The sequence below is a fragment of the Enhydra lutris genome, unplaced genomic scaffold, assembly GCF_002288905.1.
Source record: "Enhydra lutris kenyoni isolate GAN:26980312 unplaced genomic scaffold, ASM228890v2 scaffoldscaffold31, whole genome shotgun sequence".
NCBI lineage: Eukaryota > Metazoa > Chordata > Mammalia > Carnivora > Mustelidae > Enhydra > Enhydra lutris.
Genome location: NW_019154115.1, coordinates 13,065,464 through 13,137,552, shown reverse-complemented (window position 1 = coordinate 13,137,552; position 72,089 = coordinate 13,065,464).

Below are 72,089 nucleotides of genomic sequence, written 5' to 3'. Positions count from 1 at the left end.
TCCCTGCTGAGTAGAGAACCTGCTTCCCCTCTCTCTCTGCCTGACTCTCTGCCTACTTGTGATCTCTCTCTCTAATAAATAAATAAAATCTTTAAAAAAAAACAAAGAAATTGATTTATTTGTTTTATTATTATTGACTGAAGAGTTTTTTATATTCTGGATACAAATCCTTTATCAGATATTTATTGTGCAAATATTTTTGCTAGACTTGTAGCTTGCCATTTTATTTTCATAACTGAGTGTTTAGAAGAACAAACATTTTTAATATTGATAATCTAATTTGCTGATTTTTTTTTCTTTTATGGTTTTTGCTCTTTGTGTTCTAAGAAATCTTTACCTAACCTGAGGTCCTATATTTCTTCTAGAAGTCTTGTAGTTTTAGGTTTCAGTTATATGTCTATGATTCACCTCAAGTTAATTTTTTTTTAATCTTTTTTTTTTAAGATTTTATTTTGTTTATTTGACAGGGAGAGATCACAAGTAGGCAGAGAGGCAGGCGGGGCAGGGGTGGAGAAGGGGGGAAGCAGGCTCCCTGCTGAGCAGAGAGCCTGATGTGGGGCTAGATCCCAGGACCCTGGGATCATGACCTGAGCTGAAGGCAGAGGCTTTAACCCACTGAGCCATCCAGGTGCCCCTCAAGTTAATTTTTTAAGAAGACTTTATTTTTTTATTTAAGAGACAGAGAGTGCCAGAGAGAGAGATTGCACACAAGCAGGGGGAGCAGCAGAGGGAGAGGGAAAAGCAGGCTCCTGCTGAGCAGGGAGCCAGATATGGGGCTTGATCCCAGGACCCTGGGATCATGACCTGAGCCAGAGGCAGATGCTTTAACTGACTGAGCCACCCATTCACCCCATCTCAAGTTAATTTTTCTATGTACTGTGAAGAAAGATCAACATTCATTTTTTGACATTCAATTACGTGTAATCATTCCAGTACCATTGTTGAAGACTTTCTCCATTGAATTACCTTAACGCTTTTGTTGATTATCAATTGACCATATTTCTGTGGGTCTGTTTCTGGACTTTCCATTCATCTGCATGTCTATCCTTATGTCAATACCACACTATCTTGATTCTTGTAGCTTTAGAGTAATAAGTCTTGAGGTCAATTAGTGATTATCTTCCAATTTTATTATTCTTTTCAAAATTGTTTTGGCCTTTCTAGATCCTCTGCTTTTCCATATAAATTTTAGAATTAGCTTCTTAGTTTCTACCAAAATACTTGTTGATGTTCTGACTGGGATTTTGATAATCATAAGGATCAATTTGGAAAGAATTAAGATCTTGGGACGCCTGGGTGGCTCAGTTGGTTAAGCAGCTGCCTTCGGCTCAGGTCATGATCCCAACATCCTGGGATCGAGTCCCACATCGGGCTCCTTACTCAGCAGGGAGCCTGCTTCTCCCTCTGCCTCGGCCTGCCATTCTGTCTGCCTATGCTTGCTCTCTCTCCCTCTCTCTCTCTCTGACAAATAAATAAATAAAATCTTTAAAAAAAAAAAAAGATCTTAATCTGGAGTCTTGCATGTTATGAGCACAATACAGCTCTCTATTTATTTTGTTCTTTTGTCATCTCTCCCATTGATATTTGATAGTTCCTGGCTTGCAACCCTTGCACTTATTTTGTTAGATTTATCCCCACGTTGTAATGCTACTGGACCTAGTACTGTTTTAAATTTTCTTTCTAGTTGTTCATTATTAATATATAGAAATACAATTGATGTCTTAATATTGTCTCATCTCCTGTGACTTTATTAAGCTTCCTTACAAACTCTGGTAATGTTTTAGTAGCATCCCAATGCTTTTTGAATGAGTCATATCCTGCCAAAATACAACAGTGATCCTGTAGGTGGGGACTATTTATTTTTCACCTGATACCCATGGGTGCCTGATTAAAGAGCAGTAGAGATTGTTGTGAGCTTTACAATGAACATGAAATATTTACCACCCTTTGAGGCCTGTTGCTCTTAGTGCATCCCCTGTATATAAAATAAAGCATAATGTACATCTTCTGTATTGTATTAAAACTTGTTACTTCTTCCGAGTTGACTAACAGGTATTTCCAGGAACTTCTGGGTTAGAGGTTAAGATACTGGTGATAGAAGATTGTATGTGTGTGTGTTAAGGTGTATGAGTATGGATTTTGGCACTCACCGTAAAGTTCCTGAGGTGAAGATGGGAGTGGGGTTCTCTCAATAGGTAGCAGAGAGGGGTGACAAGGGCAGAATTTGGAGACCCTCCAGGAAAGATTTAAGATCCATTGGTATATATCCTAACTGTCAGTGTGAACCATAGGCCTTGGATTTTAGATTGGTGTTGCCTTTTTCCTTCTCAGTAAAAATTCCACAATCAAATAAATTTGGGAAACACTTCATACCATATCCTTCTCTTGGAGTTTTACAGGGTTCCTTAGTGTATTAAAGGCTGTGAAAAAACCTAAAGTAAAGATACATGTTTATACAGCTTTGTTTAATCCAGCATTCCCCACACTCATTTGACTGTGGAACCCTTCTTTAATATAAACTCTCCTAATATCCAGAAACTCTTCAGCTTATGCTCCACGAAATCAAGAAATGACTGCCATAGATAGTTCTAGGATCTCTTTCTTACCTTCAATATAAGAACAACAGTCAGGTTATTATGTAAGAACTAGTTGGTTTCTACAAAATGCTCCCAGCAATAGAATGTGGGTAGAATTCTAGAATGTTGAGAGGATTATGTTTTAGATGTCTTTTTTTGTTTCTATTTACAAAAGATGAGTAAATATTCTCCCAACATATGCTGCTGAATTACATCAAGGGAATGATTCTGCCACACACTTCAGTGTTTCTTGGTCTTCCCTGATGTTCTCCTTTGCTTGTACTTCAAATTCTTTCTTGCTTTGCTCTGATTTGTTGCAAAACTGAGCCATCAAACTGTAAAAAAGGTTTTCTACAAGAGGCATTATGCTACCAGCTTATATGCTTTGTGTAGTGATCAGAGCGATGGGAGAAAAGCAGATACTCTCTATTTTTCAGAGAAAATAATTTTCTAATGATTGACAGCATGCAATTAAAGCAGCACTAAAATAAACAACATTGCAGTTTTTAGTATGAAGCAGCTTGTGTTGCAATTGATCATATTTGACACAACAGCTGATGACAGGATTTGTGTTGATCCTTGATGCGAAGTTGTAGCTTTTAAGGAAAGTACAGCTGGAAACCTGCTCCAAATTGCCTTCCTTTGTAATTAAAAGTATAAATGTTTCAAGTCGAATACATCCTATTAGTAAGATTTTAGGAAACAAAAAGTTAATTTATTCACATTCGATATGGTCTGTAAATGCCACCATTATATGCCTTCCACTGGCCTTTGATTAGCTATGGATTAATAAAACTTTTATACCTCCTTTGTCAGCCTCATTTTGAACTCTGTTTTTGCATACTGTTACTATTAAATAAATGAATTAGTGTCCAGAAATGTGTCATGCATATTACCTAGCAGCAGGAAGCATAATACAGTGGTCAGCTCCCCAGGAGCGTTATAAATCCTAATGTGCTCGGTAACCTGCTCACGTGGACCTATTAAAAGCTTGATGATTTAGTGGAGCAGTATTTGTGCTTAACAATGGAATTTTAGTTAATTCAAAACAATGTAAATCATCTCCAATTACAGTATTTGAATATTCACAGTTGCTTCACAAGTACATGTACTGTTGCTAAGCCAAAAAAAATTTTTTTTTGTTTTTTGTTTTAAACATTATGAGTTACTTGCCTGGAGGACCTTTCAGACAGATTTTTGGTGGCTTCTGTTCAAAGTAACCAACCCTGGAGAACAATGTTTATGTGGAGCAGCTTACTAGTTCTCAGACAAAGCAATTTAGGGTGTCCAAAACACAGAAAGCAGGGGAAGCGGGAGCAGAGCCCCCAGCGCGGTTGCTCCTGGAGAGCTCAGGTGAGCGCCATAATTGTGCTAGTGAGCCGAGGTGGCCGCTTGCATTCCTAGAGCCCACTGAGGGCTTTTTCTTGTGACTGCTATTATCAAAGTCATCTCAGACCCGTGTCAGTAGCTTCTTGATATTGCAACCGCCGCAGCATCCCTGTGGGCATAGCACAGACCAGAGAGGATCCTCTGGTTGGAAACAGGCTCTTTCATGTTCAAGGTCTCAAGGGGCCTTTCCAGGAAATAATGATGAGTCGCTGTCCAGCTGGCTGCGACTGCTTCCAGCCTGCAGGTCCTTGGCAAAACTTGGACTTCGGCAGCAGAGACGGCCTACTGGTCTGCCAGTACCCAGTCTTTCCCATGAGGTGAAATCGAAGAGGAATTAATGAGGAACAGGGTGAGCTTTACTGAAGGAATTCTTCTGTGTGTTGTGGATCCAGCCACTTAAGGACAAAGCACAACGTTCCTGGCCTTCCAAATAAAGTTGGGATGAACCAAGTACTTTTAGTTGGTAAAAAACAAAACTTGGAGAGAATGCTGTTGGACACATTTGCCCAGTGTACCGATAGGCAAAGTTCATTTTGTGTGATGTGGTGATTTTGTGCAATGTCATCATCAGTTTTGGTCAGTGATAGAGTTAGTGATTTTGCACTCAGCAAGCCTAGATTCAAAACTTGATGCTGTCTGTTATAAGCTGGGTGTCCTTGAGTGAGTTACTTCCCCTCTCTGAACCTCAGTTTAGCCATCTGTGAGGGAGGTGTAGGCTTATGGACAACAACATGCTGCTCTGTGGTGAGGAGGTGTAGATTAATTGAAGTGGTGTACCTAAAACATAAGATGGTTATTGCTGTTTTTACTGCTGATTCTTAAGATTATGATTCCGTCAAGTAAAAGTGGTCTTAGCTAGAGGTCATATGTATTGGTTTTGACTGTAGGGTTGGAGATACTTGAATCAATTGGAAAGTTACCACGATCTCACTAAATGTTTATTCAGAACTCACATGTGGGCACGTTACACGGCTCTGGGCCTGGGGACAGGAAGGGACAAGTCAGGTGTAAGAAGAGAGGGTTCTAGTGAGACTGCCACTCATTAGTCATGTGATCACCGAATGACTCATTTAACCTTTTGGCATTTCAGTGTCTTCATCAATAAAACAGTGAGAAGTTGCTACCGTGGTAATGACTTATGTATATTCAAGGTACTATATATCAAGCATAGTGATCCTTTTTTTTTTAATTTTTTTTTAAATTTATTTGACAGACAGAGATCACAAGTAGGCAAAGAGGCAGGCAGAGAGAGAGGAAGGAAAGCAGGCTCCCTGCTGAGCAGAGAGCCCGATGCGGGGCTCGATCCCAGGACCCTGGGATCATGACCTGAGCCGAAAGCAGAGGCTTTAACCCACTGAGCCACCCAGGCGCCCCAAGCATAGTGATCCTTATCATTTATCAGTCACCTGCTGTAACTTTGGCATAGGCCATCTCTGCTCTTTGAGGCAGGTAATATTATTATCATTATCCCTAAAATTACCCCTTCTTTATTGATAAAGAACTGGGAACGTGGGAGGTGATATACTTTGTTTGTCCTCATACAGCCAGTCAGTGGCAGAGTTGGGGCTCAGATTCTGGGTCTCTTTTACTTCAAAGACTGTGTGCTTAACTATACTATCCTGCCTCTGGAGCCACTTTGTGGGGTAGATAGAACATCATTCCCATTTTGTAATTAGCTGAGCTCAGCAAGATGGTAGGTCAGCATGACAGGTTGGCTCACAAGCTTTGGTAAGGGTTGAATGAAAGAACATCTAGGAAAATGTTATGTAGACTCGACCCCTTTACATACGTAAGCTTATTAATTGGACTGTAGCAGAGACGGGTCATGCTGATGGATAGAAACCCACACACTGTAAGTGAGATCCATTGGATAAAAAGGAGGGACATCTGCTAGTCATTTGCTTTCCTTAAAAATGCCTATCAATAATTTTTATTGTGTTTTTATATAAACTTACTGGATTTTGTGACATGGTGTAAACATAGCCATAAATCATTACTATAAACATTGTAAAATACTGTTTTGCATTTCAGATTGCAAATGACTGTGCAGAAATTAATATATATATTCACATGTATAGATGCATATACATGTATCTGTATACATATATCAGTATTCATGTATGTCTAAGCACAGATACACAAAATCTCCATGGTGTTTTCTTTCTTAAACCTTCTGATAATTTCTTAGGTAGAAAGAATAAGAATGTGTGCTAGTACTTAAAAACAAAGTAGTAGGGAGTTATTAAGACAGTAATTTACCACTACTAAATCAATCAATCAATCAATCTCAAGCTGCCTTTTCTTTAAGAAAATAACCCATCCATTCAACGAATGTGCTGCTAAATATAATAGTTCCAGCTTCTAGTTAGTGTTCTAATAATTCTGTTTTATTTTCAAATAAGAACATAAACTAGATAAATACACAGCACCTCAAGACAATATCAATAACATTTTTCAAATGAAACACATGGAAATTTTAAAAATGGGCCCAAAAGTCATTCATTATCTGACCATCTGCTGATAATTGTTATTAATGTTGGTGCATTTTTTTCCAATTTTTTTTCTGTCAGTGTATTGTGAACATCTCAACTCTAGAAACTTGGTGGCCATCCAAGGAGAATAAATTGTGTATCAAATGGCATGTCAGGGAAAATAAAGGTGATGGCGTTCTGTGATTCATGTTTAAAGGACTCACATAAGTGAGAGTGCTGGAAATCGTTGACTGAGCCTTGCTGTGGTCATGAAATGACACGAAGTCAAACCATTTGTAAAATCTACATGCAGTCATTTCCATTCTTGGTTGTTAGAAACCAAGTATATTTCAGAATTCTCATAAGTAATGATAATAAACATGAAACTGCCAGAAGTATCCTGGTGGGTGAATTTGCTCACTTCACTTTCCTTGGTTTCTAACTGTAGTCTCAACCCATCTTCATGAGACATCCCAACTTTTCATCTCACACTTAGTATGTCCAAACTGAACCCTGGCTCTCCCACCTCTAACCTGCTAGTCACCTGGTCTCCCCCATCTCAGTTAATTTTTTTTTTAAGATTTTATTAATTTATTTGACAGAGACACAGCAAGAGAGAGAGAGAGAACACAAGCAGGAGGAGTGGGGGAGGGAGAAGCAGGCTCCCTGCAGAGCAAGGAGCCCTATGGGGGACTTGATTTTAGGACCCTGGGATCATGACCTGAGCCAAAGGCAGACACTTAATGACTGAGCCACCCAGGTGCCCCCCTCCCGGTTACTGATACCTCAAGCCTCTCGCTACTTGAACCCAGAAATCTAAGGAGTCATCCTTGCATTCTTCCTCTCCTTCATTTCCACATCCATTCAGTCTTGTCATTTCTGTACCCAAGGCCCATCTCAAACACGTTCACCTATCTCCTTGGCCCCAACTCCAGTCCAAGCCGTGGTTGTGTTTGAACCATGGGGATAGTTCTCTCACTGAACTCCCTGCTTCCTTTCCAGCTAGCCTTCAAGTCAAGCAGCCAGTCAAGAGCATTGCACTTCCCTGCTCACACTTCTTCAGTGGCTTCCCACTACTTTTGGGGCAAAATCCAAGGTCTTCAGTGTGGCCTCCAAGGCCACTTGCTATTTTCCTGGTTTTGTCTTTCTTTTTTTTTTAAGATTATTTATTTATTTATTTGTCAGAGAGAGAGAGAGAGAGCACAAGCAGGGGGAGTGGCAGGCAGAGGGAGAGGCACGCTCCCTGCTGAGCAAGGATTCCCCATGAGGGACTCAATCATGACCTGAGCAGAAGGCAGACACCAGATGCTTAACTGACTAAGCCACCAAGGTGCACCTGGTTTTATCTTTTGCACTCTCAATTACTTTTTTCCAGTCACACTGGCCCTCTTTTAATTCACTGAGCTTGGCAAGTCCTTCCCCCGTGAGGATCTCTGCATATGCTCTCCTTAAGACTCGGTCCCCTTCCCTGTGGCCTAGGTCACTCCTGCTCATGTTTTAGATCTCATTGTAAATGTCCCTTCCTCCAAGACCTTCCCTGAACTCCCATTCAAAAATGTCTCTTCTTATCCTTTCTTATAAAAAGTCCTCAGTCACCATGACAATGTATTATTACGTACTTATTTACATGAATATTTAATGTTTATCTCCACTCCAGACTGTAAGTTCCCTGAGGACAGGGATTGTGTCTGTTTTGCTCACTGTTGCACTCTCATAAGCGTAATGCCTGGTACATAGCAGGACTCAAATGTTCATTGATTATGTGAATGAACAAATGAAGGAATGGATATTTTCTTCTGTCACTGCATCTCTCTGGGATTAAAAAAGATTTGGACAAACATATGAAGCAGAGGGAAGAAGTTTCTGGCAATTTTTTCCAACATTTTCATTTTAATGGGTTCTAGTTGTCTTCAAGAGTAAGTTGCTGCCATATGTAATATGTGATTGAGAAATTTCCCTTGAAAACTCCCACTTTCCTGTCCACCTGTCTACATGGTCACTTACGTCTGATGTTACTTCTCTACTGCCCAGAAACTTAGTATTCTCTTAATGGTGCTTATGATCTGTCTGACTCAAATGGTATGCAATGTTCATAAAGCTCAGGCCTTAAGATGTATACCTGATACACTGATGTGGCATAAGGGACCAGCTAACCCCAAATCTCATAGAAATAATACATAGTGCCCACCATACTTTTAAAATTCTTATTATTGTTTAATCCACTCAACAGATATTTATTCAACTTGTGCTGTGTGCTAGGAACTGTTCTACAATGGGATATACCAATAAGCCAAACCAACAGTTCCTGCCCTTACAAAGCTTGTGGACCAGTACTGTTTGAACGACTGAAAAAGTGTGCAGTCACACACGCTCATGAGGATACTTCCCAAGATTTACTGTGGAATCTGAAGTAGACCAAGGAGACACTACACCTGGCCTTTATAAGGCCATTCAATTTCCTAATGTGTTTTTTCCAAGAATACCACAAATAATGCCATTAATTTTCTAGGTATCTCAACTCCAAATTTTATTAGGAATATTGACTGCTTGGAGCTGCTTCTTGATCGCCATGCCATTTCCCTCAGCTTATCCGGTTTCATCACAGCTGTGGTGGACTGTTCCATAAGATGCAGAAGGCCACTCAGCCATGCACAGATGCAACCCAGTTTGTATGTGTGTGTGCACATGTGTGTGTTGAAAGAATGGGAGGTTAGTACCCTGAAAAGTACCCCTCGACCAATGTGGGTCATGCGTTGATGGATAAATATTCCAGCCTCCCCTCTCAGGGTGGTGGCCTTCTGAAGTGTGCCCTCCATGGTTCCTCAGAGCCCTGCAATGGAATTGAGCCCAGTTGCCTCAGCATTCACTAGCACATGAACTTTATTGTTCTTCTCTGCTCTCTCTTCCCAGACAGACTACCTGCACCCAAGTCCTTACAGGGTTTACTTTCAGAGGAAACCAATCTAGGATACACTCCCAAATTCTGGACTGCCCTCACATGGCGAGAACTCAGTAAAAGTAACTAAATTTATTGTAGTTAATTGCTGTGTCATTTTTTTTTAATCTGTTAGAAGGAAAACCAACTCAGCCAAATTTCTGAGCATCTACAAGGTTTGAGAGAACTAAGAAATGCAAAATGAATGTGATTCTTGCTCACAGGGAACACAGAGTCCAGCAGAAGAACCATTTTTCCTAAGCCTGGGTTACAGAACAAGAAAATTTGGTTAAGGACCTCCATTATTCCCCTTCTCCAAGCTACATGTGACTTCTGTAGGAATATATGACCCAACGGGGTATATAATTATACAAATGGGGCATAATACAAAATCTGGTGTGGACCCCATTCTCCCTTTGCCTTAAGCCTAGACTCTCAGTATTATAAGTGACAGAAACTCAAACTAGCTTGAGCCAAAAGGCGATTATTGCCTGGATCAGCTGAGAAGTCAGGAGGTACACTGTCTTCAGCACAAGTATATCCTGAGTTTCAGTGATATTATCAGGATTTTGTCTGTCTTCATTTTCCCACTTAATTCTTTTGGGTTTTCTTTACTCTTAGTAGGCCTCTCCATATGAGAGGAAAAAATGGTTCCCAATGGGTCTTGGCTTACCCAGTGCTTTTGTCTCATGACCCTAGCAAAGAGGATCCTGTCTCTTTCCTAGTATTCATATTTAAAAGTCTCATGGAGACAGTTAGGGCCTGCTAAGATTGTGTATTTAACCCTGAAACAGTCATGCGGACAGGGGAATAGGAAACCTTTACAGGGCTGAATCACATACTCATCACTGGCTGGGAGGGGTAAACCCCATCCCCAGTGAAACAGGTGCACTGTCACTTGAAGCAAAATAGCCAAAATAACCTGGGACACTAAAACCAAGCACAGTCCTATTTAGATTCCAAGGCAACAAGAAGAAGTATTTTCCTCTTTTTTCCAGGAGTAGGGAAGTTGATGTCCCTGAGCAAAATGAGATTCTTAGATGGAGAGCAGATGTTTGGTTGTTTAGACTTACAAGGATAAGGAGACTTCCTCAAGGTCATAGTTTCTAGAGCTCTGGGTATTACTTTAGGGGCTTCTATAGATGCCCCATTGAACTGGGTCTTGTACCTTCTCTGACTGGTAGGCACAGCAAGGGTGAATGTGATGCCCAGATTTTTCCTAATAAGGCCACCCATGTATGGAGTTACAGGAGTTTTTCCCCAGTCAGGGAAGGAAGAAGAGGGAACAATACGACTTTCATTCTTGGGCACATTCCTGAGAGAAGGAATTGCCCTCTCTTGTCTGCCACTGAGTTAGGTGCAAGTTGTAACTTTCCCCAACCCTGTCAAATGTTGGGACACAGAAGGAGGAATCGGAAGTCCCCTGCCTTGGCTGCCAAAAGGCACCTAACTGATAGAAACTTGGGCTAAGGCTACCTCTGCATAGCCTGTGCATCTTCATCTGGAGGTGGCTGGTAGGGAAATTTCAGTGTGTAGGTAGGCTACCTCTGCATAGCCTGTGCATCTTCATCTGGAAGTGGCTGGTAGGGGAAATTTCAACCGCCTTCGAGTGGTGTGTTGGCTGCTGTAGGAGACTGGTTTCCCCCTTCACCTAGCCCACAGCAAGCAGTACGGAGGCCTCTTCAACTCCAGGATAGGCAAAGTGAAGCCTCTCTCTGCATTCCTTGCCATACGCAGTTAACCTGAGCCTCTTCGTGCTTTTAGGTCAGTGGCTGCCATAAAACCTGGGCCTGTCCATTTTCAGGCCACAGCCTCTTCCGTGACTGGTGAGCAGCAGACGTGTTCTGTCAGTCGCACACTGGCCTTTTTACCCCATTCCTTGTCTGTGTGTGGCTCTCCCAGCTGTATGTGAGCACACATCCTCTTGGCCATTCCAGGTTTGAAGGAAACACCGCTCGAATCCTATAGATTCAGCTTCTTTTCTTTCCCCACCTTCCTTTCCCTCTTAGCCTATAATTAGCCATTTTTCTTCTTAGTTTTGAAGTCTGCTTATTTGAAATTCATCAGTGAGTTAGTCCTCTGGGAGTTACTCTCAATTACAAATTGAAGACTAATTGTGCCACAATCACTGTTGCTCTAAGACGCCTCCACTGTAATCGCTTCCTAAATTAACTCTCTCCTCTTATTTAACACAAAGTTAAGTCTTTTAAGATGAGCTGTGATTCGTAGTAGGAGACACAGCAGCTGGTGAACTGTGAAGCCACAATTACATTGTTTTAAAAATTCCTTTTCCTTTACATTGAAATTCTGGATTATTTTTAAAATTACAAAGTGAAATCTGCTCAATGGAAACAGCATATGTTTAGCTTTTACTGTAAACGTTTTATCATATGAAATTAAAATTTTTCCTGATTGTTTCCAGTCTTGTCCTGAAAAAGAGTTTCTGAAAAACTTATGTACACACACACACACACACACACACACACACACACACACACACGATTTTTTAATATTGTCTTCATGTATTTTCTCTCTCGATATGCCTTTTTTAATTCGGGGGGCCAGGTTGGGGAGGGAGAGGTTCAACTACTGATGGGAGCAGGTTGCGTGATCTCCTATTCTTTGAGCTTCTATCCGACCGTTGCCATTCTGACAATCGGGTGACAAGTAGCAAGCTGGGGACAGCTCATTGTAAATGCACTTGGGAGAGGAGAAATATAAAGGTAGTGTATGCAAGAGGAGACGAGGCAGTGGCTGTAATAAAGAGGCCACAGTGGAATGAAGAGGGGCAGAAGACATCCCAAATGGTGGAGCAAGGATCGGGCCCCTCACAGATGTTATCTTTAGGACACTTCCGTCAAGGAACTGAAAGGGTGACTTCTATAAATTTGACCTGAGCATGAGCTGAAATTCAGACTTCAAATTAAGAATACACTTTTTTACTTTATGGCAAAATAGGGCCATGTGATTTTAAATATAAATTTCAAGTTTACTCAAAAGACTTTGTAAAAAGGTCTTTTGGCCTTAACCAAGCAATGATGACATAAAAAGCTTCCAGTTGGCTTTCCCCAAGAGAACAGGCTGGGGCTAAGCTCACTTGGTTTGCTGTTTCTGCTGGTGTGCTCCATTGCAAGGACATACCTGTTCTGCTTTAATCCTCTGGTTAGGGCACAGGCAACAGCTTAAGTCTGTCTGGCCTTGAAGACAGTTATCAGAGGCACAGGGAAAACTGAAAGGAAACAGACAAAAGAAACATAAAACCGTAAGAAGAAACATAAAACCATAAGACGTCTCAGGGATAGATTTCAGGTCTAGCCACACCCCCATCTGGGCTCTCCCCACTGGGACCCTGCTGGGATCCTCCTGGCTTCCTGAGGGCCTCTTCCTCATGGGCACCATCTTATGCTCTGCCACTGCAGAGTCACCTCCTGGCTATTCTGGCCTCTTCTTTGCTGATCTCCAAAGTCAGAGGAAGATGTGGGACCAAATGAGCTCCAAAGTCCTCACCAAATGAGCTCATTTGGTCCCACATCTTCCTCTGAGCAACTCTTCTCATCCACAGGCAACTGGAATTCTTTAATGACAGGCAAAGACTCGTCTTATGTTCCCAGCTCAGATGATTATCCATGGACTCCTCCCTGAGAATTCTGATTCAGGCTAGATGTTCCCTATCCCCCACCCCATACAGAAAATCATTCAGAGTTAGAAATGGAAGGGTGATTTCCTTGAGCTGCAACACACGACGATCTGACCCTACTCCTGAAAGGGATGTGACTAATGTGGATTTCCCAAATGATAAACTAAAACTTCTCTCATCTGTCTGCTGACCACCTCTGGCAGTAGTGGCAAATGTCTTTGCCCATTTATTTTCCAAATTAAACTTTATTTCCATATTGCAATCACCACTCATTGTGGATAGACCATGTGGAAACTATAGAAGAGTAGAAGGAAGTGGGAAAACTCACCCATAGTTTCATACCGAGACATAAATACTGTTAATGTTTTGGTCCATTGATTTCCAGTCTTTTTCCTGTAACATAGTAGAGATTGTATTACTTAAGCAATTTTAATTCAACATTGTAATGCACATATTTCCTCCTGCTTACATAAATACGTAAAACATTTAATGTAAATATGTTATATTTATATAACTAATGTGTATTAACAGATATATCTATTACATATAATAATTATATACAAATATATAAATATTTGTAAGTATATTTACAAACTTGTATTTGTTTTTTACAAATGTAAGTTTGTAAATATATTTACTGTATTTGCAAATACATTTAATGAATGCATGATATTTCATTGGCTGTCTGATAGTTTACTTAACCTAAATGAGTCAAAATGAAGGATTCCATTTCCAATTTTCCCTGTTATTATTAAGACTGTAATTAACACCATTGTACATAAACACTTTTTAGGTATTTAGGCTAATTCTTTTGTAATAGGTTCCAATAAAAGGGGGATAGCTGAGTCAAAGGTTGTAAACCTTTTTCAGACTTCTTGATGCTCATTGTCAGAGTTCCCTGGACTTTTTAAAGGGATATTAGGAAAATGTTTTGTGATAGTTATAGAAGCTCTTACTGATTCAAGGGAAAGGATTTGCCCCTTAACTGATTTAAAACAAAAGAGAATTAAAGTTTTTTCATGCTGAAAAATGGTTTACTAGTGAGTGACCCGCATGTAGAAATGGAGCCTGTTTCCTTCATTCCTAAAGACAAATTAACATCTAACCAATCTACCAAGGATGGGCTTATACGATTTCAAGATTTCCCCAGAGCTATCTTCCAAATGTTAAAAACAGTGATTTTTAAAATTTATGTCAGTGTACATTAATGACATTTTTTTTTATCAGCTCACCTAGATAACTAGAGAATGGGCCTTTTGCAAAAACAGTCATTTTATATATATATAATTCATATTATATATATATTATTTTATATACATAAAATAAACATATATATATAAAATAAACATATAATAAACATATTTTATATATAATAAACAGTCATTATGTATAATGTTTATAATTTATAATATATGCATATTGGAATAAATTTATACACAGACTCAAATGAACTGAATGAAAATGCTTATCATATGTCTTTGATAAGGCAGACTTAATTTCTCCCTTTTCAACACACACACACACACACACACACACACACACACACACACAATTTTCAGTTGCATTTCCTTTAGAGAGGACAGGTGATGTTGCCTGCTGTTACTGGAGAAATAAAGGCTCGTCTCCCCTTTGTAATGTTATGCACTGATGAATGGAAGGATTGGAATTTGCTAACAAATGACTATACCTGCTGCTTGGTGCTATTCCCCCCCCTTCTGCCTCCCACACAGACATTTCTTCCTATCCGAAGCCATGTGAATTCCCAGTTCAAATAATCTTTGTTAGTTGGCCAATTTGTTCCCAAGAGCATTGGAAACAGCCATAAAAAGATACTCACGCTTCATGTGTGGTGGCGTCATGCCAGTCTGAGACCGCAGACATTGCTTCTGAGAATGCTTGCCAGAGTGAACAGGAGGTCTGTGGAGGTAAAGAAGAAGACCGTGGTTTAACGCCGAGCACAAGGTGTCCTAATCTTCCATGAGGTGTACTGAGTGCCCACTGGGTAGTTTGTATCTCTGTTAAGAGCAGACTGCTGGAAACTCCAAGGGAAGCAAACATACTAAAATATTGTAATCAGGCTCCCAGGGCATAGTTTTTTCCTGGCTCAGCAATTAGAGATTTCCCCCTGGAAAGGTTATTAATATGAAAGTCTTCACATCAAATATATTGTGCTAGAAGAGGCAGGGATTACATGTAGATCTATAGTCAGTCCAGAAATGTGTGTGTATCCATCTATGTGTGCATGTTTTTGCACACACTCGCAAAAAACATAAATTGCATGTATACCTCAAACACACGCAGTAGAGAGCAATGCTGTTTGTTCCATCAGTCTGTGCAGGCGAGCACAGGAAATGGCCCATCCCTAGGTTAGATATCTCTGAAGGCTCTGTTAGCTTGGGACCTGATCATATGCAGAAATAGGCTTTTCACCAAGTAAACGACAAATTCATTCATCTTGATTGATAATTAGAACTGACAAAGAACAGATCAACACAAATCAGGAGGGCAAAAACATCTGGGACTCAGTTTAATGAGAATACCCCAAAACCTCTTTAGTGGTAATTGCATTGCTAGCACCAAATAGCTTTCACAGTTGTTTTTGCGAATGATACAAATTAGCACCCAAGATATGAAAAGTATGCTGACTGTAAAAACAGTGGGGAGTTTAGCAGGTCCCTGGGTAGCTCAGCCAAACATATGTATTGACCTGGATATACTCTGGCATATAATTTTTGGGACTTTTGCAGCAAAAAAAGTTAAGACTCTGGAATCCTACTGCTATTTGCACTTGAACTCCCAGGCGGGCAGTTTCATCTGTGAGGCAGTTTTCTCCTTTCCCCACAGAATCCTTTACCAATTTCACACAAATACCCTGAGAATGTTTTAATATCCAAGATGCTTAAAGTCTGCAGTTTACATCTTTTTCTTTGTTAGGAAATGTAGATAGCACACAAAGAATCTGAAGGTTTTATGGGTTCTTAGTTATACCTAAAAAGTCCAGGAAAGCTGTAATAAGATGTGCAATTGCACAACAATTGCAAAACAATAAGAGATTTTGAAAGCAGTCGGCTCAGGTTTTGGTTTATTTCCTTCATCGGGTACCCCTGCCTAAGTCCAGCAAGAAGTCAGGAGTGAGTGCTTACTGTACCAATCCTGTAGAAGGCAGGGGTACCCGATGAAGCGGGAAGCCTTCATTAGAAGAAGAAGAAGGAGAAGAAAAAGGTTGTCATCAATTATGGAATGATGAAAGCACAATGCCTTGCTCACTCCATAAATGCTCCTCCCTCCTTCTGCTCAGGTCTTTCCTCTTTCAAGACTTTGCCGGCCACTGCCCACCAGGAATGGAGGTCTTCCAGCCTACACAGCATTTGCTCCCACTGCTTTATAGCATTTAGCCTATACTTCCTCCACTTTCTGATTTCTGCCTCCTCAGCTTAGAAGTACTTAGAAGCTTAAAAGCTTAGAAGCTCAGTACATGTGTGTTAATGGAACCTCTTTAATGGAATCACTGTCCCTTGTACAAAGCATTTCCATACCAGTTTTCCCATGTGAGAATGCCCCAAGGTCACCAGTACAATGTCCCAAGGCACATTCTGTGAACCCACTTTACAGAAAAGATGTTGCAGCTCAGAGAGATTGAATGACCTCTCCAGAGTCATGCACCCACTAAGGTGCAGTAAGAATTTCCAAACAAGCTTCCATGGCTGCTGAAATGGTATGGGTTAAATCAGACTCATTTTTTAAAAAATGCTCTTTTTTTGTCTTTTTGGAATTCTCCAGCAATATTAGTGGAACAATTTGAAATGAATATATTTTAGGCTCCTCATCTTTTACCTGTGGGGAATTTGTAGAAAATTAAGCACTTACTGAAATATAGTTATCAAGCCCCATTGGTGATGGTTCCAGCTGCCTTGTCAGGGATAATGGGAAATGAGTTATAATACCCAACTGTATATCTGCAAAACCTTCCAGAAGAGATTTGGGGGCTCAGAGTCATTCTACAGAAGAATACGAATGGAAGAATTGCACTTTGATTTTCAACCAATTCCCCTTCCCACAGCTACAGTATTTTGCTTCAAATGAAATCAAGTTCAAGCAAAAATAATTTAGAACAATATTCAGTAGGGAAAATGTCACCAAAAGGGTTTAAGTGAACATAAGGCAGCCTGAGGTGGAGGAGGTCCCAACTCTGCCCTGAAGACTCTTAAAGATGCAGTAAGTACCTCCTGCTTGTATATGTGTCTCTGATCTTTTTTTCTTTTTCTTTAACACCGGCTGAGCCCCCATGTCTAATTCCTTGTTGTTCCTGTGCCTTTCGGATCTGGTATGTGAAGTGACTCTGTAAGCAAAGAGCAATCACTATGAAATTGTAAATGGCAGGTTATCAAATGGACTTTGAATTGGCAGAATTGGAAATGTGTCCCTACTAACTCTCAGTAGCTCCCTGTCCTACAATAACTGGAATAAGGGTGAGGAAATCATGGCCTAATCTGGCTGCCACCTGTTTTTGTACGGCAGCCTGTGAATTAAGAATGCTTTTAACCTTCTTAAGTGTTTGAAAAAAAATCAAAAGAAGAATATTTCATGACATGCAAAAATGACAGGAAATTCAAATTTTAGATGCCATGAAAAGTTTTACTGGAATACAACCATACCCACTCATTCATTTCCATAATGATTCTGACTGCTTTCCTGAAAAACCTAAAATATTTCCTCTCTGCTTCATTACAGAAAAAGCTTGAGCTGGAAGAAAGCATTTCTGAGGCAATATGAAGGGGTTTCAGCCCAATAAATGTATGCTTTACAGATAGATTCAATACCATCTTTGAAACAAAAAGGACCACACCCTTTTTCTGAACTGGTGCACGGATTTTTAAAGTGTGAATGACAGCTGATAGGACATGTACTCATAGCCTGCTTCCATGCCCCTCTCTCTAGCCTCTATCTCAGCACCCAGTGCGTGGATGCACTGTTCATTGTCTTTTGCATTCTTAACAATTTGATCAATTATCTATAGCACTGCTTTTCCCCCCGAATGATTTTTAATCCAGTTTAAATATGTCAGTTAGTAGCACAACTAACTGAATCCCAAAGTGTTCACATAATACTAATTGAATTAAAAAAAATCAAGCAAAGATGTGGAAAATTCCAAAGAGATAGCATTAATAGTGGCTCAGTAATGAGAAACAATCTGGGAAAATACAGTCTACAAACAATTACCTTCCTACATAATCCCTCCCTCATTTACAATAGGCAGAGATTTTAAATGGAAAGATTGTCTTATTCTGTAGGGAGTCTCCTGAGTTTAGCACTTAGAATGAATTCACTTGGGGGAGTTTAAAGGGAATTTTTTATCTCGTCGAACTTGTATTAAAAAACTACTAAAAAGTGAAGAAATATTTTGCATCACATGGTGTCTTTTGAATTCCATATTGTTTTAACAATATGTTAGTAGACATGTTTGCTTAAAAAACTTAATTCCTGTTTTAAAATTTGTTTCAGGGAAGGCTTAAAATATCCTTTAGTGGGCAAGGCTTGACATATTAAAATTAACATGAAATTCAAATGTGAACAACCCTCTGAACATTAGAGTTATTTGAGCCAGCTCATTTAGGAAGAGATATGGAAAGAATTTGTCTTATAATCTTTAGAACACAATCACTGTGTCGTAATTGTGATATCTGTTAGAATTAGCTGGGGGGAGGGGGGGAGATGTATCTCAGAGCTTAGCCAGTACTGTAATTACAATAGTACATTTCCAAAACATTCGCGAGAACCTCCAAGGGCCTCTGTCTTGAAAACTTGCAACTGCTGTATTCCATGACAAATCCTGTATGTGTGGGTTTTGTTATTAACTCTAGGTTTGAATTAGAATTCCCTATCTTACAGCTTGGAGCTAAACTCTGTTTACAAAACAGTATTTACACTTGACTAATTTTGCAGATCAAACTAATTAAATCAATTAAACTGGTGATTAACCAAATGAAGGCTGATTGCAAAAATTAGTGGGTTTATTTTGGAGGACTGGAAGTAAGCTAATTACTGCAGTGATTACTTGAACCTGGAGTACTCTAAATGTGGTATAAATTGAAACCTCATAGTGAATTAGACTGGGAATTCATTACAGTTTAAAGCACTGTTAATACTATTCAGTCTGTTCCTCCTTGGGGAAAATTTTCTCTCTGTGTGTTTTGTATACTGATAAACAATCATTTGAGTTGTGTGCTTTTTGTGGTAGACCTAGTAAAATGGAGGACACTAAAGAAGTTATTTACTTTTACAGTGATATACACCTGTCAAACTTTAACGTGCATTTGACTCCCTTGAGGATCTTCTAAAAAGAGGATTATGATTCAGTGTGTTGGGAGCGGAAGTGGTGATTGGGGCAGAGACGTGGGGGCATAAGGTGTGTTCGTGGGCATGGGAGTGCATGGGGATGAGCATGCACAAGAGCTAAGATTCTGCCCATCGGGCTCCCAGGTAATGGTGATCCTGCTGGTTCTTGGACCACACTCCAAGCAATAAGCACGTACACTGACGGAGACCTATAAACTGTCAGAATTAGGTCTGGTGCTTCAGGATGTGCTAGGGAAAACAAGCTAGCATTACATTCCTTGGTGTTGAAAACTGACCCACTCTTGCTAGAGATGTCTGAGCATCAGCTGATTTCAGTACTGGCTGATACCAGTGGGTCCTCATCGAGTGGTTTTTCTCCAGGTCTTCTCCTACAGGCGTGTGTGTGAGTAACAGAGTATTTATGTCCATACATAATGCACTCTACTAATTGGTTCTTAAAGCATATCATTTTAACAAAATGTGAATACAGCTGAGTGTGTGGTCTACATTTTGCTGATTTAAATATCACTGAGCTTTCGGTTTTCTGTTTTGCCTTAGTTTCAGATTTATGAGATGGTATTTACAATAATAAAAGAAAGACTTCAGGTTCTGTTCGAGGATTCAATTAAATCTAGGAGAGAGACGTTGGTTTTATGCAAAATTTTAAAGGGAAGTAAGCAGCTTCACTCTGCAGCCACACTGGAGGACAGACATATCTTTATTTTCATTGCTGCATTCGCTTTCGATATTGGGGGGAAAAGTTAATTTCCCCGGTTAATCAATGAACCTGTCTTGACATTGGGTTTCCTGCACGCTGCAGTTCATGTCAAGAAGCACCTTATCCCTACAGGAAACCCCACAACCTTTAGCAATGACTATTCATTGCCATTTGATAAGTAGTGCCCCCTCCCCGTGTGCCAGGGGCTAGAGAGTACAAATTTGAATAAATTAAGACCACAGACTGTGTTTTAATAAGGACAGATCTTGTAAAAAGTGGAAGGCACATGTGAAGAGTTTCAATCTGGTGGAAGAAGAACAATGGAATGGTTACTAGAAACAGCTTTATGTTAGGAACAGATTGCTCAGGTCAGTTGCCTGAAAGTTAATCAGAACCACTTCTGATTGCAATTCTTGTTGAAATGCTACTTAGATTATTTTTTCATGTCAGAGTCCTGTGAAAGTACTTGAATTTTTCCTCGGTGTTTGAGACATTTGCAAGCTGCTGGCTCCCTGGTCTCAGTGTGAACAAGCATCTCTGAGCCTGTGGGTGAAGATGCAGGAGGTTGAGCTGAATCTTTATAGATCCCAGGAGAGGGTTTTAAAAAAACAGAACACTTGATAGATGCTTCTCTGAGGAGTTTCTTTAAACAACAACAACAACAACAACTTCAAAATAATAAACAAATAAAAATTTATTTTTTTTAAGGCTGGAATATTTAGTTGAGTAAGGTTTATTTGTTTTGTTTTGTTTCGTTTTTTGAGTTCATTTTTAATAATTGGCTCAAATTACAAAGGTCCCCAAGGAACCCTGGGGGAGGGAGAGAAACCGGGAACGGCAGACATTCACTGCCAGCGCCCGCCGACCCCACCTGCCACCCGTTCCCCAACAAGTGCATGGGGAAAGAGGTCCCAGACCCTTTAAATAATCCTAAAAGAGCATGACGAGAAAGCAGGCAGATGAAGGGGCTCCTGCACCTGAACGTAGGTGACCAGGCCGCCCTGACCTCCGTCCTGTAGTTGAGTAAGGTTTAATCGGTTAAGTTTTGTAGATTCTGTCAAGTTGAATTAGTTGAAGACATTTGGCACAAAAATGGAAAGGTTTTCTTGTCTTATTAAACAAAAATTAGAATATTTTCACTAATTACTAATCAGCAGTCTGGAGAATTCCTTATTATAGATGGTACCAAAAACAAATGACTAATCAATTGAGAGGCTGTGCTGGTAACACTTGTCTCAGTAAACTCACTGCCATTCAGGACTACATGTTTCAATTTTATTCACCACTGTGGAGTAGATCTATGTCTTGGGGAGAGATGACAATAACTGAAAAAAATAGATATCAACTGACATTTGGGTGTGGCTGTGTATGCCTCTTTGGGATATACACAGAAGTCCTAATTATCTGCTACAGTATCAGGAAGTCAGTTCATTGTTTGACAATGAGAAATATCAGTCCATTTGGGCTGCTATAACAAAATAACATAGATGGGTGGTTCATAAACAATAAACATTTATTTATCATAGTTCTGGAAGTTGGGAAGTCCAAGATCAAGGTGCCAGCAGATTCAGTATTTGGTAAGAGTTGACCTCCTCTTTGATGCCGTCTTATTGTAGTAACCTCACATAGTAGAAAGGGCAAGGGAGCTTTCTTGGCCCTCTTTTTTAAGGGCACTAAGGGCAGGGCCCTCAAGATCTAATCACCTCCAAAAGGCCCTACTCTAATACCATCACGTTGGATGTTAGGATTTTAACATATGAATTTGTGGGAGACACAAACATTCAGACTATAGCAAGAAGTTTACCTGTCTAGAAGTCAGATTGCTTGCATAGACCTGCCCAGTGCATTCAGTCCCTGTAGAAAATGTTAACAGAGGCCCCCTTACAGGAAGATTGTTGATATTAGGGAGAGCTTCTCAGTTAAGAGAATATGAGACACTCTTACCTTGCCAAGGAAGGCTACTCTAGAACTTTCCATGAATAGGCACTGACAATCATTGCCTCCAGGATTCTTTTAAAAATATTTCAGGATTCTTCTCTTAACAAGGTGTGATGTTGTTGATTAGGTTATGGCTTATTCACTATAACCCCACCCACTGGTCCATCTTTAAGAAATGTGACCCAGGCCACCTTGACTGAATTTCAGGTTCCTAAGCTCAGCCTCCTTGTTTTCTCCCATAGTTAGTCATACATAGTATAGACTTTGTCTCCCAGCTCTCAGGAAGCAGCTACTGAATTGTCATCTCTATGTACGATCCCACAGAAGTGAAAACACTTCTGACGATTCCCATGTAAAGTCAGAATTTGAACATTTACTAGTATAATTTCATTTCCCCCCTTCTATCTCTAGTTAATAAAGTACACTGTAAGGTGTTAGGATCACTGATTTCTTCGCACCTGCCTAACAGATGTCATGGCAAGAAGAGTCCCATCTTAGAGATGTGATTCCTATGCCATTCTATAGAATGAGTGCTTGCTCCACTGTGGGTTACTTCCAAAGTCTGGTCCTTCCTTCTTTCTTGCAGACATAAACTCAAGTCTGTGTAGGTGTCTACTCCTCGGAGCATGTGATCACAGTTTAAGGGAAAATCCTGATTAGGCTAACTCAAGCCTGGTAATCTCCTTTTTGTTGCCAGTTGCCAGTGATTAGTTTAGAGGAAGGGACGTGACTGGGTTTCAGCCAGCAACCAGAGTGGAAATCTGCTTCAGGTTCCTAGAAGTGATGTCCTATTTTACAAATAGACAGGAGGGAGAAATGACCCACTTCTTCCTGTGAAAATGAACCTCTCTATGTTGCCCCATGAAGAGAGCCATTCTGAATGCAAAGCTGAAATGCTGACGTGAAAGCAACAGAAACTTTTCTTCTTGATGAAGAGCACTACATTTTTTTCCTTACGCAACCTGAAACTTTTGATTCCTTCCATCGTCCTGGACAAGGACTAGGGCTTACACTTTGCCTATTGATTCCATCTCTCTACTTTTCTGATAAACAAATGGCTTGTATAAATGAATCCAGGGGTTAGTGGATACATGAAACTGTACCAGAATTCTCTCCATTATTGTCAGCCAAGGTGACCCTTCCCCAAAGCTTTCCCTTGTTGGATCATAGTTCCTGAGAAAACTTTCTCTCTTGAAATCTGGGTAGACTGTGCCGCTGTTCGCACGTCTGTTCTCTTCTGCAGCGGCCAACTGAAGGACTCACGCACTTTGGCCAGATGCAAACTCTCAAGTGCGCTACCAATGTTTGGAATTAACAAAGCCTACTTAACATTTCAACCAAGTTACTTTTCCATATTTCTGCATCTTTGCTGGGTATGGCATTCAAAATATTAAGCCGATTTGCATTTCATTATTTGATTATTTCAAAAAGCACACAGTCGGGGACTGAATTACCAATATGAGATAATAACACAAACAAGGGAAATAGCACAAGGTAAATTACAGTATGATGATAAATGGACAGATCCACAGATTAGAAGAGCAAGCATGCTAATGAAATTTATAGTAATCTGCAGTGGAAAAATTACTATTAAGAGTGAGGTCTCCTATAACCTGGCAGCTGGGGAGATTCTGTTTTGAGGATTGTTTTGGGATCTGACTTATGCGGGGTAGTCTATCCATTAGCCTACCTTGCAGTGAAGTAGATTAATTTATCTCTTAATGCTGCATGATTTCAAGTGTGAAGAGAAGCAGAGAGAAATCCTCCTTCCTTGGGACCTCGAGGAAACCTGACCTTTTGAAAAGTTTCACAAGAGCTTTCCTGGAGACACATTTGTGCAACAGTTTTGAACAGCTGATGGGTGAGAGGCATCAGGCATACTGGGAGGTGCCGGGGAGTTTGTGAAGATGAGTCAGACTTCCATTCTACTCTCAAGAGGATCCCAGATAAGATCTTAACTTAAGACAGTGACAGAAAAAGAGAAAAATGACTCCCAAGATTTTGTACCTGGAGAAGTGCAGGGAGGAGATGCTGTGGAGGCAAATGAAGAAACTAGGGTTTCTGGTTTTAGACGGGCTTAGATTTCGGGGAGTTTAATTTCGGTTGTAGGACAGGTTCTATGCCACTGGAAATCATCAGGCTGATTGAATTTCTATTTCCATGCAGAACTCTGATTGCCTTTATTTTAACAAGTTTTCTCTGCATTGATAACTAGACTGTCCTTCACAGGAAAGCACTTTTGGTGTGGAAATTCACTGTGATTATATAGTAGTACAATATTAGAAGGGGGGGGGATGGTTTTCAAATCAAAACTGGAAAGGAGACACTCAGCAGATCATTTTGCTTGATCTTTGGCAAGGGCCAGTCCTGAACACAACATTGGGAAATACCACAGCCCAGTGGAAAGAACACTGGCTAGGGAATTAAGAGGTGTGAGTTCTAGTTCTGACAATCACCCTTGGATGAGTCACTTTCTGCACTCTGGGATTCTCATCTGTAAAGGTAGATTGGTCTAATTAGCTCCGAAGACTCTTTTAGTAATTTCTCTATTATCTTAAGGTATCATTCATATGCCAGCTTTGCCCTTGACACTCACCTCTATCAGATGTGTTAATAAAAATTTGTACAATTTTTTAGCTTCCTAAAGCATAGTCATTATTTTCACATTTTTCCTTTCTGAAATGGTGGCATTATGGATGATATCTTCAGTCAGATGAGGAAACTGGGATACAGAGAGATCCAGGGGCTTGTCCAAGGTTTCTAGCTGGGGCATGTCAGAGCTAGGACCTGAGACCAGGCTCCCTTCCTTTTCTCCTTACCCTACAAATCTCTTCCTCCCCTGACACACTTCAGTCTTAGGTTGGTCCACTCTTGAGTGAACTTTAATAGGAGAACTCATAAAGATACCACTAGTTTTTTTTTTTTTTTTAAGATTTTATTTATTTATTTGACAGAGAGAGAGATCACAAGTAGGCAGAGAGGCAGGCAGAGAGAGAGGGGAAAGCAAGCTCCCCGCTGAGCAGAGAGCCTGATGTGGGGCTCGATCCCAGGACCCTGGGATCATGACCTGAGCTGAAGGTAGAGGCTTAACCCACTGAGCCACCCAGGTGCCTCAAAACACTAGTTTTGAGGATTGCAGATAGAAAGATTTCTTTAACTTTCTATTTTGACCTAATTTTATATATATAGAAAAGTTACAAAGATAGTACAGAGGGTTCCTATATATCCTTCACTCAGGTTTTCTTAATCTTTCTTTCTTTTTAAGATTTTATTTATTTATCTATCTATTTGAGAGAGAGAGAGGGGATGAAAAAGAGAGGGAGAGAGAATCTGAAGCAGACTCAACCACACTGGGCAAAGAGTCCGACATTGGGCTCTGTCCCACAACTGCAAGATTATGACCTGAGCTGAAACCAGAGTCAGATGCCCAACCAACTGAGCCGCCCAGGCACCCCCAGCTTTTCCTGATCCAATGTCTTATATAACAGTGGTACATTTGTCAAAACTAAGAAATTAACATTGATCTAATAATACTATGAACTGAACTGTAGATTTAACTTGGATTTCAGCAGTTGAAATTTTTTATGGACCAAGTAAATTGGAGAGTGAAAATAGGGTTTGGGACATAAATCCTTCTGGCCCCCATCAGATAATGTCATGGACGACATATATGCCACAAGGACTGACCTTACAGCAGGCACAGACTTCTAACACTGAAGCATCTCCACCCTTGATGAGAGAGGCGATGGGCATCGCCAGTGGATAAGATGAGAAAACCAATGGCCACAGGGACCACTTATATCCCAAAGTTCCAAATGCTTAGGTTTGTGAACTTCACACAGGTTAGCAGACCAAAGATACATCTCAGATCTAATCTTTTATGGACAAGATGCTCTCAATCACCATCCGTCACTTTCTAAGTACAATCCTTTCCTGGAAGATATTGCAGTATTATTCAAAACGTGCCAAAGTGGGCAGGAGATCCCAAGAGTAATTGTGAGTTATGAGGTCATGGGGACCTCATTGCAAACTATTTGCAAAACTTAATTGGGGTAATAAATAAACTAAGCATGTAAATGAGATTGAAGACTACAGTGTGAATTAGAAGGAGACCATTAGCTTGCATAGTCAAAATGCCTTCTTCCTGTTTGTAATATTTGCTGAGTTGAACTATTAATCAAAGAAGCGTTAAATTCAAATATCCTAAAATTTCACAACTAAAATGACTTGGAAATAAAACCATTTAATGAGATTCTTTCTGGACAAGATGTGAACTTTATTTTTTATGATTAGGTACTTCAGCACTTTTCAAATACAGGATGGTCTGGCATTCACATCAGAAGATACCTGCCCCCCCCCACCCCTCCACCCCCCGCCCTCGGGGGTGTGAATTCATTTTAACCAGGGTACTTAGAAACAAATGCAGAAGAAAAAAAAAAAATACAGCTCAAAAGGAACGAAATAAGGACACCATTCCCAATCATGTAAAACAAACAGATCTGTAGGCTAAAATGGGACTATTCCTTTCTCCCTTTTCTTGTTTTCTTCTTTAAACTGGTGGTCAAAAAAAACTTCAGTCCTGACATTTCTTTTTTCACATATCTGAAGAATGAGTAGAGGGGCCTCTTGCAAATAAATATAAATATATAAAAAAATAATAAAAGAAACAAAGCGCTCATACACTGCATCTAATCAACCAGCCCAAGTCAAGTCGTAGAGCAGCTCCTTTTTTTTTTTTTTTTTTAAAGCAGTTGATTGAATGAATACAAATGCCTCTCTGTTGTCACTTGGGATGCCACTTGATATATCCCATTTTCTAGACTCTAATTATTCCATTTGTAGACATGAATGCCATTTAGATGTGAGCTAATTCAGCATGGTAACTCAATTAGATTTGTACCGACTTGGATTTATGAAACATCAATGGGTTCTTGGTGAGACCAATGGGACTGCGGGCGATTCATCCGAAGTCTCACCGACACAACCTCTCAGGAGCTCAATTAAACATGCCAGCCACGAGGATGTTTTTTAACTGGAATGTTTCACAATTAAAATAAAAAAGATTTCTGTGTTCCTCGGCGCGCATGGCCCAGCAGAAAGGAAAGACCTATAATGACACAGGCCGCAGTTTTCCTTGAGGTAACATGTTATCTCCATCAAAGGAAGCTCCCTGGCAGGCCAGGCTCAGAGCACGGGGTGGGCCCCACTCTGCATGGCTGGCCTCAGCAACTGACCCATGTGGTGAAGATCGTGGGGTTTCAGAGTGCCTCCCACTCAAGGGCACTCAATAAATGTTGGTTGAACTAAATTGCCAGGTTCATCTTGGAGCCTGTACCTGCACCTTGGTTCTGAGAGCTGAAAGGCAGATGCCTACTGCCAAATTAGAGTTTATAAAAAGATAAGAAATCTCAACATGTGGAGAATTATGCTAACCATATTCTCAGCATAAAACAAAACAAAACAAAACGAAACAAAAAAAACCCATGGCCCATAGTCAGAAATGAGGAAAAATATTTTAAATCAGGCCTTTTTTTTTTTAAGGCCTCTTTTTTTTTTTTTTTAAGATTTTATTTATTTGACAGAGAGAGAGCGTGTCATCACAAGTAGGCAGAGAGGCAGGCAGAGAGAGAGGAAGGGAAGCCGGCTCCCCGCCGAGCAGAGAGCCTGACTCGGGGCTCGATCCCAGGACCCCGGGATCATGACCTGAGCCGAAGGCAGAGGCTTTAACCCACTGAGCCACCCAGGTGCCCCTAAGGCCTCTTTTTGAAAACATTGTGAAACTGTAATTCTGTGTGGGGTTTAGGAAGGTAGGCACGTGCCTGTGTGTGGAATGCCTATGTCTGGCAGAGACTTTCCTCACCTCAGGCCTCTTCACTCTGGGCATGGTGTGATGACCAAGAGGCTTCGCTGGTTCTCAGCACTGGGCCTGACACAGAGGGTGGACTTGGAAATCTGGTGGAATTAATGAAACAACATCATCGATATGAACTCACTTTGTCAATGATGAGCAACTTTGACAATGTCTGCCATCATTTTCCTCAACCAAGTCTTAGATAAGAAAGACAGTTGTGTTCATTTTTCTAACACCTGGATGAAAGACAACAACGTAAGAGGGGAAGAGTCTCAATTTTATTGTATCTTCATCTTTCCCTTTCTAATACTCTTGTATTTATTTCTGTTGTGACATCATTATTAGTTGTAGAACAGTAGTAGCACTATAAATAAAGAACATGTGCATGATTTTCAAAGTACAGTTCCATGAAACGTGTCATTATATGCCCACAACACTCCAACAGAACAAACATTATTTCCTTCATTTCATGGTTGATGAAACTGGTCCAGAGAGGTCTTGTGTCTTGCCTGAGGCCACACAGCTAAACTTTAGTGGCTCTGGAATATCCCTTCCTGTTCAATCTTTCTCATGTGGTGTAGTGGAAAGAGCATTGGTTTTAAATGAAAAGGCACTGTTTTACTTTCTAGTTTTATCATTTTGGATCTTTTAAGCATTGATAGGAAGATGGAGTTTTGCCTCAGCACATGATGAATCTGGGGGGCATTTTTCAGTTTGATTTGGATAAAAGTTCCAAAATTTAATCCTTAAAACTAATCCTTGGGTCTGTCTGATTGTACTGGCATAGTACCAGCAGGATTAATGTTATCCAGGGAGAAGGGATGCTCCGAGCCTGTGTACCGCCCTTTCTTTAATCCCATGGGAACCTTGATTTAAATTGGAAACACAGGTTAGAACTTCCTTTTATTGTTCCTGTAGCAACTCCCTTTCTGGCTTCTGATTTTCTAGGGTAATGGTCTCTGCAAAGATTTTCTGAAGAGCCACCTGAAAGAGAAAGGCCAGGAGTTTATTTGTACTACGTTTGCATCCATTAACATATGTATAATTTGCTGTAGTCTTTCTATATCCACACAGACCAACCAACTCTCCTTGGCTTGTCTTTATTCCAGGAAATGCCACACCAGGTAGCAGAAAACACTGGAAAGATCGCAGTGCCAGGAATCAGAAGTTGCCTTGCTCCCAACTTCCCTGTGGGGCAAGGTCAGTCATCATTCATGTTGAGGTGTGGGGGCTTGGGGATGGTGTGTGCTGGCAGCTTTGGGCAATGTCCCCCAAATCTCTAGCCTCATTTTCATCACCGGTACCAACAGTGATACCCTCCAAAACCATTGGAAAGATTAAATAAAATATGTGTAGGAACATTTTATAAACCATTAACCTATGCTTTTTTCCAAGAGATGCTATACCATAAGATGCTATAAGGATTTTTGTATTCCATGTTGGTAAAACACCACACCTTAGAATCTCACAGAGTGCTTTGTCATGTTAAAGAATCTGAGAAATCCTTAGATGTAAATTCTGTGGAAATTTGTCTAATGCAATGTTTCACAAACTATTTGGTGACAGAATCCGTGTTTCATTTAATACGTGATGTCAAGCTGTGCTCTAGTCAGCGTTAAAGCACTGAATCCACACGACTGGCTCTCAGGCTCTGTGACGGCAGGCATTCTCCCTCTGTACCTCTCTGGGCCTCCATCTGCCTCAGCTTTCTTCTGGGTTGGCAGGCTTCCACACACGTTAGCAAAGTCTGCCAGCAGCCCAAGACTCACACACTACAACTGAGGGAGCCAGAAGAAAGCGGGCCTCTTCCCCAAAGAATTCAAGAAAGGGATGAATTTTGAGTCACATGCCAAACCTTGAAGCAATCACAGTGGGCAGGGAGACATCATCTCATTGGTCAGACCCATTTTATGTGCCTCCTTCTAGAAGAGCCACTCAGAACTAAGCCATGTGGACTGAAAAGTAGGAGAGACTGGTTCTTCAAAAGGCTAATATAACAAAATGTCAGTTCTGTCTTTAGTGAAGGAATTGAAAGCAGGTTAAAACACACACACACACACACACACACACACACACACACACACAAAGAGGAGCACCTGTCATTCCTTCTCCATCATTCCTTTTCCCTAGGGCAGAGGTTCAGAAACTTTGGTATATATATTACTCCCCTGAGAATTTTGTTGAAAATATGATTTCAGGGCCTAATCAAGATTCTGACTCCTATTCTCAGGTGTTGCTCAGAAATCTGTCCCTTTTGCAAACACCAGATGCAGGTGGTCCAAGTATACCATATTCTGAGAAACATAGGAAGTAGGATAAAGGCTAGAAATAGCAAAGATTCTATTGCTAGTATTTTCTACCAGTTGAATCTTTGCTATTTAAGAAAATTACCTACCAAATCAACATTTGCTGGGGTTAGGCAGCAAATGATCCTCAGGCCATGAACTAATCCTTTTCAACCTTTACTGTGTGTATGAATCAGCTGGGGATCTTAAGACATCAATTCTGATGCAGTAGGTTTAGGGGAAGGCCTGAAATTCTGCATTTCTAAGAAGGTTTCAGATGCACTGCTGCTTGTGGTCCACGTCCCACACTTCTAGCAGCAAGATCCTAGAGGCTGAGAACCACCTGTGTATTTGGTTTGCATCTTTTAAGGCTATGTCCTTCAGGTTACCAGCCTGCTGGGCAAGCATGAAAGGAATTTCTGTTTCTCAGAGGATTTATTCATGCTGATATTTCTCACTTTGTTCTGAGCTGTAGAGATCATCTTTAAGAGGCTCAAAGAGAACTCTGCCCAGGCCCTAAAAACTGGAGTGCACATCTGCATGTTTTCACTTAACTAACCCTTCCAGGCTCCAGATCTCATTTAGACTTTGGAAAGACCAAGAAAATTGATACAGGATTCTTTAGGGTGCTCACACTTAGGGTGACCAATTGTCCTGGTTCGCAGGGACTGTCCTGGTTATAGCACTGAGGGCGTGACCCTAGCTGCTATACTTTATCAAGGAAGAATAAAGAATATTATAGGCCTGTAACAATGACACAAGTAGTGAGTACAGATAGGGAACCAGCGAATTCAACCCGAGGGGTCAGGAAAACCCAGGTTAGAATTAGCCTTGGAGGCTGAATAGGAGTTCCCTGGACTGGGGACTGAGGGTGAAGAGGGAGGGAGGGGGCCATATTGAATACAATCTAGTCTTAATTTGACAGGGTTCAGTAATCTACACATGAATTCCTCCCACTGAGTAAAGGCCAGGCTGTCTTCGGGGACTGAATAGCCCCCAAAGACATCCTGGGGCTCTGCTAAATGCCTGTTTTCTGATAGCCAATTGTTTTCTTCAGCTTGGCAAGTGGATAAGTTTTACTTGTTCTTCAATATTTCTCAGGCCGTACTTCTCATGCCCTGCTTTGGGTCATTCATTGTTCAACAAATATTTATCCTACACTTATTGTGTGCCAGAACAGTTCTAAGCACTTGCAAGATGTCACTTAATACCCCTGCCCTCAGGGAGCTTACATTCTAGAAGAAGAAAGAGATGAGCAGTAAGCATTTAAAAAGTAAATGATATCTACTGGCAGGTGTAAGTGCTGTGGGGAAAAAATAGTAGAAGGTAAAGATTATCAGGGATATAACTTTTTACAGGTGGTCAGGAAAGGCCTTTCTAAATTTGTGGTATTAGAGCAGAGGCCTGAAGGAAATACAGGAATGATGGGTGCTTAAATATCTGTAGGAGGCCATTTCAAGTCAAGGGAACTGCAGCTCAAAGGTCCGGAGGGTGCCTGACATGTGCAAGGACCAATAAGAAGATGAATGAGTTTGGAGTGGAGTGAATGAGGCAGTTGTGTATAGGAGGGAAGGAGGTCACACATGTGGACACATGGAGTCTGGGGCTAGTGTAAGGATTGCTACTGAGTGGGATGGATGGGAGCTCCTGAAGAGGTCTGACCAGAGGAAGGACATGATCTGACTTATAATTTTAGAGCATCACTCTGGCATCTAGTTGAGAAGCAACTGTTTGTGGGGAAGGGTAGAGGCAGGGAATCTGGTTATGCAGCGATGACAATATTCCTGGCAAGAGATGACAGTGGCTCTGACAAATGTGGGTGCAGTGCAGTGGTGACAAGCGGCTCTCTGGGTCCACTGGTTCCCTGCACAATCACTGGTCTCCCAGAGTCCAGAGAACTTCTCCAAGGACCTGAGTAATCTAGGTAGATCTCTCTCTCCTCCTGGGGCTTCATTTTCCCCATCTATGAAATGATGCCAGACAGTACTATCTGCCTCACCAAAGACACCAGTTTCTTGTGAGAATTAAATGAGATCATAACTTGGAAAGCCTGGAGCAAAGCAGGAAGGAAAACACATCTGAGTCAGAACCCACCAGCTAGAAAATCTGCCAGTACAGAAAAATGCTATGTCTCATCACAGGTTCAGCCGATCCACAAAGGGGTGCTACCAAATTTAAAGGTTAAACCCAAAATCACAGATGGAGAAGAGACACTTATGATCACCTGATCAAAGCCCGTGTCTCTGAGATAATGAAACAGAGATGGAGATATAAAAGTGGCTTTCCCAGGACAACCCAGTGAGTGGTGGAGATGCTCCGAGTCTTCTACCAAGGGTCCCATTCAAAAGTGGTAACACAGGCCCTGTCTTGAAAGCTAATCAAAGCACAATCACCTTCAAAGGAAAAGGAAGAGAAGGCTCTCAGGTGGGAGGCCCACGACAGACAGTATTCTCACTTTCGGTATGTCATTGCTTTCAGTCCTCCCAGTGACTGCTTTGAGGTTTCAAATACCCCCATTTTAGAAGAGGCTCTGAAAGATCAGTGGAGTGACCCCAACTCACACAGCCAGCAAGTGGCTAAGAAGGGATTTCTGCTCATGTCTCCGGCACCTAACCCGGCACTTTCCCCCTGGCATTTAGTGGGAACCTTTGGAGAGAGCAGAAGCTGGTTTAATTTGGGGAGATAACATCTCTATTGTTCTAATTATTCTCCCTGAGTCCTTCAGCAGAGGATTCAGGGGAATGTTTTTATTTGTGAGTGTGATCTAGTGCTTATTAGAATTTCTGAGCTTTTACCTTGGAAGTTTCAACAGGCTTATTGCGATGCTTTTGTGGTGTTGAGTGTAAATGTAAGCCTAAAAACGTTACCAGGCCAAGTGCAGTGACATATTTTTAGATAATGGTTGGAAGAGTTACAGAAGTGGGTGCTTTACAGAGACACAGGCACTGGGGTTCACATGCTGCCATTTTCTGAACCATAAGAGCCAAGGGGGAGAGAGTGAGACTGAGAGAGAGAGAGAGAGAGGTCAGGAAAGTACAGGAACTAGTGCAGAGATCCCAGGCAAAGCTCCGTAGAAAAAGACCTGGAAAGGGGGCGCCTGGGTGGCTCAGTGGGTTAAGCCTCTGCCTTCGGCTCAGGTCATGATCTCAGGGTCCTGGGATTGAGCCCCGCATGGGGCTCTCTGCTCAGCAGGGAGCCTGCTTCCCCGCGCTCTCTCTCTGCCTGCCTCTCTGCCTACTTGTGATCTCTCTCTCTCTGTCAAATGAATAAATAAAATATTAAAAATTTTTTTTTAAATTTAAAAAAAAGACCCGAAAGACTTGTCATCTGCCATATGGGATGTGTCCTGTGGTTTTAGCTTTAAATCAATATAGTCTTTTGACTCAAGATGAAGCAAAATCTTCCACTAGAACACAAATCACAAGGTATGGAAGCCAAAGTTTGAGATGTCAATTTATTTCCTGGAATCATGGCTAAGGTCAATGTTGACTTTTTTTTTTTTTTTGAGATTTTTATTTATTTATTTGTCAGAGAGGTAGAGAGCACAGCAGGGTGAGCAGCAGAGGGAGAGGGAGAAGCAGGCTCCCCACTGATCAAGCAGCCCAGTATGGGACTCAATCCCAGAACTCTGGGATCATGACCTGAGCCAAAGGCAAATGCTCAAATGACAGCCACCCCGGTGTCCCAAGTTGATGTGGACTTCGAATCCACCAAATGAGTACAAGTTCCCTCCACTCCCCATAGAGGCATAGAGGCTCCTGTCCCAGGAGCTATTGGCTTAGTGACACCAAATCTTCCGGTGGGTTGTTGGGGTCCTCAGGCTGCAAGTCTGTACGGTGAGCCCCAAGGTACCATGGCCCCAGAGCTGTGGTCGTCTCTCACCCCCGCTGTGATCGTGTCATCACCACTGAGCTTCCACTCTGTTTCTGATTTGAACCCTAAGCCCAGAGGACTGAGGTGCCCTCACAAACACAGTAAACCTTCCCAAACCCCTCTTCTCTGTGACTGAGCCATCTTCCTGGTCCCAAGTTGGGGCTCCAGTCCACTTCTGGTCAGCCAAATCTCTCTAGGCACCTCCACACTGCCACCTGCTGGCACAACAGAGATGTTCACAGTCCGACTCTGGCACCCTCCCTCTCCACTCTAGCTAGCTATAGACTTGTGTGAAAGCCTGCCTAGGCTGCTGCTCTAGCCTGAGGGGGTGTGGGTGCTGGTTACAGCCTATGATGGGACTAGACCCTTCACTCACTCAGTCTTCCTATGCACACCTTGAGGTTTCATTAAGTCTTATGTCTAAAGCTATGTGAATTAAAGCAATCAACAAGATTAGTTGATTAATTCTGATAATTACCACTCTTCGAGTGAAGGCTTTTTTATAGTCAGACTGGGTTCTAGTCCCTTTTCTAATTTACTAGCTGTATGACGCTAGAGTACTTACTTTACCTCTCTGATTCTCTTTTCTCATCTATAATATAGGGGTCATAACAGAACCTACCTTATTCTGAAATTAATTGAGTGACTACCTGTGTGAGTTACAGCTTTAGTTTTAAGACAGTTCATACAAGGTGCTTTGCAAAATACCTAGCACATAAGCATTCAATTAATGCTAGCTGTGACTATCTGTAATGGTGGTTAGTACAAGTATTAACTAACCAGTAGTAGTATATGCCAAGTACTCTCCCATGGGATTTACATACATTATGTTATTAATTCTGAAAACTTGCAAGTAAAGCATTATACCCATTTTACAGATGAAGAAGCTGAAACTTAGAGCTTCTAAGTAATGCCTCAAAGCCACATACTTGGTACATGGGTAAATGGCTGGAATTTGAGCCCTGGCAAGTTTGACTTCAAGCCTGAGCTCTCTGGTCTTGAAGATGTGGATGGCAATGAAAGTCTTGAATGACAGCTCATTATTACAATAGAAGGGTTGGTGGTCATGTCCTCTGTGATTAATTACCTCAGGAGTGGAACAAATAGTGAGTATTGCAAATAGTAAATACTTCAACAGTGCAAAGAAAGAGGCAATTATTTAGGCAGGTTTATTAACAAAAAAGATTTAAGAGAATTTTTCACTAGTTTTTTAAGACCTTTTCTACCTGCTTTTCAAAGCAACGTGTGTGGGCATTGTGTGAAAATTCAAAGACTTCTTTTACTCTCCTACTCTTTTCTTAATCTATTTCTAAAATTGCATATACACACTCCGAACTAGTGCTGCTGCTTTTGACTCTATTTTTTCAAAATAAAACACCAGTATGTGAGGCTACATGCCCGAGTACATTTTTCGTAGCATTGCTTACAGAGGCCAAACAAATGAGAAACAAGACAAATGTTTTTACTCCTGTCAGTAGGGGGATAGTGAATAAATACACTGTGACTTATTAATTCTAGGACCATGATGTGGCTATTACAAAGGCTGAATTAGATTTCTCTACAATGACCTGAATGAAACTGTCTGAAAATCTTGGAGCTTACAGATTGATGAGCCAAACTTATTTCAACACAAGATAAAATAATATAGGGAGAGTAAAAGTTTATGTTTGCATGTGATCTGAAGAAGACTATTTGCACTAGCACAGCACTGGGGATACATGACTCATTAGCGTCTTGTCTGACATGAGGAGAAGGGGTTTTGTAGACCGTGAACTCAGTATGACCTAGCAGAATGGGGACAAGGAAGCTCATAGGTATCTTTGGCAGATTTAGAGTATTTGGAATCGGGGAGGACACAATCCCGTTCTTCTCCAGGCTGACCACATCTAAAGAATCATGTTTAGTTTAAAACACCTATGTTCCTCATAGTAGTGAGGTTGAAACCATGTCATTGGAGAAAGAGCTTTAGGAACTGTACTTTTTTTATTTGGAAGAAGAGCAGACTCAAAGGGTGGGCTGTTACTGTCTCAACTTCAATTTATGGGAAATACTAGATCTTTCTGTGGAGCCCCACAGCTAACATAGGAGCAGTGGGTGGAAGCCAGTAGGAGCTGAGATTTAGCCCAATATAAAGAAGACATTTTTAACCATCAGAGCTGGTCAAAAGTAGGAAAATGGCTTGCTGTGGAGATTCTAGGTACCTAACTTGTCTTTATAGGTGTTGAAGAGACATGGTGGGAATAGTGAGAAAGGAGCCAGGTCCTTGATGGGAGCGGTGTGGTGCCTAATACCATCTCCCAACCCACCCGCAAAAATCAGAGAATATTCAAGTTAGACACTTGACCCTGAGATCTGATTTTCAGTCATGAGAGATTGGGAGAGGCACCAGCTCTCAAGTTGAACAGGTACAGGTGTACGTGCTGCCTCCATCATGCCTGCTGTGTGATTCAGGCAAATTACTGACCTCTCCGAATCTGTTTGCTTACCTGTAAAATAGGAATAGTATTGGTTCCTTCCTCGAAGATCTGTTATATAGGGACTAATTGAGATAATAATTCACATATAATGTGTTTAATGTGGGGTAGCACATAGTGAATTCTCAATAGGTACTTTGATGTTAAATTATGTAAATTATCATCTTTCTTATTACATAGGTTCATGTTTAACAGAGTAAAGTGAGACTATTTTCTAACTAATCTTGGAAAGAACCATAAATTTCCCCAAGTTAAAATATCTTATTTCCTAAGATTTCTGAAGTCTATAAATATGAGTTTATCTTCTTCACCTAGTGTATTTGGTTGCTTTCCAGGTAGACCTATGCCAGAAAAAGAACACGGAATCTGGAGTCATTGGACTCAAGTCTGGCTGTTATGTCTTAGGCAAGTAACTCTAAAATCTGTTTCCTCCTTCATAAGGTAGGGATGGGCACTCATAGATTTGTATGGAAGAATAAGTGGGATAACAACAGTAGAAGTGCTTTTCAAATGATAAAATATGAGGCAATTGGGAATTATTTTTATTGACATGATTTGCAAAATGGGAAAGGGGTATGATTTCTGAAAAACGAGGACTGCTACAGGCAGAACTATTATGAGGCTTTAATCCTAAGCATTTTAGGGTATAGGAGTACACTTGCAAAATAAAATGAGACGCTGTGTCCTATAAAAGTAGACATTGTCAACTTTCCAGAAAATCTTATGGAACTTAGCTTACCTGTCCAGGTGGAAGAAGTAGAAAAGGAACTTGGGTATAATGAAGCACTTACCCAGGGTTTTTCTTAAGAGACTTTTTTTTATTTAGTCTTGAGCTTATTTAATCAGTTACAACAGATTGAAACTTTTTAGTTGCTGATTATGAAAGTGGAGAGGTGTGCACCTGAAGAAGGAGGGCTGGGGCAAAGCAAAGGGCAGGTCTATGCATTCAAAGATCTCTGGCACTAGATGGGATCCTGAGACAATTTTACCGAAGGGGAGGATATGATCAAGAGGTAAAGTAGCTTGGTAACAAAAGTGTTCACGCAGCAGTCCTGATGGTGCTCTCCTGTTTTGTGCTTTGGTCTTTCTGTTTTGACTTCTAAGTAGATTCTGAGGGGAAAATAAGAGAACGGAGAGAAAGAAGGGAAAGGTAGAGAAAATGTCTTTTAAGAAGATATCATTTCTGTCACTCATCCCTTACAATAACAATCAAATGCTTTCATGGATGTGTGTGAAATGCTTGAGTTTTAATGGAGATAAAAGCTTTTTCCCCAAGGAAATAAAATATCAAAATCTCCACTATTTGGACTCTATTCTAAGGAAAAGAAATAGTAAAAGTCTAAAAAAGGTTTCATGCTCCAAAACTTTTATTATAGTACCATTTGTAACAGTGAAGAATTAGAACCACGCAAGTGTTCAAACTACGACACGATATTTAAGTAAATTATAACAGTCTATCGTATATTACAACCATTACAAATGGTATTACCAAAATTAGGAAATAAAATAAACAAAAGCTTTTGTTATAATGAATAAAGGAAGGAGGACAGCATTGGGTGGGCAGGATTGATTAGAGAGGATTCAGAGTAGGAATCTTTGTGGGGGGGAAGAGAAAGGTATATATATATATACACACATATACATGTATATATGAATTAAATTAGTAAATTTTATAAAAAGATGCGAATTTCAGCAGGGCTTTTCAGGGAGACAGACAAATCAAGGAGAGGTGAGCCAAGTTGGAATAGTTTGGCTATAGGAGTAAGGAGGCCTAGAATAGAGTGGGAGGCTACAGTTTCAATATAGGCCACAGTGAGCACTCTCCATGCCCAGTGACTTTGATGATGAGCACCTTCCTTATGATGAGAAATACCACATGTAAATTTGTTGAAGGAGGAAGGATGTTAACATTATAGCCTGTATTACAGCCTTTTGGGTTCAGGCGATTCTCAACATCATGAATTTTACAACTGTGAATGAAAAACTTTGCATATGTGCCAACTAACTTGGGATATTTAGTGGTTCTTTTAATTAAAATTCAGACAGGAATTTTAGATTTGTTACCAAATAACCATTGATAATGCCAATGAAGAGTTCATTCTGACTTGATCCTATCCTGTAGGAAATTGCCATTTATAATTGAGCAATCACTTTCCTCCCCACCTCTCTCCCCATCCCCATCTCTACTCTCACCTCTATTCTCATCTTAGCATGGACTTTTTGCCTCTTGATTAGAAAAAGAAAAAGGAGAAGAGAGAAAAAGGTTTGTTCACTAAATACACCATTATTGTGAAAAGTGTTTTGAAAGCTTATAAAATGTTATCATGGAATTGCTATTTGTCACATAAATTCAGTGAGACTCAATAAATAATCTGAGGAGTACCAGTATGTGTCTTGCAGTGTACTAGAAGCTGGGGGTACAAAGATCATGCACAGTCCTCTCCCAGTAGAAGTATAAATAGATGATTTATAGTATGATGTGCAAAGCGTAACAGAAGTGTGGGCACACTGTAGAGGAAACAGAGAGAAGAAAGCGACAAGAGAGAAGGAGCTATGAGGGAAAGCTTTGTGGAAGAAGTAGGTGTTTAAGCTGGGTTTCAAAGTGTGAATAAGAGTTCAATAGGTGGTCAAGTAGAAAGAGAAATTCATTCAAGGCAAAGCAAACAGCACTTACAAAGGCACAGAGGTAAGCAATTCAATTGTATGTATCTGCCATTTAGTGATAATGAACTGTGTTGACAGAGGGGTACAAATGAGAATGGATAGGTTTTTAGGGGTTAGACCATTAGAGCATGGTTTCTAAAATGTTTATTTATACTTACTATGTACCAGACATTGTTGTTTCACAAATACAAACTCTTTTTTTAAAAAAATATTTATTTATGTATTTTAGGGAAAGAGAAAGAGAAAAAATCTTTTTTTCCCCCTAGAATGCTCTTATGTATGTGTGTGTGTTTATTAATATATAATGTGTTTGTTTCAGAGGTACAGGTTTGTGATTCATCAGTCTTACACAATTCACAGCACTCACCATAGCACATACCCTCCCCCATGTCCATTACCCAGCCACCCCATCCTCCCTACCCCTCTCCACTCCAGCAACCCTCAGTTTGTTTCCTGAGATTAAGAGTCTCTTATGGTTTGTCTCCCTCTCTGGTTTCATCTTGTTTCATTTTCCCTCCCTTCCCCTATGATCCTCTGTGTCGGTTCTCAAATTCCTCATATCAGTGATATCATATGATAATTTTCTTTCCCTGATTGACTTATTTCACTCAGCATCATTGTAAATGTCAAGATTTTGTGTTTTTTTGATGGCTGCATAGTATTCCTGTGTGTGTGTGTGTGTGTGTGTGTGTGTGTGTGTGTGTATTTATTATATTCTCTTTATCCATTCATCTGTTAATGGACATTTAGGCTCTTTTCCATAGTTTGGCTATTGTGGACATTGCTGCTATAAACTTTGGGGTGCATGTGCCCCTTCAGATCACTACATTTGTATCTTTGGGGTAAATACCCAGTAGTGCAATTGCTGTGTTGTAGGGTAGCTCTATTTTCAACTTTTTGAGGAACCTCTATACTGTCTTCTGGAATGACTGTACCAGCTTGCGTTCCCACCAACGGTGTAGGAGGGTTTCCCCTTTCTTCACATCCTTGCCAACACCTGTCGTTTCCTGACTGGAATTAAAATTTGGTTACCATTCTGACCACCAGTCAGAATGGTATTTCACTGAGATTTTAATTTGTATTTCCCTGATGCCAAGAGATATTGAGCACTTTTTCATGTATCTGTTGGCCATTTTTGTCTTCTTTGCAGAAATGTCTGTTCATGTCTTCTGCCCATTTCTTGATTGGATTATTTGTTCTTTGGGTGTTGAGTTTGGTAAGTTCTTTATAGATTTTGGATACTAGCCCTTTATCTGATAATGTCATTTGCAAATATCTTCTCCCATTCTGTCAGTTGTCTTTTGGTTTTGTTGACTGTTTCCTTTGCTGTGCAAAAGCTTTTGATCTTGATGAAGTCCCAATAGTTCATTTTTGCCCTCGTTGCCCTTGTTTCTAGCAAGAAGTTGCTACAGCTGAGGTTGAAGAGGTTACTGCCTGTGTTCTCCTCTAGGATTTTGATGGATTCCTGTCTCAGATTTACATCTTTCATCCATTTTGAGTCTAGTTTTGTGTGTGATGTAAGGAAATGGTCCAGTTTCATTCTCTGCCTGTGGCTATCCAATTTCCCAAACCATTTATTGAAGACACTGTCTTTTTTCCATTGGACATTCTTTACTGCTTTGTCGAAGGTTAGTTGACCATAGAGTTGAAGGTCTATTTCTGGGCTCTCTGTTCTGTTCCATTGATCTATGTGTCTGTTTTTGTGCCAGTACCTACAGTCTTGATGATGACAGCTTTGTAATAGAGCTTGAAGTCCAGAATTGTGATGCCACCAGCTTTGGTTTTCTTTTGCAACATTCCTTTGGCTATTCGGGGTCTTTTTTGGTTCCAAATAAATTTTAGGATTATTTGTCCCATTTCTTTGAAAAAAGTGGATGGTATTTTGATAGGGACTGCATTAAATGTGTAGATTGCTCTAGGTAGCATAGACATTTTCACAATATCTGTTCTTCCAATCCGTGAGCATGGAACATTTTCCATTTCTTTTGAAATGGAAATTTCAAAATAAAATTTCAAGATGAAATGAGGAACATTTTCCTCAATTTCTTTCATGAGTATTCTACAGTTTTCTGAGTACAGATTCTTTGCCTCTTTGGTTAGATTTATTCCCAGGTATCTCATGGTTTTGTGGGCAATTGTAAATGGGATCAACTCCTTGATTTCTCTTTCTTCTGTCTTGTTGTTGGTGTATAGAAATGCAACTGATTTCTGTGCATTGATTTTATATCCTGACACTTCACTGAATTCCTGTATGAGGCTCTAGCAGTTTTGGGGTGGAGTCTTTTGGGTTTTCCACATCAAGTATCATGTCATCTGCAAAGAATGAGAGTTTGACTTCTTTGTTGATTTGGATGCCTTTTATTTCTTTTTGCTGTCTGATTGCTGAGGCTAGGACTTCTACTACTATGTTGAATAGCAGTGGTGATAGTGGGCATCCCTGCCGTGTTCCTGGTCTCAGGGGAAAAACAGAGAGGGAATTGTAAGCAGACTGCTCTGAGCACAGAGCCCAACGTGGGGCTCCATCCCAGCGTCCTGAGATCATGACCTGAGCCAAAATCAAGGGTCAGATGCACAACAGACTGAGCCACCCAGGCACCTCCAAATACAAACTCTTTTAATCCTCATAATGATTTAGGCAGACTGTTGGACTGCAGAATTGGAATAAGAGCTGACCTTTAAAATCTGGGATTGTTGACCAAGGGAAAAAACAGCAACAACATGGTAAATGTCGTATTTTAGAACCAGCTCAGGAACTTTGAAATCCATATGTAAACCTCCTTCACCAATGAGTCGTCATGCCTCATAAGGAGATTTTGGCTTGATTCTGGGTTAGGGAAAGGGGGTTGTTATGTACAGTTACTGCACACCTGAGCCTTTTCATACAGATGTTATTTAATCCTCAACATCATCCTGGGGAGTACACAGTGCTCTTCTCATGTTACCCACGAGGCTTGGAGAGGTCAGCCAAGCTATCCAGATCACACAGCTAGTAAAGTGAAGGAGCTGAAATTTGTCCAACTCAACATGCGAGGTTTCTCCATTCCATGCCTTCCTACCAAAGAGCCAGAGCTACACACCAGCAGTTTTCCTCCAGCCACCAGACCCTGGTATGGCTACAGGGAAGGATCCGTGTGGTACTTTCTCAGACATTTATTATAGAGCATGGAAAAGAGACATGGGAGTAAAGGCTCTATCCTTTGGACCCTTGGTGTTTAAGACAGGTATCTGATGACGCTCATTAAATATTTTTTGAGACAGTGTGCTCTCTTTTCTTCTGGAATTCCACCACAAAAACAGACGTTTAGATAGGGGTAATTGTATAACACTGACTACTTCTTCCTCTCTCCCCCCAACCAACCTGATAGATATGAGACAGAATAAATGAAATTAGGCTGTTCTAGAAGAATAGGGATGCATGGTCATCATGGCCTTAATAGTTGTGATTTGCAGGACTAAAGGTGAGGAAAGTTGTGATCCACATCCACAGGGTAGGTTTTTGTTTTTCCTTAAATTGTACGTTGGTGATTAAACAGCTAGGCATATATAACCTCTCTTCCTCATCAGCTTCATCTCCCCTTTCTAATCTTTTTTTATCATGTCAATACTCCTCCCTCCATTAATCTAACTCACCTCTCAATTATAGCCTTGTATGCCCCTGACACAGAAAAAAGGGAGCTGTACATTAATTAACAGAAGGCTTTGGTGACTAGTTCCGGCTTTATCTAGTATCCCTTTTTAAATTTCTACAATTTGCATTTCTAAAAAGAAGCCTGAGATGGTGGTGTTTATGCCAAAGGAGTGACTCTCTAATGGTAAACTTTCTGACAATCTTGCTTGGAAGAAATAGCTATAATAATGATCACTGGCATTTTGTGTAGTCTCTTATGAGCCCAGCACAGTGCTAGACACACTTGCATGTGAGACTAAATCTCCCAGCAACCTGCAAAGGTGGCAAGATCATCCCCATTCAGAAAAGAAAACTGTGCTTTGGTTAGGTGAAGTAATTAAAGCTACCCACTAAGGCTGAGGGAGATTAGAATCTAGGTGTGTCTGGCTTCCAAGCGCTATCATTTTCTGGCATTCTGGCTGCTTCCCTGTGAGGAGATGATAGGGTCCTTCTGGTCAGCTGGTCTCTTTGATGCTGAATGTTTTCCTCAACCTACCACACCTGGAACAGGTACGTCATGCAGTCACTTAAGTGGCAATGAAAGGAGAAAGAGGCAGGACTCTGCAGATTCTTTCCCAACAAGTACCCCCCAGAGTTTTGCTAGCAAGCCTGGTTATTTCTGTGATCTTCACTTCACCCAGTTTGAAGGACTTTCTGCTACTCAAGTACGGTTTCTCACACAGAAGGATATCCTCAAATGAAGGAGTCAAAAAGCAGGACCAGGGACCCAGGACTTGCTGTGACATCTTCACACTGACCCACACCAGTGAACTATTTCATGGTGAGTGGTCTTTTCAAATTGCCTTCAGGTGTTAGTTTAAGAGAGCAGATTTAAAAAAAAAGTTAAAAAGATTTTTAAGATTTAGTAAAAGGGAGCGGTTGATACACATCAGGCCCAGTAATAATGCCCTACAAACCTGTCAGTTTGTAGTAAAGTGACAAGAGTAGCTGAGGGGATTCCTTGCCCCATGGTTTATGGTCATAGACTTGGTTCACTTTGATGAATCAACTGAATTATTAGAAAAATGAAATGAAATGTTTGCCCTGGCTCAGAATTTCCAAATGCCCCTGCAGGATAAAAAGGTCCCTTTTCTGTGTCTATTTAATTTTATAATATGCATAATGGTCTCCATGAAGCATCTTGTCCAGAATCTATCAGAGTTTTACATTTTTCAATGTAATGATTAATGTTATCCATTTAAATATTGTAAATCTTTTCTTGTCCTTGCTAAACTTGCCCCCGGATGGGGACTTCCTCATTGTAAATGCAGACGACTAAATACCATTTAGAAAATAGAAAGAAAAAAATAAGCGCGTCTACAATAAATATTGTAGCCAATTAGGCTTCATCATAGCAATTTCTCTGGTTTTGTAATGTTTGTTTACTGGGTTTTGTAGGGAACTGGTTGCCATTTCTGACATCCAGAATCATCAAAACTCCATCCTCGTCTTTTCCTGCAATGGAAAGTTGTGAATATGGGAAATATTTTCTTCCTTACCAGACCCCATCTCAGTTATGATTTAGACATTCAAATATCCAGACCCAAACATGTAAATCTGTTTGTACACATTCGAAGAAAGCTCTCATACATTTCCTAAAAACCCACACATTAATATTGCTTACTTTTCAGCGGGGGTAAATGGGGGTCTTAGAGACCTCCTCAGAACAGGCTGGAGTTAAATAATATTGCATGTTTTTCATTTTACTGTGATGAATGCAAAGCTATTAAATAACCTTTTAAAGAGTTGGTGTAATTATCTGTAAACAGTAATGTTACCAAAAAAAAAGGTCAAGTTGTCCTGCCATTAGATGTTTATGGATATAAACTGGATTTATGTTTCCATAAAACAGGCACCGACTAACTAGATTAATTCTCCACAAACTAAACCAACTGTAGTAATATTTAGACACAATAAAATGATACCAATTAAAACAATTTTATTTTTTGTGTCATATTGATTAATGGCGCACTAAAATTAACCAGAGACCTTAAACTCCGAATGGTTGGCAAAAGGCATCCACATCTCAATATTATTACCAACAAGAAGAGCAGTTAAGTGAGATGGCTGTGCAATAGTATGAATATTTAATTAATAATTAGTCATGTAATTTCTCCTCAGGAATTATTATCCCTCAAACTGGTTTGTGAATTTAATTATTAGCAGCCTTTTTGTTTCCATGTCCCCTCATTACTGTCAGGATTGATGTAACATAAACTTCATTAAAAATTAAAGCAAGAGTCTTAATTACAAGGCTACCCTGACTGAAGTTAGAATTAGCCAAGTCAGTGATGTGCAAATGAGTGCATTATTTAAGAAACATGCTGGAAGTAGTTATGCTAATGTAGAAGGTTCGCAGTAGCAGACCTTTTCACTTGCAGCTGCATATTCATTAAATGCACTATGCAAATTTAATGTAGCAGTCTTAGTAATGCGTTGTTAATTTATTCAGATTTATTGAGTACGACTTGTAAAAAAAAGTACAAATTTAATTACTCTATCTAGTAAGGATGATATTAGGAGATAGCAGAGGTTTAAAATGTGTTGATCTGGATTACTGCAGTTTGATGGAAGACGTGGTATCAGAGGACACAATTTTGATAACTGGGCTTGAAAGAATATTTGATTTACTTATGGAATGATCTAAGAAATCACTAAAATTGCACATGTTCCTTCCCAATAGGAAAGTAAAAAAGTCTCGGTTGTATTAACTTAAGAGCTAAAGCAGTGCTGAGTCCACAGCCTAATGGTCGTAATGACTCTACAGAGACCAGTAAAGGTTATGGATTGGGATCCGGGTGAAGCAAACTGTCTTTGTGGGAAGTTCATTGGTGGTTGCCGGGGCCTCCTGCGCGCGGCCGCCCGGCGGGTGCAACGCCTGGAATGCTCGGCGCGCTCGCCCTCTCCAGCGGAATGCACTGGTGCCCGGCCCCGTGCTGCCTTTTGAGGTGGGTGGATGCTTGGGCTCGATTTTCCAGGGAGGCCAAGCAGAGGACACAGTGGCGAAACTGTGCTCTTTGAAAAAGGCGTGGAAGTCCGCTCTCAACCTCTCCCACCGCCCAGCAGACACCCTGGCGCGGATACTTCCCTGGCGGGCACGGGGGCACTGAGTTTACACAGCTGATCTCACGCGGTTCTCCAACAACCCCTGTGGTGTAAGTCTTCTCATCCCATTTTACAGATGAGGAAACCAAGGCTGAGGTTGGAAGAGTAACTGATGCAGATGGCAGTGCTGGGATTCGACACTAGACCTGTGTTAAGCGGGAACCTGATCCACGGCCTTCTTCCTTTCTTTTCCTTCCTCCACCTCTCCAGGCCCGGCCCTCCTGCCTCTTTTTCTGGGCTCCGTATGTCTTGCCTTCTTTCCTTTTCGTCCCTCCTTTTCCTCCTCTTCCCTTGTCTCTTAGCATCTTTTCCTTTCACTCTTCGATTCACACAAATACATACATATGGGTTTGTACATATAATTAAAACACTGAAAATGGCTGACCTTTTTCTCTTAAAACAGGTTCTACAAACAAATAGGTTAAATTGGAATGAAGCTGTTTAAAGTTCAAGGAAGCAACCTTGACAACCCCGTTAAGGATGTGCTGGGGGAACAAAACAAAACAAAACATCTTCTCTTCTACTAGCAGCCTGGCTGGGGGCTCATAACTCCCCAACCATCTTTTAAATTGTTTAACAGTTTCTTGGCCTTTATAATCACACAAATGAGTCCAGTATATTTTTAATACTATTCATATTTTATCTTGGTTTGGGGGGTCACTGCTTCCAATTGGTAAATCTTTTGCAGAAAAATCAATACACACTTTACTGAGCTCGAGGAATGAACAGGACGAATTACTACCAACCATGGTGACTGCCTGGTTCTCTACACCCATCTTTGGAGGCATTCCCAGCCCTCTGATGTATTCCAACAGTCTGACCTGTACATATTGATCTTCTGACAGAGGGAGAAGCTAAGCACCTCACCTGAAAGTAAGCATGTGAATTGATCACAGGCCGAAACTTGGCACCTACATAAAGATCTTCCTGCAGAATTAATAAGGATGAAAAAAATTAGTAAGGTGGCAAAGCAGATGTTCTGGGTCTCCTGTGTGAATCTTTTCATCTTATGTCCCACATCCAAAGGCAAATCAATCAGATCCGAGCCACCCCCTTCCTGGCTGCTATCCATTGCTCCACTTAATGCATGCTATTCTGCCTTAGATCGTGCTTCACTGTGTGAGTGTGTGCGCGTGTGTGTGTGTGTGCGCGCGCGCGCCACTGGGTTGCAGACTTCTGGAAATCAAGACTGACCTTGTTCATCTTTGGTTAATGGCAGTCATGGGCTAGTAAATGCTTAAAAACAAGCCCCCTAAAAAAATTAATAAGCTTTGGTTTGTGCCATTTGCTGATTTCCTTGGTAAATGCTTCCACCATGCTAGTTTCATGCTCCCAACATGATGTCACTGAATGCAGAGCCAGGAAACAGGAAGCAGGTGCACACCATTATACAGTATGTTCACCTAGCACACAGATACGATAGATGTAAATAACCTCAAGAGCGTAGATAGTAAAATGTCTTTAAATAGGAGTGGTAAATTTTGCATATTTATTACCTTTGCTTTTAATATAATTTATGTAAGTGTCCATTTAAATCATTTTAATAATGTCTGAGTGTAACAGTCAGCTCACAAAATTCCCTGAAATTTGGCAGTCTTCTCCAGCTCACCAGTGGGTAACGAAAAAAAAAGGTTTCCTGTTAAAAACTCTACCACATCCAGGGCACCTTGGTGGCTCAGTCTGCTAAGCATCCCATTCTCGATTTTGGCTCAGGGTATGACAGGGTCATCAGCAGGGGGAGTCTGCTTGGGATTCTCTCTCCCATTCCCTCTCCCTGTGCTTGTGCATGTTTTTTTTTTCTCTCTCTCTCTCAATAAATCTCTCTCAAATAATTTTTTTAAAAGTCCACCTCAATCAATAATATAAAAATTGGATATGTTTCTCCTATTAAAGTAGTACTTTATTATTTCTGTTAGGGGGAAGGCATCTGAACCCCAAAATAAGAATTTGCATTGGCTCATGCTAGAAGAACATCTATAATTTCATAAGATATACTGGGATTTTGGTTGCAAAAGGATGGCATCTTGGAGCAGATAGAAAAGTTTTTTTTAGTGATGGCAGAGGTGTGGATACATCTATTGCCTAGATAGATGGCATGAGAGAGAAGGGAATCAATGATGCATTATTCAGTATTCAGACAAAATATATGTTGTTCTGAGTGCTAGGGATGCAAAGATAAATGTGACTGGAAGTCTTCAGGTCTGAGGATTGAGGGTAGACTCCCTACAGAAGGGAGTTAAGAAGTCTAGGCAAAAGGAGGGGTAGGGATAGGGACAGAGTGTGGTCCAAAGTCTGATAAGAACTTGGTCTGTTCACCGAACAGCAAAGAAGACTAGTGGTTGGCATGCAGTTGGCAAGTGGGAAAGAGGGGTATGAACTGGATGAACCTCATGGCTGTTGCCAGGAACCAAGTGAGCCAGTCCCTTGTGGGGTGTGTTGAGGGTTTGAAATGGAATTGGAAAGAAATTTCTGAGCACTTTCAAGTTATTTCTTGTTACACTCAGCATTCACACTGTGTGACCCTTGCTTGTTTGTCTGTGTTACTTGTTAGGTAGTAAACTCCTGAAGGGCAGGACCAGGTATCCACAGGGCTAGCCCAGGGTCTGATCCATCACAGGGACTGAAGAAAAAAAAATTGGGGGAGGTGAATGAATGGGAAAGTCCCCGCCTTACCTCACTTGTAGTTTTAGGTCCAAGGTTTAGAGTTGAGCTGACTTAGAGCTGTTGCTTCTGACTGAGCTGGACCTGAGAGCTGCTAGAGGCTCAGACCCAGGGTTTCCCTACCCTTGAGGTTAAGGGGATGGCCCAGTCATGAGTAGACACTCCGTCCCAGCCCTCTGCTTTCCAGGACTTGTAGGAGCTCTTGAAAGTCAATGAACTTGACCCGAGTCCTTATTGGAACTGTGGTCACTCTGACAGGCTCAGATGGGATGTTTAGATGCAGACGTGAGCCCTGTGCCCCAGGGAGAAGTGGGGGCCCATGCAGCTTGGAGGTCAGGTGCACACGTCATTGCTTTACCTGCCTGTAAAGGAGTGTGGGATATGGTTTTAGGAGTGCCTAAAGCCTCCTGAGCCCTTCCCTACCAATTGCTTCTTTTACCTACCACTAAGGGGTGAAATTGCCCTTCTGAGAATTGCGGATACTGAATCCTCTGGAATGTATGTTCCTGGAGTACTAGAAATAATAATAAAAGAATACTTCACATTTATTAATCCCTGCTTCTATGACAGACACTGTGCTAGGTACTTTATATGCTTTATCTCATCTACTCAGAACAGCACCGTGAGGTAGACACCATTATTATTTCCATTTTACAAAGAACATTGAGGTATCAAAAGGTTAAACAGCGTATTCGAGAATGTATAGTTGGTAAGTAACAATGACCAAATCAAGTGTTTTTTATATAAGGTCCATATATTCAAAACCGGGTCTCTCTGACACTGTGCTGCCATTTAATCTGTGAGCTGAAGGAGGTAGCAAAAGGTTATTTTTATCCAGCATTCCAAAATTTCTCTGAGGAGCAGAATCATATGGGGGTACTTATCGATCATGGTGCTTTCTAGGCCAGTTCCATGGGGTTTAGAGATACTTGAGTGTGGGCTGGGGTTCCAGAGTTTGATTTTTTTTTTTTTAAGATTTTATTTATTTATTTGGAACAGAGAGAGAGAGATCACAAGTAGGCAGAGAGGCAGGCAGAGAGAGGGAGAAGCAGGCTCCCCACTGAGCAGAGAGCCCGATGCGGGCCTCGAGCCCAGGACCCTGAGATCATGACCTGAGCCGAAGGCAGAGGCTTAACTCACTGAGCCACCCAGGCGCCTGGGGTTCCAGAGTTTGTATTTGTGATTGTTTTCGAGGAAACGTGGGAAGCACTAGCAGGAATGAGCAGGAATGACTGGAGCATGTAACGATGTTGGCTCACACACCTGTTCTCTCCACGATGGAAGAACTGGATTAATCCACCCAGAACATTAATCTGAAAATTCATTCAGGAAATCAGTTAGTCAAAGACACGTCTGTAGCCAGAGAGAAGGTGGGAGGGTAGCATTGGAAGGAGAATACTGAAGAACTCTGGAGCAGCCGAAACCGCTGAGGCATTGATCTCAGGCCAGTTCTTCCACTTTGCTGAGCCTTGCTTTTCTAATCCACAAATGGGGAGAATAACATCACCGTGATAGAAGTATCTCATTTCAGCAGGGACGGGACTGGACCAGCGCTGTGGTGAGTGTTGATACTGGCCTCACACTGCCCAGTGTCATGCCTTAGCCATGCCATTTATTCTCTGTGGGCCTTGGGATAAACTGCTAACTTCTCTGTCCCTCAGTTTCCTCTGTATACAGGGAGTGAAAATAGGACCCTACTCCTAAGGTTGTTGTAAAGGCGTATTGTTAAGTACTTAGCACAGTGCTAGGTAGGTAGTGAATTTTCTGATCATAATGGCTAGATTAATTTCAGTCGGCTTGGCGCATGGGAGGTGTCATGTGGGGGATGTTCCCTTCAGATGATGACATTGGACCTAAAAGCCGGGGTCGGCACGTCATCCTTCTACCCATTGACTCTAGTGAGAAGTGAAAAGTGCACGTTGGCTTTTCCATATTGAATTTAAAAAACAAAGCAGAGGCCACCCAGAGGTAGTTGTTTCAACTCTTGACACATTTTGCTCTTGAGGCTGAAGTGGAGAGGAAGCCGGTCAAAGAGCACGCCTGGTTGTTGTCACAGTTGAACAAGTCATTTCTCCTCTCTGAACTTAGCTCCCTCGTTTATAAAAGGTTTATTTTAGCTTTGAAATCCTATGAGTCAACGAAAAAAATACTCCTTGAACCTAACCTTCAAATGTCGGTCGCTTTACTGGAAATTCGGGGACTGGGGAGAAATCACCAGGGAGGTTGGGTTGTTATGACTTTCTTCTCACAAGTAACCTTTTTATTTAAGACCCCCCCACCCCCATACAGATTTTCCAGTGTGCATGGCTTTGCTTAGCTGGTCCCCCTGCAATGATGGTCTTAATCATAAATTCTGATTGGAACAGGATCCACTTCAATTTATTCCTAATGCCTCAGAAAAGCAGAACTGTTTCTAGGAATAAATTGAGATGGATTCTGTTCCAATTAACAGTTTGACTCAGTTAAAGGGTTGTTAACTCACTGTTGTCCTCCAACAACCATCCGATTCATGGACGGCAAGTTGCTGGGCTCTCCAGCTAGCAAGGGGATGAAAGCTGCCTAAATGTGCTCAGCGCTTTATGTGGTGTAGACTTGGTTCTCTTCTTCCCACCGCACTCCTCCCACCTCAGTGACTTAAAGGGCACTCTCAGTGAGCTTGCTTGGAGCTGTGGGCTCCTTTCTCTAGACTGTGGTTATGCTGTTCTCATCGTATTCAGACAGATTTTGTATTAGTCAGGGTTCTCCAGATAAATGGAAACAATAGAATGCATATATAGAGAGAGATTTATTTTAAGGAATTGGCTCAGGCAGTTTTAGGGCCTGGCAAGTCTGAGAAGCATAGTGTAGGCCAGCTTGCAGTCTGATCAGTGGAATTCCTTCTTCTCCAGGAAACCTCAGTTTTAGCTCTTAAGGTCCTCACTTGCCTGGATGAGGTCCACCTGCATTATGGAGGTAATTGCTTTTACTTAAATCTAATTGATCATAAATGTTATTGACAGCTACACGATACCTGCACAGCAACATCTAGACTAGTGTTTGACCAATGAGGCACTATAGTCTAGCCAAACCTGACACACAAAATTAATCATCATAACTTCCATGGATTATATTCCCAAATCCAGGAGGAATTTGCCTAAAACTGGAGACTGGGTATAAAGAAAGATAGCAGGCAGGGGGTATTGTTGCTCTGAGGTCATCCAATGCCTGACAGAGGGCTCAGTATTTGTGTTAGTTGCCCCTTCTCACACCACACTGTTTACCTGAGATTTTCAGGTATATTTTCTCCAAGGCAGGAGTCACAGTGTTGTGTTGGGCAATGGCAGGGCTGATTCTCTTCAATGGTTCATTGATGTCATGTTCATAGCAATTCCTAAGCCTGGCCAAAAAAAGGAGAGTAGGCACTAGCTGCAGATTTCTGTAAACAAGTATGTAAATATGCATAATTGAACACACAGCCAGGCAGGCACACTTGGGAGATTTTGACCAAAATAAAGCCTCTGAATTCCCATTTCCACTGGGCAAACAGGAAAATGAGATGATGCAAAATTGATGTGTGTGGAAAGCAGAGTGATTGGACATTTACATCTATTTAATTAAGGAACACGTTGTAACCTCTATTTACTTCTGTTTAATTAAGGGATTGCTCATTTCAGAGGAGATATCATGCTGGGCCTTCTACTACTTTTGTGATTCAAAGCTCAACTAAGGACGGATGGGAAATAGTTTGGTGATCTTAGCTCGGTCCCTAATGGCGAGAACTTCATGTTACAAAGCCAATAAACTACACAGCCAGACTTACAAAAAGAGAGTCAAGGGGCTTATCAAGAAAATGATCTCTCAAGGCACAGGAGGTCATTTGCGAAAATGTATGTTATTCTAGAATAATTTTGATCAAAAGTTAGAACCACAATGGAATCCTTGTGGAATAACCAACCATATTTGAGTAGGAAAAGAAAAAGCCGAGAAAACTTACTAGAGCTGTATAGGCTCCAAACTTACATGAAAATTTTTTTTAGCATGTTGACCAAACAATTGGCCGTGTCTGGGCAGATGTAGAAAGGGTAAGATGCATCCACCTCCAAGGCTTCTGCCCCACCCACTCACCACTACCTACTAAATAAAGTGTGAAGGAAAGGAAGGAAGGAAGGAAGGAAAGGAGGGGAGGATGGAAGATCCAAAGTGAGGGAATATGTTTCTCTATATACATGATATTTCTTAGCTTACTGAAGTGTTGATTACCTAGTTCTCCTTGGAGGAGGCGTTTCAGAACTAAGGTGACTCATTATTTCATCTCACGTTTTATTATCCTTTCCAGAAAGATCCATTGCCCCAAGAAATGCCCCTTGAATAACTCTATTCTTTTTTAAGTCCCGTGAGTCATGGTTAAGCAGAAAAGAAGAATGGAAGGAGAGCTATTCAATAAAGAAGGAGGGGAAGAGATTACAAATAATTCTAGAGTGTAGAGTGGGGAGAGGAAAGTTTGGTATGTCTATCCAACTTGCCAGGCCCTGATTATCTAGCTAGATACACTGTCTCTGTTGAACATCACCATTTAATGTCTACCAAGACATTAGCTGACTAATGAGAGAGTAATCAGCCTTCTCAGTGTCCTCCTTTCATTACCAGGCAGCAAAGGTGGCTCGTAACTGTGGTTCCCTGGAGGCAATACTCTTCCAGTTGTTTAAGTCAAAGCAGGGAATGGGATGACCTCAGGAGATGAAATGCCTTCATTGCTCCTTCTTTGCACATGTTTAGATTCTAAGTCCTCTGGAGGAGGGTCGGCACATTACACCCATGTCATGGCCTCCCGGTATCACGTCAGTGCTTTGCACATGGTGAATGCTAAATCAGTACAAAAAGACAGGTGAAGGCTTTGCTCCTATAAAGTTGTTTTTTTTGTTGTTGTTGTTGTTGTTTTTTTCTTAAGCTCACTTAAGAAAAGCTCACATTCTTCTTTCACTTCCTGGAATGCCCTCCCACTCCCTCTTTTCCATGTACCCAAGGCCCAGCCATTTGTCAAGGCCCTCCAGTTCCACAATGTCTTTCTGACTTACCTGACCTTAGTAAGCAATCCTGCCTCCAAAGACAGGCTGTTTGGTAAGAGGAACATGATAGCTTGACTAAAGTATATTGTAAAATTATTGCCAGAGTAGGTGGGGCTAACATCCATCTCCTCATATAGATACAATAAAAAGAAAAGGAAGAAGAAAAGAAAAAAGGGGGGAAGAAACCCTCCTTCGTGTGATGAGAATCCTTAAGATTTACTCTCTTAACAACTTTTCTGTACATCATACAGTAGTGTTAACTTTAGTCATCTCATCATTTCGGGCATGACATCCCTTGTACTTGTTTATCTTACAATGGAAGTTTGTACCTTTTAACTGCCTTTGTCCAGTTCCACCTCCCACCACCCTCCACCTCTGGTAACCACAAATCTGAGTTAAACAATAAGATCACAACACCAAAAAGTCTGAGAATGATGGGTCTGATTTGGATTATTTGAAAAGAACTGATTATTTTCCTTCCAAGCCTATATGAGTGGCTTTGGATGGCATATAATCTGTGAAATGGGGTAGGAAAGAACTGTTTCTCCAAACAAGCTAGATGTTATCCTACCACATTATCTTTATTCAAGCCCGACCCTTGGCCTGATGTGTTCTTCCAGTTTCCGTCTTTCTTCCCTGATGAAATTCTGCTCACCTTTAAAGCTCAGCTTAAGGGTGACCACCTATGAGAAGACTTTCTTGGTCCCCTCCCCTCTTTCACTTTTCTGCTCTCCTTTATGCCCAGCATTGGTTCAAAGTGGTGGGAAAGCATCCTTCATAGCATTTCCCAGTTAGTTGCTGTTCCATGCTAGATTAACCATGGACTATTTAAAGGCAAGGACAAGATCTCCATTCTTTGTTCCTGGTCCACACCTGACATGGAGCAAGTTGCCCGTAAATAGTTGTTGAATTAAACGAAGGTACATTTCCAGGTCTGACCCACTCCCTGTACCCAGAGGAGTACAGCCATTTGGGTGAGGGGAGGGATGGCCCTGATGGCAGCCTCCTCCGTGTAATTATCCCCTTCTGGTGAATAATGGGGCTTCAGCTCTGTGTCTGATTCTTTGATGAAGATGAAACTATTTAATCCGGTTTGGTTGCTCATCTCATCATCTTCCCGTATCACACCCTTCCTGACGAGTTCATTAGCTGGAAGAAAAATTGATGACCTCGTTAGTTCTGCACATTGGTTCACTTAGGACAAATTGGAGCTTTAGAATGTTGCTCAACTCTGACCCATGGTGGGACAAAAATCTCACTCTCAGAACTGTTTGGGTACATTGTGCCCTTGGTGCCTTTGTGTGACAGGTTGCCCAGGAAATTTCTGTTTGAAATAGTGTCTTTTCCAATATAAACATCCTTCTCTTGGTTTCTTCTCATCCTGCTTAGTAAGAAATACACCACTCTCTCACAGAGCATGCCTTTTTTCTATCTCCTGCCTCAAATTTTTTTCTCTCTGCCACCCACTGAAATCTTACCACCTTCCAAGGTATGGTTTACCTCCTGGTCACACCTCCATGCAGGAAACATTCACTGCATCCTCAGGGTCATGACTTAGGTGAATTTAGAAGCAGAACATGTTGGGATCTCAACTGAAGGACCATAGACAAGGCCTGGAGAAAGGCACAAGGACTCTTAGCCAAGGATCCGAAATACTGAGTGCAGAAATGGAAGGTGTAGCCAGTTCTGTTATTGTCCAGGGGAACTCTTTTAGCAGATAGAGTATAACAGCCAGAGTAGCCTGGGTGGTGAGTGATCCTGAGGGACAGGGGCAGAAGTTGAAGGATCATGGGCCTGAGTGATGCTGTATTCCCTCTTCCTCGAGTCTTTTTTTCCCCCCACCTAACTTTACCCTATTTTCCTGACAAACTCATTTGTTTTCAAAAGTGAGTTTTTTCTAGAAAGCCTTTCCAGTCATCTTCCCTGATGCTGTTGGTCCCTCCCATCTCTGTGTTAGCTCTCCACCTTGAACATATTTTTAAAGCTGTGTTTGTCACATAATGTGACGATTCATCAAAGGGTAGGTTTTCTTTGCTTTTCAGAGAGCTCTTGAAAGTATAGATTTTGTTCTTTTTTTAATTTTTTAAAAAGATTTTATTTATTTATTTGACAGAGAGAGATCACAAGTAGGCAGAGAGGCAGGCAGAGAGAGATGGGGGAAGCGGGCCCCCTGCTGAGCAGAGAGCCTGATATAGGACTCGATCCCAGGACCCTGAGATCATGACCTGAGCTGAAGGCAGAGGCTTAACCCACTGAGCCACCCAGGCACCCTAGATTTTGTTTTTTCTCTCTGGCAGACCCGAGCATGGGTCTGCCATTAAATAATTACCTGTTAAATAAAATAATGAGTAAATGAGTTGTGGGACACCATCTTGCAGCTGGGAGATATAGCCATGGAGGGGGTGAGTATGGGCCCAATGGAGCCTCATGGCTCTTGCCAAAGTTCAATGCCCAAATTTGATAATACTGTCAGAGTGGAGTATAATGCAGAGAAACTGAGGCAGAAGGCCAGTGTGATGGCTTGGACCAGCACTCTATCTTTTCAAATTGTTGACATGGGTTAAATGTTTTTGACAGATGATAATGTTGTTGACCTGGTTCAGCTGCTTCTTTACACCAGGGGACTGTTCATACTGAATTAGCTCTACAATAGCTTATTCTTTTACATGTTTTCCATTTTTAAAAACAGCTACAGCTTTCTCCACTGCAGTACACAGACACATAGGTCATTGTTGGGCTAAACCCAGACATCTGGGATGTTGCAGCCTAGCCTGGGGCCAGTGCCCAAGGACCATGCTTGTCCAGAGGAGGACGTCAGATCATTTGTTCACAAGGAACAGAACTCCACTCATACTAATGGAAATAAAACAGACAGTGCTAGGAGCTCTCCCAGATAGTCAGGGGGACAGCTCTGGGGACACATCTGTTGAAGTGACAGATCTCTGTTTTGGAGCTCCCTGTTCATAGGCCACCCCTTCACCTGACTGGTTCTTTCTCTTCTTCCTTCAGTGTCTAAGTTCTGAATTCCTGAATAGATGCTGTGTCTGGACATTGGCTCACCTTGGTTCGAGAATTTATCCTGGACCCAGGAATAGAGTCTCAAAGTAGAAGAACTTCCCCTTCCAGGAATCCTCTTCAATAAAGTCTAATCTGGAAGAGAAGCTGGAAACTTCTCTAGTTGCAAGGGAAGCTCATTTATAATCCATACTCAGAAGTGAGTTAGAAGAAAGGAGTTGGGACCAAGAGAAGGTAGACTTAACACTATCTAGAAGGATAAATCTAGAGGATGACCACAGGTTGTGCAAGAGGAATTGGAAACAGCTTCTCTTTGTGAAGTGCTCTTCTCTTCACAGAGCACATTCCTGTATGCTGCTTCCCACTGACTTCCCAAGAGTTGGAGCTGAGTCTAGTTCAAATCTGTATTCCTTCATATCTTTCTCACGTGGACACCCATGCTAGTACAAAAAGGGTATCTGGTCAATGTCCAGCAGATGAAAACACTTGGTCATTACGGTAAAGTGTGAGGCAGGCATAACATAAAGTTGTCTTACTTGATGGTGAAGGAAAACAGAGGCTCAGAATAGATAACAGATATACCCAGATCAAACATATTATAGATGCTGAAAACAAAACTCAAACCCAGAACTTTTGTTCCCTCACAAAGTGGTCTTTCCCTAATACGAAAAGGAAACATGAACTAGCCTTAAAGATCAGGGAGTGTGAGTGGTCCCTTATTGGCTCAGTTCTGGGCACCATGTGTGTGGAGGCTGCTTGAGATTCTCTCTCCCTCTCCTTCTGTCCCTCCCCTCCACTAGTGCTCTCTCTTTCTCAATGCACGCACACACACACACACACACAAAACAAAACAAACATCCAAATTCCCATTTCAGGCACTTGGGTGGCCCAGTTGGTTGGGCTTCTGACTCTTGGTTTCAGCTCAGGTCATGGCTTCAGGGGACTATGAGATCTAGCACCACATTGGGCTCAGTGGGGAGTCTGCTTGAGTTTCTCTCTCCCACTCTCTCTGCCCATCCTGCTCATTCTCTCTCTCTTTCTTAAATAAATAAATAAATAAATAAATCATTAAAAAAAAAAAAAGATCCAGGAATGTGAGAAAGAACTGAAAGGGGGTGGCACGATAATTTTGCTGGAATTACTGTCCTGACAAGATGTCATTTAAATTCATCTCACCCTTACGTGATACACTTAGAACTGAAATTGTAAACCTTTATACTAAATACCTTGTCTTTTTTTCTGGGAAAAATGTCTCCAAATGTCTGTAAAGTGAAGGTGGAAGCTTAGTTTCATTAAAACAAATCTGCTCTCCACCTTTCACTGGGCTTGTTTCAAAGACACCTCTTTAACACTTAGTGCCAGAGAGTGACATCTGCTTGCATAGCTTTCTAGGGAATTTCAAGGACTTTTTTCAGAGCCAATTAAGCCCACCTGTTCTATCTCCCCCAAAGGAGCTGGAACAGGCAAAAGGGTTAATGTGCTTTTCTAAAGCTATGTTCCCCCAGCACTTATCAAATGCTACTCTCACCTCTTCCCTGCCCGCACCTATAAATGTTTACTAGGCAGGAAAGGTTTGACATTGATGGAGAGGAATCAAGATTCCATTTTTGACAAGCTGACAAGTTGGGAAAATTCATATATTATATGGCTGGGAGCAATGTCTTTCTCTCTAATTTATTATACTGGTTCTTATCCATAGCTTTCTCTCTTTTTCCTTTTTTTTTTTTCCCCCTGAAGCATATCTATCTTCCAGGGCAAAGGTAGGTGGCCTGATGCACCTTTTTTTTTTTTTTAAGATTTTATTTATTTATTTGACAGAGATCACAAGTAGGCAGAGAGGCAGGCAGAGAGAGAGAGGGGGAAGCAGGATCCCTGCTGAGCAGAGAGCCCGATACGGGGCTTGATCCCAGGACCCTGAGCCACCCAGGCGCCACCTGATGCACCTTTTCATCTTGCTTCAGCTGCGATGTTTTTAACAAGCTGCTGTCTTAGAGTAAGGGCTGTGTACTGTTGGATGTCCTGACCTTCTTTCCCTCCCACCCTTTTGGGTGTTCCAGCCCATTTTCCTGCCCTGGACAGAGTCTGACGTACACACAGTTACCTTTGATAGGGTCCAGCCCTGCTGTTATGTGTGCCTCATGTTGTCAGCCACTCAAGCATCCATTTCCCGAAAACAACATGGAGAATTTACTGTAGTGGTGTTCCCCTCTGGGTTGTTCTATGACTTAGCTTGTCACCAGAGAGGACTTGGGACCACCAAAGCTGCTGCTTCAGGGGTATAGTGAATTGTTGCTCTGTGTTGGAGGTTTACATTGAAGTGACAAAACTTAAGAACCTCTGAAGCAAAAAGCGGGTGTTGGTTAATGTGAGGAGTCATGTAGACTAGAGCTAGCTCCAGAAGCAAACAGCCACCAAGAACAGAGACTGCCAAAGACACAGGGTACTTTCCCAGCTTCCAGTAGGATTGGTTTGGTTAATTACTTTTGCCTCCAAGACACGTCAAGGAGTCACCTGCTAGTCCATAGATGGACCACTCTTGTGTCATGTATGTCTCTTCTCCAGTCAGTGGCTACCCTCAGGCAAGGAAGAGTCAGGCGCTCCTTCTTGGTAAAGGGAGCTAAGGACAGGACAGTCCTGGCTAGAATATGACAGCAGGTGTGGAAGACACCCCAATTGTCCTGATCAGAACAGACAGCCCATGACTCATGCAGACAGCCAGTGAGGAAAGGGGTGAGATTGAAGAAGAAATTGGTTTTGTTTGCCAGTGGAAGCCAAAAAGACCTGAGACTAGAGTGAGCACAGCTGGCCCATAATGTGACTCTTTTTTGCTGCCACACAATAGCTGTGGAACGTCCTTCTCTCTTTCATACATCCACAATGAGTATTTTCTGTAACTCCTATCTCCTACAAGCCTGCCCTATCTGATCATTTAAATTAGATCTTATGTGCATAACAATTATAGTGCATATTTCCTTTGCTTGTCTAGCTTTTCTTCTTTCCTATTTTAATGACATTTCACGGTTTTCCATTGGAGAGTCACCCCCACTTTCAGTCTATGTGTTTCAGGTGGAGCTGTTCTCATTCCCATTTCCAGCTGACCAATCTCATCCTCTGGGATATGGTGATTGGTTCAGGAATGGCCATATGGCCGAAGCCTGATTATTGAGAAACCACTTGCTACTTCTGCTAACATTTTGGGGTGGGGGGGAAAGAGTCTCTCTTTTTCTGAGATTGCAGTTCCTGAAGTCCATATAAATATGGAACTGCTAGGGCCATTTTTGCCACCATGTTGGCCCAACAGAAGAGGGCCACCAAGAGTTAGAGACAGTGTCCTAACAAAATCATTTGAGCCCCTTTATTTTAGGCAAGCCTAAAGATAAGTAATGACATCTCAATGATATGCACAAATAATCTCCTGTCTCCCCCTCTCCAATTTTTGTGGCTAATGTCACTTTCAGTGAGTTTCTATCATTTGCAACCATAAGAGCCTTGGAGGATACAACAATGTTCCAAAGGGCTGGAGATTGGGGGACAGAAGGAAGAGATTTGTCCTTCATCCAGCCCCAGTGTTACCCTGAGGGGGTCTTTTTGATCCCACAGACCCACTGGAAATCTCAGTCCTGGAGAACGAATTTTTTTTTTTTAAGATTTTTTTATTTACTTATTTGACAGAGATCACAAGTAGGCAGAGAGGCAGGGAGAGAGAGAGGAGGAAGTGGGCTCCCTGCTGAGCAGAGAGCCCAATGCGGGCCTTGATCCCAGGACCCTGGAATCATGACCTGAGCCTAAGGCAGAGGCTTTAACCCACTGAGCCACCCAGGCGCCCCTAGAGAATGAATTTTAAGGTTCTGGTTAGCATCTAGGATACAAGGACTCAAGAAACTCTTCTCCCTTTTCATCAAGGTTGGGAGTTACGTCAAAAGCACTGAGGTTTGGTTTTTTCAGTGTAGACTCCTAGAGTCTCCCTCTTAAAATTTACTTCTGGATTCTCTGTATTTGGGCTCTGATCTCATTGTCTCATACAACTGGATTGTTCCCTAAGCTGTAGTTTCAGGTATAGGAGAAACACTGTCTCTTGTCTTCTCCTTGGGGATCTTATTTCTCCTGGTCTTATGAATGGTAAGATCAAGTCAGGCAGTAGGTCAAGGGGAATAAGGCCAAAGAGATGACAAGGCTAGCTTAGCATCTGGCTCATGCATCTGTCTGCCAGCTTCAGTCACCTCAGGTCTTCTCTCCCATCCCATTTTACTGCTTTAACACTGCCTTATCAGTATCCTACCTGCACAGCTAACTTCTGAGTGCCACTCTTTTGACTGCGCCCTAGGAAAGGGCTGGTATCTGGCCCTGGGCACTGATGCTCCCGAGCTCCTGAGCCAGGTGTATTTCAGCTCTGCACACACACACACACACACACACGCACACCCGCCACACTGCTTGTGCTCAGAGCCTCACAGCACCTTTTCTACAGAAAGCTCCTTCCACTTCTGGTCCCACCCCTCCCTTCTACATCTGCAAGCCAGGCCAGGGGAGTGGGGCCAGGTGGCATGTCATCTCCCTAAAAGCGCCATCTTTCTCCTTTATTCCTAAGAGCCTATATACACAAACAACTTATGTAAATAAACTGCCAAAGACCAGCTCTTAGGCTGAAATTAGCTAGAACAGGCTGCTCCAGAGTACTAAGAATACTAAGAACCAGAAGCTTAGGAGCTGGAAGAAAGTATTTACTTTTTAGTTAAGTACAGAATCTACTTTTCAGATGTCAAAATGCTTACATAAGAAAGTTGCTTATTTTTCACTTGTTAGCAAAGGGCCCTACCTACAACAAGGCGAGTTTTATTTTTCAGCTGTGAGTTAATTTCTCTCTCCCCTAAACAATGATTCCCTGCTCTCTCGCTCTCCTGCTTTAGACATTATTAACATCCCACAGGAAGTGGTGTTTGTACAGTGCTCCTTGATTAACGAATCCCCGGGGAATGAACCTTCTTTATAGGATGTGGGGCTGGGTTCAGAAACACTTCATAAATCATGCAGCCTCGTTACCGCACGGGCAACCCCCTGTGCACAGCTCCTATTTGGTAGCTGAAGGTAAGGGGACAAATGTTGTTCCCCGTTCCCAGGCTTTTCTTGTCTGTATCCTTCCATCTCCCCCAGGCAGGGATGGTCCTCACTCTCCATCCTCCCTGCTCTCTCTCTTCTATTTCCCTTCTCCTCCTTCAGATCTGTTGACCACTGTCACCCAGCACCACCCTCCACACACCTTACAAACAGTGAGAAATGAAACTCATTTACACTGATTAAAGCAAATGTTTGCATTTTAAGCTGAATGGTAGAAAAATAGGTTTCTTAACCTTTCTCTCTTTTCCAGTGGAGGAAATCCAACCCCAGGAACAGGTTTCGTGGGGCATGGCACTTATATAGCCTGGGGGATGGGATGGGGTTCTTACCAAAAAATACAAAATTACATATACAAAATCAGGTATGATTGGGTATGTCTGTTTAGATTGGTAATAGAAATCCAAATAAATGATAAAATTGAAAATACCACAAGTATCACAAAATCCAGAGAGATAACATTAATTAGACCCATCATTAATTATCTGCTTGGCATATTTCTATAATACCTTCTCAGTATTTTCTAGCCGCAAATACTTTGCCTTCTCAAATGAAAATTTTCCAGTTTTCTATAGAGAAAAATAATTTCCTCAAGATAATTTCCCTTTAATATGACTGACAAAAATTTTTCACTTATTGACCACTTAGAGAACCTTTTTTTTGAGCTTCACATATTATTATCGTAATGTCACAGACTTTTTTAGGATTGGTTTTAAATTTGGGAGGAACTTCACTTCACTTAGTTTCTTTCACTGAAGACCTGTAATACTGCAGAACATTTGAAATTTTCTTGTGCAAGAACTCGTCTTAAATATTCTTTGAAATGACATCCTGAATTAGCCATTTTGTTGTTAAAGCCCTGTTTATAGTATAGGAATTTTGTGGTGTTCCCATCCATGTTGTATTTGTAGATGCATAGAAGTGTGACTTAATTCAATATTTTTTGTGAAAACGCACACAGCATACAACTTGCCACTGTTTATAGTACTGCTAAAGGTTTGTGCTTTTAAACGCAAGGAGAATCACATGATCCTTACCAGAATTCTAGAAAATATGTAGTAATTGTGTACCTTGTATTACTGAGTTTATTGCTGACAGGAGATGCAAATTCTCTTCTGACTACATGGTGATGAAAGCTGGATCCTCTTATAATTGTCTACATCTGATGACTGGAAGGAGCGTTCATGTGACTACTTTCTGGCTCTATTTTTGAAAGCATTTCTTCTTCCATACTCACATATGTCTTGTGTCAGTTGGCAAAGGGCACAGTCACATGGCTCTCGCCCCTCTTGCCCTGCACCTTCATGAGCCAGCGAAGTAGGTGAGAGTATTCCTGGAAGACATTACTATACCAGGATGGTAAGCCATACTGGGGTAACTGCACATGGAAGAGACCTTGAGCAACACAACACAAATGTAGTCCATTAAATGCAAAGCAGATCCCCAGCTCAGCTTCTCCTTAGCTGGATCCCCAGGATGCTCATTACCACTTTAACACCACAAAACACAAGGGGCAGGATGAAAGAGAGGAAATCAGATTAGAAAGGGTGTCTTAAACCTCTTATTAACCATCAATGGCTAACATATCTTGCTTTTGCAAATTTTCCAAACACTTATGACCATGTAAGCAAATTACAGGAGCCCCTCACAGGATGTTTAAGGGTCTTTTCCAAGTGAGGGGCCCTGAAGCTTGGTTTCTGTTCATAGCTTCATAGGTAATCTGCGTCTTATAAATTGCAGGATGTGGGTAAACCAGTGAGGCTCACCGCCTGCTTCCTTCTTTGCTAACACGAGTCTGAATGCCTCTTCCTTCAGACTGCCTGACTGAACAGTCCCCATCACCATCAGCCTTCTTAGCCTGAGCCCCCAGGTCAGGTCTCCCTCCTCTATCTCTCCTGACCTCAACTCCACACTTCGTTTCCTGCATTCCAAAAATACCAGGTGGAGTTTTTATTGCCTCATTTGTTTTACTTTGTGGGTCATTGTGACTTCTTTACACTGGAAACCCCATTTTTTTTTAAAGATTTTATTTATTTATTTGACAGATAGAGATCACAAGTAGGCAGAGAGGCAGGCAGAGAGAGAGGGAAGCAGGCTCCCCGCCGAGCAGAGAGCCTGATGCGGGGCTCGATCCCAGGACCCTAGGATCATGACCTGAGCTGAAGGCAGAGGCTTTAACCCACTGAGCCACCCAGGCACCCCTGGAAACCCCATTTTATTTCTGCCTATTCTTTATTCTGTATTCTGCCTTGATTAATAGTGCTTCTAGGTTTGAGCTTTTCACTGAGAGCTTCCCCAGAATGCATCCTCTCTTTTTCACGACTCCATTTCTCTGCTCAGATTTGGTAATGCTCTTGGAACCTTTGCTTTGCTGTTATGATGATCCTAATTGTCATTTGGTTTATTTTAATCTGTTTCTGGATGATTGATGCAATTAATTGGTCAGGACTCCATCAGTTGCAAGTGATGGACATCCCATCATAAAGCAAAATGAAGGGGAATAATTTTGGCTTATATAACTGGGTTGTCCAAGGTTCTGACTTCAGACACAGTTGGATCCAAGGGCATAGACAGTTTTGTCTTCTTTATCTCATCTCTGGCTCTTTCTCTCTACATGTCAGCCTTATTTATTCTCTTCTACTGTAAGTGGGAGTGGCCACCAGCAGCTCCAGGCTTACGTTATCATAGCTTATGATAAAAGAAGAAAGAAACTTTTTTTAAAAAAAATTTATTTATTTATTTGACAGAGAGAGATCACAAGTAGGCAGAGAGGCAGGCAGAGAGAAAGGGGGGAAGCAGGCTCCCCGCTGAGCAGAGAGCCCGATGTGGGGCTCGATCCCAGGACCATGGGATCATGACCTGAACCGAAGGCAGAGGCGCCCACTGAGCCACCCAGGCACGCCTGAAATAACCTTTTTTGTTATATACCATTAATCTCTTGGAATGTTTCTTCTTGGCTCTGCCTTGGTCATGTGTCCTTCTCTTGGACTCATCATTATAGATAATCAAACCAGGGTCACTTGCCTACTCCTGCCTCCAGGGACTTTGGTACCACAGTTGGCATCTGCTTCTCAAATCCCCTGGAGTGGGGGGAAGATCCTCCAAATGAACAAAGAGGCATCCTAAATAAACTGAAACAACATACATTTTTACACATAAGTAAAGCTGGTATGGGCAATTGGAAATACTTTTCATTAAAATGTATGTATCTTTCCTGCTTCCCTAAATTTTCAGTTTTATTCCATCCATACGAAAGTCATTTAAAATTTGCCAGGCATACAGCATCTTTGATATTTTATTATTCTATATGTATTTCAACTTGATCCATTTTGTATGTCAGTTTCCAGGAAACAGATTCTGAGATTTATGTGCAGAATAGAGAATGAAGGAGGTGACATAGGACAGAAGAGGTATTGGACTGTTAGGTGGATGCAGCAGAGGCTTCAGGTCAGCTTATGGGAGTTCTGGAACTAGGATGACCCTTCTAAATTGTTCCAATTGAAGCAAGGGAGGTTAAGACTTTTTATCCTCCTTTGATGAGCCATTGAATGGAGGCTGCCCCCAGGAGCAGCTCTGTGGCTGAGGGCAGGTCCTGGAGAGGACTCAGCTGTGAGCCATCAGTAGCCAACACTCCCGGCAGCTGGAGAGTAATTGCTAGGTCCTGGAGGGGAATGTGAGTAGTGCACTCCTGCATCCACTTCAGTGGCTTTCCAAAGAGTAAATGAGTCACCTACTTCTAATATTTAAATATTAAGGGCCAGGTATGGGGCAGATAATACCTTTATACATGTTATCACTCAATGGTTTGCTTTATAGTCGCAGATACTGAGTTGTTCGTTTTAGAATCTGTATTTTTAACTGCTCTTTCCAATGCGAATGAATGTTCATTATTGTTTCAAAATGCATGATGCAAGTCCATATTTGGATGGATTCTATAGAATCTCTGTACACGTGACTTAAAGATACCAGGCAGGTTACTTCCGAGGGCCCATGGTTTTGTTGTAGAACTGGAACCGCTGCCCACCCAAGTAAGAACTAAGTGGTAATCCCTAAAATCTTAGGATTTTTTTTTTTTTTAAGATTTTATTTATTTGAAAGAGAGCACAAGCAGGGGGAAGGGCAGAGGGAAAAGAAGGCTCCCCACTGAGCAGGGAACCCAATGCCAAGGCTCAGTCCCAGGACCCTGAGATTATGACTTGAGCTGAAATCAGGTGCTTAACTAAGACACCCAGGCACCCCAAATCTTAGGCTCTTTTAGACCAGGAATTGTGAAATCACTGCACTTAAGTTACCACTATTCTTAGCACTCTTTCCTCTCAGCTTCTCAGCCATCCCAGCAATCATTTGGTCCAGTCCATTGGAATTAGCAAGATGTGATAAATCCTGCTTAGCATATGTCTTAATCTGTTTGGGTTGCTATTATAGACTATCATAGACTGGGTGGCTTAAAAAATAAACATTTATTTCTCATAGTTCGGGAGGCTCGAGTTTTGAGATTAGGGTGACAGCATGGTCAGTTCTTAGTGAGGGCCCTTTTCCCGGTTTACAGGTATTTGTTTTCTTGTTGTATCTCACGTGGCAGAGAGGGAGAGGGACACAGGAAGAGGGAGGTTGGGCAGGTACATGTATGTCACGCCACCAGCCAATCCGAGTGGGGCTCCACCCCCATGATCTCATCCAAATCCAATTAACTCCCACCTTCAAATACTGTCACATTGGGGATGAGGGCCTCAACACATGAATTTTGAGGGGACACATACGTTCAGTTCATAAAAGCATCCTCATTTAGACCTTGGGGGATCTGAACTTACAACTCACCTTTCTTAACCTCTTTAGCTACGTCTCGTAATTTTGACCTCTTTGGGCACAAATTACCCTCATATTTCTACTTTTAGAATCAGAGATTTTTGAACCCATTCCCATTGGTAAAATCCTGGGATTTGCTCATCTGTAGGCCTGTGTGGACGTGCAGGTTGAATTTCCCTCCAGCTGGTCCAATTATAGGCAGATCTTGTGCTGCCTCTCCACCATTCTGGATCTCTCTACCAACACTTCTAATTAGTCAGCTGACTCCCTGTTTGAGCTGAGCTGTAAATGGATTTCAAGCAGAAATCACAAATGGCATCCCGAGGGCTTGATCTGGTAGGCAGCTGAATTTTGTTTGCCTGTACCATGGTGGTTTTTTTTGTTTTTTTTTAAGAATTTAATAGGGTTTTTTTTTTTTAAGATTTTATTTATTTATTTGGCAGACAGAGATCACAAGTAGGCAGAGAGGCAGGCAGAGGGAGAGGCGGAAGCAGGCTCCCCACTGAGCAGAGAGCCAGATGCGGAGCTCGATCCCAGGACCATGGGATCGTGACCTGAACTGAAGGCAGAGGCTTAACCCACTGAGCCATCTGGCGCCCCTGTGCCATGTTTTTAAAAATTTAGCCAATATTTAACCATCTGGAGATTTCACTCCCAATAAAATCCATATTTCTCTTCTCTTTAAAAAAAATCCGGCAATCCAACCACACAAGGAAGCATTTCTGCATGGTAGTGCTTGACTCAAGCTGAGTCAGTCACCACATGTCCTACCACTCACTATTGTAGTATGCCTGCTATCTTCACTCACGCATGATACCTGCCGGGATTCCGTAGTTTATACACCTGGTTTAGGCTAGCCTTCCTCCCACATGTACTTGGCTGCCAGTGCAAGTTTTAGCAGGAAAGAAAGGCCGAAACATGATATAGTCAGGACTGAAATGAAGAAGAAAAACAAACTCAGGGTTTTCGGTGACATCATGTTTCCTGATATAGAGAAATGAGACTTGCTTCCTTCATTGATTTCACAGAACAGATGATGTTTTATCTATGGAATGCCACTGTGGTTTTGGACAGAGATGGTTCAGAGTAATTTGGTGGCAACCTCTGCCCCTTATTATTTATCTTTTGCTAAGAAGAAACTCAGGACAGTATGGAGAATGTGACATGTTTTCTCATCCTGGATCATGGATGCTGTCAATGAAATGTGAGATGTTCTGCCAAGAAGAGTCTGTTGGGGCACCTGGGTGACTCAGTCAGTTAAGCATCCAGCTCTTGATTTCGGCTCAGGTCATGATCTCAGGTTGTGGAATGGAGCCCATGTTGGACTCTGCACTGAGCATGGAGCCTGCTTAGGATTCTCTCTCTCCATCTCCCTCAGCCCCTTCCCAGTGCGCGCACGCTTCCTCACGCTCTCTCTCTCAGAAAGAAGAAGAACCTTTTGTTTAACACAAGGAACAGCATAACTGTTTTCCTCCACAGACTGGCAAGGCATGCCTATAGGAACTCCGGGGTACCTGCCCCAGGTTGACATTTGGTAATTTTAAGGGTAACAAAGGATGAAGAGAACATGGAAAGGAATTAAAGACAGATTATTCCAGAGTAGCAGAAATACTAAAGGCGGCAGATGAATACGGTTTTCTCAGTAAAATGTGAGAACAATTACCTGGTTTATGCTTGCCTTACCAATTTTACAAAACAAAATACTTCCATCTGAGCCTTAGCAATTTTAAAAACCAGAACAGCTTCATCCAGATCTATAGGTGGGCTTTCAATCAGTTACAATGTTTTCCTGCTTTAAAAAAAAGGGGGGGGGGTTTAAACTAAAGAGGTTTATTGTCATGGGGGTGGGGGGAGGGCGGAGAGGGTGGTTGTGGGGGGAGGGCGGCAGTGAATGAGTCTTCTTTGCCCGGCTAGGGAGGAAGGAGCTGATACATTTGCAGACTTCATTATACTGAGTACTCTGTTCAGACGGTGGTTCCGTCTCTACTTCCCTGCCCCCATCGCATGCCTTCCCTTGGTACATTACTTCCTGTAACATACACACTTCTTAATTTAATGGTCTCATTAGTCTATTATAGCTTTTCCATAGCTAGAACAGGCCAGAGCAGTGATGAATGGTTTATCAGGAAAGCAGCTCAAGGGTAGGACTTCATAGATATTGTGGCAGCACCTTAATCAGGAAATCCAAAAGAATGTTGGTGGAAGGGGAGAGGGAAGGACATTTGGATCACCAGAGAATTTCTTCCCCTGGGTCTCCTGACTCAGAAACATTAAAAAATCTAATGCAGCTTTATTCTCCATCCTCCTTTAAGCCTTAAATGTCTGCCTTTTGGGCATGGACTGTAATAGACTAGGGCTTTAGGACCAGTTTCTCTGAGAAGCAGCCGGTGTTCAAGAAGGGCCCTTGACACCATTCTGACTTAATGCTAGACACATCTGCAGCTACTTGGACAAAATTGACATTGTCTGGAGTGCAAAGCAATCGCCTAGCGCAGCATTAGGGAGCATTTACTCTTGAGCCGTGCTACCAGACAGCAAATCTTGACCTTTAGGAGTTCAGAGATTAGATTTCGTTGCTGCAGGCGTCGAAGATATTGTTAGGAATTTGTTGCTATTCAAAGCAGATTTCAGGGGTTACCTACGGGTTTAATTCATCGCATCAATCATTTTTTGGAAGGTTCTTTTAAAGCCAAGATAGCTTCAAATAAAAACTAGGATTACTTTTACATTGATTGTCAGTAGTTGGTGAGGAGCAAAGGGGGAACACTCTTGAGATGCTGTTAAAGTTTTTGTATTTGTTCCTTCTCTGGCAGGTGTTCTGTGGTGTCGGAGAGAAAAAGCATGTTTCTTCAATAGGCGTGAGGCAGTTGCTGTAGGAACAGGCAGGAAATGAGAATAAGGACTTTACTCCCTCTGGTGTAGATTTCTCAAGCCCTTTAACACATTCAGAGCACAGATCGCCTCCAGGTTATCTCAAAGTGCACCGTTTTAAAAAAGACCTGTTTAAGCCAACAGGGGTTAAATGGAGCTTATTTCTTTGAGCTAGCCCATATAGGGACCCAATCTCCTCCTCCATTTTTGTATGGGTGTGTATCTCTATACGCACATATGGGACGTGTGTATGTGTGTGTGTGTTGGTGAGTGTGCATATAGATAGCTCTCTTATCTGGAGGTCAGTTTCCCAACTCTCTCAACCCTCTTGATCCCAGGGCTGTATAGAAAAGATTTCTGAGGGTCTCGGGAAAGGAAGTACCACACAGTGGCTGGACTCAAGCACTGTACTTTCTTTGAGCAGACTTTTATTTTATCCTTACTGATTTTTATTTGCCATTCAAATCCTATTAAGCTCTTTTACTCAGCTCACCAATCCATAGTCGATTAAACACCTTGAAGAAAACCTATCTCCACTGTTTCTCTTCATCTCTCCAAATATGCTTCTGATTTCTCCAAGAGGGAGTTTGTCCTGGATAATCCTATAGCCCTGATTTTATTGCAACTGGAAAGTCTTAAGGATTGCTTTTCAAGGCAGGTACAATAGCAGCAAAAGAAACAACTAGAACCAAGGAAGGGAGAGGACACACACACGTATGAATGCAAGGACAGAGCTGTCATCCACAGTGTAATAACGGGGACCTGAGACGTCAGTGAAAGTTTACATGCAGGTCAGTAAATTCAGTTTAAGAAGCCAGGATAATGGATAATTATCATATAATATGTTTTAGAAAAATTCTTATTTAACCTTGTCAACATTTGAAAGGTTCCATTGCGGGAAAGAAGAAACTTCATTTTTAAGATAAAGCGCGTCTTTTGAATAGGCTGTTGCTTGAGGCTGCTGAAGACATGAGACCCTTTTACAGCAGGTGCATAGCCATTGAACAATGTGCGTTGTTGCTGATGCTCAACGTGTGTGTGTGTCTGTGTGTGTGTGTATGTGTGTGTGTGTGTGGCACTCTGCAGACTTCAATGGCAGAATAAAAAGGAACCCAACACTCTTCTCTTCCATTCAAATGAAAGGTGCAATTGCCAGGTCATTCTCTCTCTCATTGATAGAAGAGTTCTTGTGTGCGAGGTGTAACACCCCAGGAGGAACGCGTTATTGCCCATTGGGCGGAGAGAAAAACTGAGGCTTGCAGAGTTAAATAACTTGCCTGAGATAACACAGCCACCAAAGCACACCCCCGGGATTCAAACTCAGCTTTGTCCATTTAAAGGTTTATTCTGGCTCCTACACAAAGGAGTAAACTGACTCACATACAGCGAAATGGTCTCATTTCGTGACAGAAGTGAGTGACAGAAGAAAAACTTCATTCTCAGTGCACCGGCCTTCAACTAAACCATACTTTTGTGTGAGTTACGTAGGTGTTAGTAGCCACCGTGAATTTGTAATTTGCCTGGAGTAAATACACATGCATGTACAATAGGTGCATTACAAAGAATAATTACTAATTGCCTTTGCTCTCATGGAAATATATCCCTCTGTGCATTACAGAATACAGCTGAGCATTCCTACCCAGCTTCAAAACCAGCCTGGTGTAGAGTCATCGATTGCCCTATATGCATACTCTCTGCAGACAGTGATTTCTGGGATAGCCAGAGTGTAATGATTTACTTTTCAGCCAATGCTGAGATAGGGCTGTCTCCTAGAATTCATGGATAAGGATTCAGTTTGTTTACAAGATATACAGCCCCACAGCTGCTGGAGAAGTAATTGGGCCAAACACTATCCTCAGTACATGAGACATTAATGAATGGGTAGATTTGGACTTGTTTATTTATTTTTAAAAAATCTTTTATTGCAAAGGCAATTCATCTTTATTGCAGCATATTGAAGTACCATTAAGCAAAACGAAATGATAAAATTCACCCACGGTTCACCAACTACAGATAACAAAAGCAAGCATGGTAGAGTATATTCTCCCTTATATAAACCTGTATTGCTTATGGAAGGATCATCGTGTATATATTGTTTTGTAATCAGCTTATTTTGCTTAAAAAATGTTGTGATCATATCATTAAGTATTCTACAATGTCATTTTCTTTAGCTGCATGATAACTTATTGAATGGACATCTCATTGGCTTTGTTTATTTAATTTAGTCACTTACCTAATGTGCCTCTGTTGAAACTGCAGCCAGATAAATGGAGGTGTTTAAATACTGCTGCCCAAAACAATGTCCTCGGGCACTGTCCTCCCTCCAGGTACTGCTAAATGGTAAATGAAAGCTGCAGGCCACATCCCTTCAGGTCCTAACACAATCCAAGATGATTTAAGAGAAGGCGTGTGAAACCTCCGTCGCAAGCCCTGGGCCATGGTCAGCACCAGGACTGGGAATCCGCCCCCCCCCCCCCCCGCCGCCGCCGCCCTCAGTCATGCAGCACCCAGGCCTCATGGTGTAGAGAGCATTTACGGTTCTGCACTGCTTCTTCCTATCGTGTAACTGTCCCCCCTGGATTTGGGTCATTCTTATTCTCCTTAAGGAAGGAGAGGCCCAAGAAGCTGTGACGACTTGTCACAGGGAACCTCAACGGGAA